This window comes from Dermacentor albipictus, unplaced genomic scaffold, assembly GCF_038994185.2.
Source record: "Dermacentor albipictus isolate Rhodes 1998 colony unplaced genomic scaffold, USDA_Dalb.pri_finalv2 scaffold_16, whole genome shotgun sequence".
Lineage (NCBI taxonomy): Eukaryota > Metazoa > Arthropoda > Arachnida > Ixodida > Ixodidae > Dermacentor > Dermacentor albipictus.
Genome location: NW_027225570.1, coordinates 10,050,484 through 10,122,572, shown reverse-complemented (window position 1 = coordinate 10,122,572; position 72,089 = coordinate 10,050,484). Strand labels below are relative to the sequence as shown.

General features: G+C 48.6%; 1 protein-coding gene across 1 annotated transcript; it reads right to left on the bottom strand.

The window, feature by feature from the left end:
* Positions 1-14,870: 14,870 nt before the first annotated feature.
* Positions 14,871-61,791, bottom strand: LOC139051947 (uncharacterized). The gene is made up of 5 exons (XM_070528996.1): positions 61,717-61,791; positions 59,955-61,054; positions 59,391-59,881; positions 58,721-59,298; positions 14,871-15,134 (listed from the first exon to the last, which is right to left on the bottom strand). Exons 1-5 carry the CDS (start codon positions 61,789-61,791, stop codon positions 14,871-14,873), a joined length of 2,508 nt encoding a protein of 835 aa, XP_070385097.1.
* Between the last annotated feature and the right edge of the window lie 10,298 nt (positions 61,792-72,089).

Below are 72,089 nucleotides of genomic sequence, written 5' to 3'. Positions count from 1 at the left end.
GAACTTGGAGCCTCCCATGTGCTGAAGGCCTAATACACTATCCTCCCCTGCTGTTAGTTCGACAGCATCAATTAGGTCGTCTATCGACACGTCACCGTCCGGCGCGTTGAACAAAAAACAGTTTTCCCTCAAGGGGGTCTCACGGTAGGCTTCCGATTCCGATGCCATCCTCCCAGGTCACTGGCTGCAGCACCTCCCGGGGTAAGGCGGACTAGTGGACTTGTACTGGTAGATCACCTGGTGGTGTCGAGGCTCAGGAGGAGCTGCTGGCGCCTCGGTAGACTCCGGTAGACTCCGGTGCAGAGGTCCGCGAAGGGGTCCTTGCCGGCGCCAGGGTCATCGGAGGTCCGCCGGGTCGCTGATGGTGGCCCAGCAGCAACCCAAGGAGGGGGGCCTCCAAGCCAGAGGAGCCCCAGGGCAGCTCAAGATGGACGCACCTGATGATGGTGTTCCCGGGAGCCAGGGCTTGATCCGGGTGGGCCAGTCCTGGAGGCAGTGCCACCTGGGGCCAGGGCCAGATCCAGGAGGGCCGGTCCTGGAGGTGGTGCAGCAGTGCGCCGGGTCCGGGTCCCAGTGGGCCAGTCCCGGAGGCAGTGCAGGAACGGTCCTCGGCCGGGTCCCGGAGGTGGTGCAGAACCGAGCCAGGCAGGTCCGGGGTCAGGTCCGGGTCCGAAGAACAGGACTCGTGCACGCTCGGTAGGGCACACTTGGGACCAGGGACGGTCCCAGGTGCCGGGAAGAGCAGATACGAAATACTTTGATCTACTACACCAAGGGAAGTTTTTATTCATGCAACATACATATGCGACAAACACGGATTGGTAATGAACAGTTCACTTGCTGTTAAACAAATTTCAGGTGGACACATAACATCGCACATTCTGGGTTGTATTACAAAACAAGGCTGTGCTGCATTATACAACGCTAGGGCTACACAAGGCTACACAGGGGTCATGAACATAACATAACATAACATCGCACATTCCGAGTTGTATTACAAAACAAGGCTGTGCTGCATTATACAATGCTAGGGCTACACAAGGCTACACAGGGGTCGTGAACATTCAATGTCGACAAGGGAAATATACTCAAACAATCTTTGGTCTTTACGCCTTTCCGGAAATGGGTGTAGCTCCGGCTGAGGAAAGGGGACATTAATACGGCAGCAATGGGCACACGAGGTGCTTATGTTTCTGGATGAAAAATCTTGTGTGCCATCGTCGGAGGAAACTTTCCTCCCCTGTTGCATATAGTTCCTCATTCAGATGAGCCCAAAAGAGCAGGTTTATTTTCTGGAGGGTGGGGTAGGCAGCCCTCACCGGCACTCTCCTTACCTCTGCGAGGCATCGGCGTTTCCATATGACATACATTGTGCAGATAAGTACTAGGTTGGCGAATCTGCCTTTAGGTTTCTGCGCCGTGGCCTGAGGGCGTACTCCGAAGATATTTAGTACTAGGCGCCACACGATTTTCGCGGCCACATACTCGAGTAGTGCATGGTCAGCAGTTTCCGTGTGGCTGCAGTTGGGGCAACGATCATTTGGTACGATGCCCAATCTGTGCAGTCTCTGCCGGGTCGGGAGCACGTTCCATTCTCGTTTGATGTCAAAGTCCTGTACCTCTTTGGGGAGTTTTATCCTTTTTGGTTGGGTTTCCTTTATGTGTTTCATTTTCCCTTCATCCTAGGGTGATAATTGGGCTTCTGTTATGATTTCGATGATTCTAGCTGGTGAATCCGTGTCTATGTTAGTACTGGGAGATTCTTTTTCTATCATGGCTTTCGTGACTGCGGTAGTCTTGTAGAATTCGGAAGGGAACGCTGCTTTTGGCCCTGGGTGCTTCTTGCAATCCAAAACACTGTGATTTGTGCTACTCCAATACAACATTAAGCCCCTGCCTATGTAATCGGTTGAATTTCCTAAAGACCTGGTTGTTTTCAGGGCCAGGAGTCGTGTGGTTGTTTTTATGTCCAGAAGTTCAAGGCCTCCGCTCGATGTTGCTAGTTGCAGTAAGTTCCTTTTTAAGGGTGGTGGCTTGGATTCCCACAGAAAGGCCGTAATGAGCTTGTTCAATTGGTTTATCGTTTTGCAGGGCATGATGCCAACACGACTGGCATAGTTGGCGAATCCGCATACAGTAGTTCTTGCCGCGAGGGCTTTCTCTTGCAGTGTTAGGTTCATATGGTGTAGGCGGGAGATTGCCTGTCTTGCTTTGGCAATGGCAACTTGCCAGGTGGGCTGCGCCACTCCTCCCTGCGTGAAATAAACTCCAAGAACTTTAACTGTGTCAACTTGCTGCACGTTCCCAAGAGCGTCCGGTGGGAATGAACCGAATATGAGAGCCTTGCTTTTTGCCTCATTTAACTCAGCGCCAGACAAGAGTGCGTATTTAGAAAAGATGGTTCGGAAATAGTGCAAACTTGATTCATTCCTTACAAAGATGGATAGGTCGTCCGCGTAGGCCATGATTTTAATTTCTTCCTGTCCCGCCATTTCAAAGCCACGCATGCGTGTTTCTCCATTTATACTTGCAATTAAAGGCTCAATCGAGAGGACAAACAGGGTTGGCCCTAGGGGGCATCCTTGGCGGATTCTTTTTGTGTAGTTAAAGTTCTTTGTGATCGTCTGGTTTATTTGGATATTGCACGTCATATTGCTATATAGGAGTGCGATTATCTCAACAAAGTCTTGTGGGAAGGAAAACTGTTTCATGATCCCGAAAAGATACTTGTGCTTTACTCTGTCAAAGGCTTTCGCCTGATCCAATGAAAGGAAGGCGCCGCTTAGCTGTTTACTTGTGGCGTATTCAAAAACGTCTCGGGTAAGGGTCAGGTTTGCGAACAGCGATCTGCCAGGCACAGCGCATGTTTGGTGCGGGGAGATTATCTGTGGTAAAACGCGTTTGATTCTGTCATTCAGTACCGCTACTGTAATCTTGTAATCGGTATTAAGTAGTGATATGGGTCGCCACGATTGGGGGAGATCTGGTTGGGCACCCTCTTTTAGCAGTAATATGATTCTCCCCTCCCCGAAGGAAGGGGGTTTTATCTTGTCATGCAGTATCATGTTAATCATATCGCAAAGTGTCTCGCCTACTTCTTCGAAAAAGATATTGTAAAATCCTGTGGTGATGCCGTCACATCCTGGGGCCGTATCCTGTGACATGTGTTGAATGACGCGCTTCAATTCCTCTATGGTGTCATCATTACAAAATTGTGAAACTACTTCTTGGTCGAGGCGCGGTAACATTTCACATAACTTGGTCAAGGCTTCGGTGTCCGCGATGTTGTCAGACTGGTCCTCCTCGAAACGATTCCTAAAATGAGTTAAAAAAATGTCCTGGATTTCTACTGGGTCGCGTGTAGTCGTACCGTCCTCTCTCATGGCCTCCATTGTTTCCCTCGCATCCGTTGTCCCTTCTCCGTTGTTTTCTTCCGCGCTGAATTGCATAGGACATGGATCGCGTGGTGCTTTTCTAGTTCTTTTCTACAGGAGGCGATCGTACCTCCTTTGCAGCGTCTGTAGGTATAGTCCGGTGCATGAGGTGATGACGTCCGCCCTTGTTATAATTTGCATCCTACGCAATAATTCCTTTAGCTCGGCGGTGAGGCGCCGGTGCCTCGCTTTTCCTTCGGCTTGTAAAGCCGCCGTCCATTTGCCTTTTAGGTCTTCCCAAGTTGATGGGCTCATCTGTAGCGTTCGTTCAGTGATTTCCTTGAGGTGTTGCTTTAAGTTACTCTTGCTGACGTCATCCTGCAACAGGGCAGGGTCGAGCCGCCAGCTTCCGAGCTGTGTTTCCTGTCCTGGGTGGCCTCTGATTGTGTATGTCACCGAGAAGTGGTCCGTCCTTGTCTTTAGAAGGTCCGGGAGCGTCGCCACGACACAGGCCTGGAGTTTCGGGACGAGGCAGTCGGGCACATAGATTCTGTCTATTCTACTCGACGTCCTGGAGGAGACGCGAGTGGGCTAAAAATGATCAATATGGAGAGAAACCCATACATCTGTAAGGGAGAGGTGGCGGAGGATTTTGATGCATTCTCTTGCATTGTAGGTGGATCCCCCTTGCCCGGGGCCTCTGATGTCTCTAGTGGAATTAATAACACAATTGAAGTCGCCTAGGAGTACGTGAGGAATTTTGTTAAGAAGCAGCGGATGGAGGGCTTTGAAGAAGGCATTGGTGTCCGAACGAGTTGCTGGGGCGTAGATGTTTACAAAGCGAATTTTCCTATTATCTATGTAGACGTCTAACATCAGACTCCGACCATTAGATCCGTAGAGGCAATGTGCACGCTTTCTAAACCATCCCGTCACGAAGATGGCCCCCACGCCGCATGCTCGGCCGTTTGTCAGTGAAAAAAAAAAGCTTCTACTTGGAATTCGCGTTTAAATGCCTCCACATCTAGTGGGGTCCTGAAATTACTTTCTTGGATGAAAAGGATGTCTAAACACTTGTCCCTCGCCAGGCTAAGGATCTCGCGTTGTTTGGTTTTGTCGCGAAACCCTCTGACGTTGAAAGTTGCAAAGATAATGTGGGCCATGTACACTAGGCTCGTTTTCTAACCTAGGGGTTGGAATGTAAACAAACACGAAAGACACAAACAGGAAACCAATGAAAGAAAACGAGAGGGTGCTATAGGTAGCGCGAGTGCTTCCCAGTCATTGGGGAAATGCTGGGCCTGCTTTCGTATCCGTGGCGTCCATATCGGTCTCGTTCGTTGGCACGGTTATTTCCTTTTGCGCAGGGGGGTCCTTTTTAGGTAATTTTTTTTGGCATCTTTGATTCACTGTCACTGCTGGTGAGTTCTTGTTTTGCTCGCCTTTGGGTTTCCGGACTTGTGAGATCTTTAGCGTGTTTTCTTCCTTCGCCTCCTCTTCGGTGTGAACGAGATTTGTGCCTTTGTGGTTTTGGCGTCTGGGCCCCAGCGGTCAGGGAGCTTGGGGTTCTGCCGCCGCGTCCTTTGAGTGGATCTTTCCCGGCCACGTTGTCCACGTCCTTTTCCTGCCGTACTTTTTGAGGGGGGTTTTCGGCGCTTGGTCCGCTGTTGATTTTTTCTTCGTTCAGCTGTTTGGCTTCGAGGGAAAGCGGTTCTTCCTGTGGTGTGGCCTTCTGGGGTTCACACTTCCCGGTGCTCACTATGGCGTGGCTTTTTTCAAGGGTGCTTTGGTTAAACTCCGTAATTTTTGCCTTGCTGCTGGCGTTTCCTAAATCAGCTGCGCGAACTGGGGGGCGCGTTTCGCCTGACGATCCCATGCTCTCGGTTTCTGTTGAAACCGCGGTTTGATTTTGGGACGCTGCGTCATCAGTTATCTCATCGCAGCTCTCCTCTGATGAAATTTGTTCTGGTCGACGTGCGGTCGTTACTCTGCTGGCGCCGTTGTCGCTTTCTGAGGTGCTCTCTGCACCTTCCCAGAAATCATGTGATTGTTTTCTTATGATGGGTTTGCTAGGTAGGAGCACCTGTAGCGCTGGTGTTAAACTTTCGGTAATCGTCGGGAAAGCCTGGTTAAGTTGTGCGTTTGCGGCCTGCTCTCGGGCCGTGGGCGAGTGCCGGCCAACAACGCCTGCGTACGACTTGGGAAAGGCCTTCCCGCGAAAACAAGCTTTTGTACCGTGGCGGCCTCCGCACTTGTGACATTCCTCCTCACAGCCCTCCGTTTCATGCCCGAAGATGCCGCACCGTTTGCAGTATGGCGCGGTGCACATATTAGCCATGTGGTTGTCAGCTCCACATCTCGCACACACGCGCCTCATGCCTCTGTATTCACACATGACTCTGTGGCCATGGACAGTCATGAAATTAGGAACTGGTCGGCTCATTTCGATACGCACCACTCTTACGCCGCTTAGCTTATTTTGGCGGTTAGCCACTTTTGCAAAGGACACGCTCTTAACTTTGCCGTAAGGCTGTAAGGCATATGACAGGCTGTCTGCCGACATATAGATTGGATAGCGGTACACATTAACAAAAGTGACTGGGGGGCCGACAGCGTCAACAGGGACCTTAACATGGTTGACGTGAAAACCCTCAGCAACCATGAGCCTAGTGGCTTGCGCAGCATTCCTCGGGCAGACGAGAAATTTTGCGCCACCCATGTGTTGTAACGCTAATACGCTGTCGTCCCCCGCAGTGGCCTCGACAGCATCAATAAGATCATCTATGGATATATCGCCCTCAGGGGCATCGAAAGTGAAACAGTTCTCCCGTAACGGGGTCTCACTGCTTGTGTCCATGGTGCGGGGTGCTTGGTTGCTTGAAGCACGGCCTCCGGGATGCATGGCTGTACTGGTTCTTGTGTACAGCTGGCGCTGAACGCCGCTGTACTCTGGTAGGCCGGGGGCTCAGCAGGTGGCGCTGGCTCCGCGGTGTTCAGGGGGTTGGCCGGCGGCTCGACAGGGGGCGGTGGCAGTGATGCCGGCTCCCGTGATCATCGGCCGCTCGGCAGGCACAGCAGCGGCCCGCCGGAGTGCTCCGCTGCACGGTAGATGGCGAACGGCTCCAGACCAGTGGAGCCCTGTGGTAGCTCACTCGGGACGGTCCTGGGGCCTGGGGAGCCAGGGCCTGATCCAGGTGGGCCGGTCCTGGAAGCAGCGCAGCCAGGGGCCAGGGCCCAAACCAGGAGGGCTGGTCCTGCAGCAGCGGGCTGGGGCTGGATCCGAGTGGGCCTGTCACGGCCAGGTCCCGGAGGCAGTGCAAACCCCAGCCAGGAAGGTCCGGGGTCCGGTCCGGGTCCCAGGAACAGGACTTCTCGACGCTCGACGGGCACACACGTGGGACCAGGGAGGTCCCAGGTGCCGAAAAGAGCAGATACGGAAATACTTACTACACAAAGGGAATTTTATTGAACAAAAGCACATGTAACAACAGCAAAAGACTGATGTATCGAGTTTACATCTTGACATGGTATGGTCTCGTTACATAATATGAATCATACAATTTTTTACGCAATGGTAACGTGGATGGAGATGGGATTACATATTCAATACAGACAACATGAGGATGCTTTCCTCCTTTTCTTCTTTTTTTTTAGAATGGAACAATGTTTGTTTCCAGTTTGCCTTTCCTTTCAAAAATAAAACGGGTGTGCCATTTGTGCAGAAAGCTGTCTTCTTTGTTTGTGATCATTTGAGCATTGAGCTCTTTCCACACGTGTATTCTTGCTTTTCGTACTGTTGGAAATGTCGCTCTTACAGGTCGTCGTGATGCTTCGGCGAGACTTCTTCGATTCCATAGGTACATCATTACAATAATTTTTATTAACCGTTGTATCCGTGTTTGTCTTGTGTATTTATGGGATATGTCTACGTTTAAAAGTTTCTTAGCTAGTTTCCATGTAGCTTGTGCTGCGTGACATTTGAACAGCGCATGTTCTAATGTTTCTCTTTCATTGCAGTTGGGGCACTTATCATGTGGGACTATGCCCCAGGCAGCCAGTCTTTGTCGTGTTGGTAAAATGTTCCAATTCCTGCGCCACTCAAATTCTTTAACTTCTGTTGATGCTTTCATTTTCGCTATGTGTGCCCATTTTTCTTTCTTTGTTTGTTCGTTTTCTTCCGTTGTTAGTTCACGAATGGCGAATTCTTCGCTGAATGTTTTAACTGGTGTTTTCATGAGATCTAGTTGTGGTTTTTCTTGTAGTATTGTTCTTTTAACTCCCGTGACTGCTCGATAAAATGGTAATGGTTGTTCTGCGGTCGGTCCGTGGTGTGTGTCTGGAAAGAAAGTTTGCTTTAGAGTACTTAACCAGTATATCATGAGATTTCTTCCGAGATACATGTCGTTGTCCGCTATTGTTTGTATGGTTTTTGTGCTGATTACACGGGATATTATGGAGATATTCGGTAAACTTAGTCCGCCTCTGCTTTCGGGTAGCTCAAGAATGTGTCTCTTGATCAGTGGGCTTTTCTTACTCCATAAAAAGCTGGACATCATTTTGGTTAATTTGGCTACTGTCTGTTTTGGCATTGTGGCTACTTTAGCTGCGTAGAATGCGTATGCGCACGCTCTGGTCTTAATAATTTCGATACGCCCCTTAAGCGACAGATCATATCTTTCTGCTTCTGTGATTATTTTTCAGATTTTTTTATAGCTTCCGTCCAGGTTTTGGGGGCTATTCCGTTTGAGCTGAAAGTTATTCCAAGTACCTTAATTGTGTCTAAAAGTTGAATGTGTGCTGGCAATTTTTCTGTAGGGAAACCGAAAAGTAGGGCTTTAGTTTTTGTTGAACTTAATTGGGCGCCTGATATCTGTGAATATTCAAAGAAAATTTGGTCAAATGTGCATAAACTGCTGGTATCTCTGATAAATAATGCCATGTCGTCTGCGTAAGCGGCTATTTTAACCGTCTCTTGTCCTATCATAGGAAAACCTCTGATTTTCTTGGAGTTAGTTACTTTTCTTAAAAGGGGATCTAAAGCCAACACGAATAAAGGGGGTGATAAGGCGCATCCTTGTCTCACACCCCTTGTTATGGGGATTGCCGGTGTGAGCTCTCCATTTATCATGATTTTGCTTTTAACATCTGTGTATAGTGTCTTTATATAGTCTGTAAAATCTTTGGGTATGCCAAAAGCTTCTAGAGTCTTAATGAGGTAGTCGTGTTCCACACGGTCGAAAGCCTTAGACTGATCTATTGTAACATAGAAACCTTGAAGTTGTTTGTGTCGCATATATTCAAAGACGTCTCTTGTTAATGTCAGGGTTGCGAATATGGATCGGCCTGGGACTGAAGATGTTTGGTAGGGTGAAATTAATTCCGGGAGAATTTTCGTTAGTGGTTTCGAAAGTACTGTAGTAAGGATCTTATAGTCTGTGTTTAGTAATGTTATAGGTCTCCATGCTCCGGGATCTGTGGTGTCCGATCCTTCCTTAGGTATAAGTGTTATATGTCCTGTATTAAATGATGCTGGTTTCTCTTTGTTTTTATTGAAATTATTGAGCATGTGTAAGAGAGCGTTGGCTAGTTCTTCGAAAAATGTATAGTAAAAGCCGGTCATTAAACCATCTGGTCCAGGAGCTGTTGTATGTTTCATTGATACTGCAACAAGGGAAGTTTTTATTCATACATCGGATCGATTCAAGCAAACACAGGTTAACAATGTACAGTACGCTTGTTATTGTACAGTTGGCAGTTGCACTGGGAACCGATGCACTTTGCTGAACCATTGTACAAAAGAAAGATCACGCTGCATTATACAATGCTATGTCTACTAAAGGGTCGTACACTTGCATAGAAGACGAGGAAGAAGGTATCGAAAAACCTTTGGGTGCTGTGTCTCCCATACATATTTCTGTGGGCAACTGTTGTTGCGACACTGAGGACTGTGTTATTTACTACATGTTTTCGAAAATGCGTTTTATTTTGTGTGGGGTGCTAAGGGGGAACGTTAATATGGCAATAACGGGTACGCGAGTTGTCCATTTTTTTGAATGAAAAATCTCGTATGCCAGCGGGGGAGGAAACTTTCCTGTCCTGTTGCATCGAGTTCCTCGTTCAAGTGTTCCCATAGGAGCAGGCTTATTTTCTGGAGGGTGGGGTAGGCTGCCCTTACGGGCTCTCTCCTTACCTCAGCGAGGCATCGACGTTTCCACAAGGCGTACATTGTACAAACAAAAACTAAGGTGGCGAAATTGCCTTTGGTTTTCTGCGCCATGGCCTGCAGTCGTACTCCGAAGGTGTGCAGCACTAATCGCCATACGGCTTTTGCAGCGACGCACTCGAATAACGCATGATCGACGGTTTCTGAGTAGCTGCAGTTGGGGCAGCGATCGTTCGGAACGATGCCCAGTCTGTGTAATCTCTGCCGGGTCGGGAGTGCTTTCCATTTTCGTTTCACTTCGAAGTCCTGAACTTCTTTGGGAAGTTTTATCTTTTTTGGTTGGGTTGCCTTTATGTTTTCGAGTTTTTCCTTGTCTTCTGTTGATAATTGGGTTTCCGTTATGGTTTCGATGATCTTAGCTGGTGAGTCTTTGTCTATGTTAGTGCCGGGGGCTTCTTTCTCTAACATAACCTTCGTGGCAGCGGCAGTCTTGTAGAAATCGTAAGGGAATTCTGCGTGTGGTCCAGGTAAACTACTGCAATCTAGGATACTGCGATTGGTGCTGCACCAGTACCACATTAGGCCCTTGCCTATATAATCGGCCGAGGTGCCTAAATACCTGGCAGTCTTTAGGGCCAGAAGCCGTGCGGTAGTTCCGACGTGTAGGAGTCCGAGGCCTCCGCTCGTTGTGGCTAGCTGCAGTATGTTTCGTTTTATCGGGGGTGGCTTGTTTTCCCACAAGAAAGCTGTGATGAGCTTGTTCATTTGGGTGATGGTTTTACTGGGTATGATGCCAACTCGAGTGGCGTAGTTGGCAAACCCACATATTGTTGTTCTTGCTGCGAGGGATTTCTCTTGTAGCGTTAGGGGCATTTGTTGTAGCTGTGATATGGCGCGTTTTGCCTTGGTAATGGCAACCTGCCAGGTGGGCTGCGCCACGCCGTTTTGAGTAAAATAAATTCCAAGAATTTTTACCGTGTCAACCCGCTGTATGTTGCATATGGCGTCCGGTGGGAAGGATCCGAATAGAAGAGCCTTGCTTTTGGCTTCGTTTAGTGCCGCGCCAGACAGGTGTGCGTACCTTGCAAATATGGTACGGAAGTAGTGAAGACTGGATTCGTTTCTGACGAAGATGGCTAGGTCATCCGCGTAGGCCGTGATCTTGATTTCTTCCTGGCCTGTCAAGGGGAAGCCTCGGATGCGCGGTTCACTGTGTATGCTAACTATCAATGGCTCAAGCGAAAGAATAAACAGGGTTGGTCCTAATGGGCAATCTTGGCGGATACCTTTTGTGTAGTTAAAACTCTGTGTGAGGGACTTGTTGATCTGAATGTGACATGTCATGTTGCTATAGAGGAGTGAGATTATCGTGACAAAGTCTTGGGGAAAGGAGAACTGTTGCAGTATTGTGAAAAGATATGCGTGTTTGACCCTGTCGAAAGCCTTTGCTTGGTCCAATGATAGGAAGGCGCCGCTTATCTGCTTGCTTGTCGCGTATTCAAAGACGTCACGGGTAAGCGTCAGGTTTGCAAATATTGACCGGCCGGGCACCGCACATGTCTGGTAGAGAGATATTATCAGTGGTAACACTCTCTTGATCCTATTGTTCAGCACTGCTGCTGTGATCTTGTAATCTGTGTTTAAGAGGGTGATCGGTCGCCACGCTTGGGGGATATGCGGCTGGGCGCCTTCTTTCAGCAATAAGATGATTCTCCCTTTCCCAAAGGAGGGGGGTTTTTTCTTTTCGTTTATTACCATATTAATCAAGTCGCACAGCTTCTCGCCTACTTCTTCAAAGAAGACGTTGTAGAACCCCGTGGTGATGCCATCACAGCCTGGGACGGTGTCTTGCGACATGCTTTGGACGATGTGTTTCAATTCTTCTGTGGTGACGTCATCACAAAGCCCTGAACACGCTTCTTGGCCGAGACGCGGTAGATTTTCGCATAACAGGGTCAGGTTTCCGGTGTCCACACCACTGTTAGTTTGGTCCTCCTCAAACTGTTGTCTAAAATAGGTATAAAAATATTTTGGATCTCTTTTTGATCGTGTGTGGTCGTGCCATCCTCCCTCCTGGCCTCTACGATTTCCCTCGTGGCATTTGTCCCCTCGCGGTTGTTATGTTCTTCTGTATTGCTGTGCATTTCACATGGGCCGCGTTGTGCCTTCTTTGTTCTTTTTACTAGGAGGCCATCATACTTCTTTTGTAGCGTCTGCAGGTATAACCCGGTGCATGAGGTGATGGTTTCCGCTCGCGTAATAATTAGCATTCTTCGCATTAAATCCCTGAGTTCGGCGGTGTAGCGCCGGTGCCGCGCTTTGCCTTCGGCTTGTAGTGCCGTCGTCCATTGATCTTTTAGCGCTTCCCAAGTCATCGGTCTCATCTGCGGGGCGCGATCAGTGATTTCTTTGAGGCAGTGCTTAAGGTTTTCCTTGCTGGCGTCATCCTGTAGCAGGGCAGTGTCGAGCCGCCAACGTCTCGGGTGCGTTTCCTGTTCTGGATGGCCCCTGATTGTACATGTTACGGGGAAATGGTCAGTCCGTTTCGTTAGAGTGGCTGGGAGCGTCACGACTGTACAAGACTGAAGTTTGGGGAGGAGGCCGTCGGGTATGTAAATTCGGTCTATTCTGCTCGACGTCCTGGGAGACTCGAGTAGGCTCAAAACGCTCATCATGGAGCGAGACCCATGCATCCGTAAGGCCCAGATGGCGGAGTATTTTACAACATTCTCGTGCATTGTAAGTGGATCCCCCTTGCCCGGGGCCTCGGATGTCCCTAGTGGAGTTAATTACACAGTTGAAATCGCCTAGAAGGACGTGCGGAGTTGTATCAAGAAGCATCGGGTGAAGGGCCTTGAAAAAGGCGTTTGTGTCCGACCGGGTTGCCGGGCCATAGATGTTGACAAAACGGATTTTTTTACTGTCCATGTATATGTCCAGCATCAGAGTCCGCCCGTTGGGTCCGTACAGACAATGAGCTCGCTTGCGAAAACGTCCTGTCACGAAAATGGTCCCCACGCCACACGCTCGGGCGTTTGTCAATGAAAAAAAGACCTCCACTTGGAATTCGCGTTTGAATGTCTCCACTTCCAGTGGAGTCCTCAAATTAGCTTCCTGAACAAAGAGGATATCTATGTGCTTCTCCCTTGCAAGATTTAGGATTTCGCGCTGCTTGTTTTTTTCGCGAAAGCCTCTAACATTAAAAGTGGCAAAAGTAAAGTCAGCCATATGCTCTGGCTCGTTTTACAACCAAGATGTTATACTGAACATAGGTTACAAAGGAAGCACAGCAAAGGAACAATGTAAAAAAAACAAGGGGGGGGGGGTTTAAAAAGAGCGAGCGTTGCGCAGCCATTGGGGCGGTCTCTGTGTGTGTGTGTGTTTTTTTTTCCCCGTCTCACAGTGATAAGTGGTTTTAACGACAGGTTGTGTGGGCAACCGAGAGGGAGGGTTATGCAACGTGCTTCATTGCGAAGCGCAACAGCTGGAGTAGGGCGGGTTTTGTTTTGGATTCATTGCTGTCCACCTACAGGCGAGGGAAAGTGGAAAAAGAAAAACGCGGGTGGGCGTGGTGTATGATAGTTTTTGTGCTGCTGTAGTATCGCGCCTTGGTTAGAGCGCGGAATCTTCCCGGCTTGCTATCTCTTCTGTGACGTCCATATCGGTCTCATTCGTGTGCGTATTTGTTTTCTTTTGCGAAGGGGGATCCTTCCTGGGAATTTTTTTTGGCATTTCGGTTTCGCTGTCACTGCTAGCTAGTTCATCTTTTTCTCGCCTTTGGGTTTCCGGGCTTATACGGTCTTTGGCGTGTTTTCGCCCTTCGCCTCCCCTTTTGTTTGAGCGGGATCTGTGTCGTTGTGGTTTAAGCGTCTGGGCCCCAGCGGTCTGGGCGTTTGGAATTCGGCCTCCTCGTTCTTTTTGCGCGTCTTTCCCGGCGGCAATTACTGCGTCCTTCCCCCGCTGTAACTTTTGCGGGGGGTTTTCGGCACTTGGGTCACTGTTAATTGGTTCCTCATTTAACGATTTTGTTTCCAGGGAGAGCTTGCCCTCCTGTGGTTTTGCTTCCGGGATTGCATATTTGCCGCTGCTCACTATGGGCATATCTTCGAAAGCATGACTTTTCCCAAGGGTGGTTTGTTTAGGCTCGGTTTTTGTCGCTTCATCGCTGGTGTTTCCTGAGGGGCGTGGCTCGCTTGATGTGCCCGTGCTATCTGTCGTTGCTGAGGCTGCGGCTAAATTTTGGGACGAGGCATCATCCGTTATCTCGTCGCAGCTGTCTGTTGGCAAAGGCGTGTCGGACTGTCGTACGGGCGTTACTTTGCTCGCGCTGCTTTCACTTTCCGCGGTGCTTTCTGCACCTTCCCAAAAATCGTGTGATTTCGTTTTTTTGGTTAGGTTGCTTGATTGAAGCACCTGCATCCTCGGTGTTGTGCTTTCGCTAAGCGTCGGGAAAGCCTGGCTTTGTTGCGCGCTTGCTATCTGGTCTTGGTCGGTGGGCGTGTGTCGCCCAGCTACGCTCGCGTACGACTTGGGGTATGCCCTACTGCGAAAGCACGCTTTTGTGCCATGACGGCCTCCGCACTTGTGGCACTCTTCTTCACAGCCCTCCGTCTCGTGCCCGAAAGTGCCGCACCGTTTACAATATGGGGCGGTGCACATTGTGGCCATGTGGCTGTCAGCACCACATCTCGCACACACACGCCTCATTCCTCTGTACTCTCACATGACCCTGTGACCGTGTACAGTCATAAAATTCGGGATTGGGCGGCTCATTTCGATGCGCACCACACGGACACCATTCAGCTTATTTTGGCGGTTAGCCACTTTCGCAAAAGTTACAGTTTTAACTTTGCCGTAGGGTTGTAAGGCAAAGGACAGGGCGTCGGCGGACATATAGATGGGATACCGATACACATTGGCAAAAGTGACTGGCGGGCCGACCGCGTCGACGGGGACCTTAACTTGGTTCACGTGAAACCCCTCCGCAACCGTTTGTCTAGTTGCCTGTGCGGCGGTTCTCGTGCAAACGAGGAATTTCGCACCTCCCATGTGTTGCAGCGCTAGGACGCTGTCGTCCCCCGCAGTCATTTCAACAGCATCAATTAAATCATCAATAGAAACATCGCCCTCAGGGGCGTCAAAGGTAAAACAATTCTCCGCCAAAGGGGTCTCACTAGTTGCATCCATGGCGTGGGGGGCGTAGCCGCTTGGAGCCCGGCCTCCGGGATTCGTGGCTGTTCTGGTTGCTCGTGGCGTGTACAGCTGGCGCTGAAGGGCGCCGCCGTACTCTGGTCTTGAAGGAAGCGCCGCAGGTGGCGCTGGCTCCAACAGGTTCAGGGGGGTCGGCCGACGGCTCGACAGGAGGCGCTCGTAGTGGAGCTGGCTCCCGAGACTATGGGCCGCTCAGCAGGCGCTGGAGGGGCCCGCCGGGTTACTCCGCCGCTGGACAGGTGGCGCTCGAGCAGGTAGGTGAGCAGGCGGGCGTGTCGGTCCTGGTAGGCGCTCGTGGACTCCTGGAGGTCCGCCGTGGTCCCGACGCGACCTCCGGGGCAGCAGTGATGGCTCGTCGAAAGTTCTTCTCGGCCTGGGGCAGCGTTCTTAGCCAAAAGGCCGAGAAGCGATGTCTTTCACTTCACTCCATTGTACCACTGCTTTGTGGGTGCCCTGCTGACATTGGTAACCTCAGCAACAGCGTGGGCAATCTTATAAAACTCAGCCCGTCTAGAGACTCTATGCTCTCTGTCTCACGAATGAACTCGCGATGCCTCAGTCTTTCACTGTTAACGAAACGCTGTCGCGTAGAAACGAGACCCGAGCGCAAGCTTGTTTGCAAGGCAAAACCAACGAAGGCAACCTCGTAGAAAACGGAACAGGCGAGCGGAAAACACGCGCAAGGGGAATGCTTACTTCCGTCTGAATGCGACCGCTCAAGGCGACTTTCTTTGAGGCCTTCGTTTCAAGCCCGTGCGCAAGTGTAATACACTACGCGCATTTCCTTCATTTAGTTTTATTTACCGCAAGGCCCACTCAAAGTTTTGATACGGCACAGGCCGGGACGGATGGCAACGTGTCGATTCGACCGCTAGAATTAGGTAGCGCGCCTCATGTACGAATGAAAGCGAATGAAAAAAAAATATAGAAAAGGCTGCGCACTCCATCCAACCGGAAACATAGAGGGCAGGAAGATCGCCATGTGTAGCACAGGTGTTGTAAAAAAAAGAAAGAAAGAAATAGCGCTACCCCATCATCTTTACCGGGTGTGTGTGTGTGTGTATACACACACACACATATATGCACGCGCGCACACACACACACACACACATATACGCACACATGCTAGCATAGCTTAAGCACAGCTGGAAAGCTCAGCCTTGCGCAAGAAAAAAGGACCACACCCTTTCGCAAGCCCCTTTGAAACATTTAAATGAGAAACATGAGTACAGCGAGGTCGTTCGAAACTGGCGCGAATAAAGCCCCTCAATTTTCCAAAAGTAGCGCCATTCTTAGATCTTTCCGCCACCCCGCTCACCCAGGCGCTTCCTCCTCCACTCCTCCTGTCTCCCCAGCCTCCTCCGCCCCTCATTGGCCAATCTGTGTCACGTGAAAGCAGGCCCCGCGCTTTTGTATATTTTTTTCTTTCCGGCGCAGAGCAGGTGCCGCGCTTTTGTATATCTTTTCTTTCCAGCGCGCTGCGACCCCCATTCTTGGGCCTGCGCGACGAAAGTACGGCAGGCGGTTTCAAGGAGCGCGGTAGTTTTATACAATGTGTTAGGGCCGAGTGCTTAATTGCGATGCCGTGCAGCTGCGCCTACGGTTGCCGCAACAGACCCAGTGACGGCAAAAAGCTTTTTGCTTTACCATCCGCCGGGCGCAACGCAAAACGAAGAAAAGTGTGGATTCACAAGATCGGGCGGGCTGACTTCGAGCAAGTGGCAAAGAACGCGCGGCTTTGTGAAGTAAGTGCCACGGCTGCTCCAACCTATTCTTTTGACGCCCGTGTCAAAACGGGCCCGTGTCCAGTGCATTGGGGGCGCGTCAAAGAACCCCAGCTGGAAAAAAATTAATCCGGAGCCCCCATTATGGCGTGCCTTATGAGATCGTGGTGTTGGGATGTAAAACCCAAGAATCAACTTTTTTTCTGTCTTGTGTGCCTTGACTGTTCCAGTTAACGCAACACTGCTTCCTTGTGAAAACTTACAACGCAAAAGAATACAGACGCACGTAGTATACAGAGATTAAATTAGCACTTCAACAAAAGTGTTGCTGGTGCCAATGAGGGGAGGGGGATAATTATTTTCTGAAGCTCTTTCCAGTTGTCCCATCAAGTTCCTTCTTTTTTTCTATCAAATTTTAACCATTTGCATTGTAATAAATAAATACCGATTTCATATGCTAGTACGTTGTTCAAATTATCTATACCGCCTATGTGTGAAAACGTTGCTCATGGCCACCACAACCTGTGCATGAGCTACGTACACCTGAAAGGCGCGGAACAGAAACGGCCCTGCTGCCAGGCATTGCTGACCGCAGACAGTCGGAATCTCTCACGCGCCGGCCGAACAAAAGCATCCTGCAGGTACGTAAATTAACCTATTAAATCACGTGCACATACTTTCACGCTGTCAAAACCTGAAACTCTGGCAATTACTCGCGTGTCTGAGCACACCGCGTGCTTGTGTCGTGTTTCAGCAACACGAACTTTCAACGTGCGCGCGCTTTACGCCTTAAATACGCCTTGAATAATGGTGCTTTTCTTTATTTCCTCCGCAAATCCGACACGACATTCTTAAGGCCAGTTACCGACTGACAAAGCAAGATCTAGATTGAAAAAACTGCTCCACAGGACTCGAACGAACTTTTCCGCGGATTTCCTCCCGTAGCGTGTTAGCCGTCGTCTGCTACGGCAGGCCCACCACCGGCGGCGCCACCGTCGAGGCCGCGCCGAGCGGAGGAGGAGGGAAGTGAATGGCGCTACTTTGGGAGATTGAGGGGTTTTAGGCGTGAAAACGCATCCGCGCCATCTGTGTGCGGAACTAGGAAAACCTACGGACTTCGCCATACAGAAAGAAAGGTAGATGGCGCGAGCTAACGCTCCGTTGCATACTAAGAACGAGAGCTAGTGAATAATGGCAGAAACGTCTTGGGAAGAGAGGAAAAACAACAACAAAAAAACACGCAAATTGTTGTTGGCTTGCGCAAGCATTCTATTTTACAGCGAGTAAAGAGCATAGCAACTTCTCACAAGAGCAGCAACAAAGACAAAAAGAACGTGAGAGAGGGGGAGAAACAGGCGTGTTTCTTTGGAATGCAGAGCATGCTGCACACACTATGAAGTGCCAAAGAGACGGGGAAAGCAGATCGCGCGAATGTGTATGTCCTCAAAGCTTGAAAACAATTTCTAAACTACAAGTTGTGCCGAAGTCCACCTACTCTCATGAGGTTGCTCCCGCCTCCAATTGCATTTAAATTAATATCACAGTCGCCTCAAAGGCAGACAGAGAGAGTGAGAAAATGTGTACACTTGCTTCGCGCAGCTGCACCCGTTCAAATTTCACAGCAACAAGAGCACTCCCGCAGGCACAAAGTCCGCTGCCGCGTCCGCCTGGGCGGAATGCACTCGCTTCCGTAAATTGCCGTGCTGGCCTCGGCAACCAAGAGTTGTCGTGCGGCAGACTGCTGCATCGTAGCACACCTGAAACCGCGCAGACGTCAGCGATCGCCGCGACATCGCTGCGAGCGCTAAAGTTCGAAACCACGTCCGCCGGGGCGGCGGGAGCTCGATACCCTTCACGAAACTTCTGCGTGTACACCGCCGCACGGCCACGGCGGAGTCGCTGGCATCCTGCGCGCAGTTGCATTGCGTCGCGCCGGGAATCGTTGAAGCCCCACGCAGACGTCGGCGTCGGCTCCGACATGGCTGCGAGCGCTCGAAGAGACACAGTCCGAAGCCACGTGAGCCGGGGCGGTGTGAGCGCGACGCCTATGACGCAACTTTTGCGTACAAGCCACCGCATGGCCACGACGGAGTCGGTGTCACCCTGCAGAGGGCTGCACCATAGCACGCTGGGAACCGGGAAAGAACCGCGCAGACGTCGTCGTTGGCCGCGAAGTTGCCGCGAGCACGCGAAGAGACTAAGTCCGAGACGACGTCAGTCGGGGCGTCGAACACGCCGCCCGCGCTTGTCCCACTCTTGCTCGGAAAATGGCGAAGGGGCCGCGCTAGCATGCCTTCAATCGGTGAGCGGCGGTACCGCGGCGATCGCGAGAGCTCAAATCGGCCGTGCGAAAGCCAAATATTGGCTTTGGTATATTGGTGAGAACGAAGCAGGGCTGTCCATCTCAGAAAACTCGGGAATGGTTCCAGGTAGGACCCGTAGCCTGAAGCACAGTAGTAACGCCGTCTTGAGAGGAAAAAAGAAAATAACAAGAATGTAGCATGTTACAATTCACTGACAAGCATGTTTTATTAAATTGTCAACCTAAATATCTCGTTAACGATATTATCATTGTTATCCTGTTCTTAAAGCAAACAGTTGTCATCCACCCGATCGTAGAACAAAACTACAAACAAAACCCCATACGCGTTTTGGAAAAAGAATGCTTTACGGTTAAAAAAAAAAACAATTCGTCCTGCTCTTGAGATCGACCTCTGGCACACCAATTTTCCGGCTCCTTCACTCTAGTATGCGAACTAATCAGAAGCCTAACAGCGCGTAATGCGAAGACGTGGGATCGTTCTGCACCTGCGGCAAGTTATTTATTCATCAACTTTCACTGCCATTTTTTATCATTTCCTCAATTCACTTAGTAAATACACGTAATTCCCCCTATGTTTTCCCCCTCGGTGTCTTTGTTCGTTGGCTTCTTGTGATATGATTGAAAGGTGAGGCCCATTTCTTTTCTTCATGTCGCAGAGCGATCACGCCGGAAAATTGTTCATCCATGGTTTGATTCCTGAATTACAGACCGAACTTTCTCGGACTGTGATACTCGCATGGGTTTCCTTTCTAGCTTCGTGGCATTGTAGTGTGGGTGTCATCTTTCTTTTTTTTTTCCTTTCACGATGCTTGCTCTAACTTACGGATTTCCAGGGCACTGATTAGCCGTTAACATCTTATGGTTATTGCGGCAGATGTGCTCGCTGTTTCGAAAAGTTCGTAAACGTTATTGCCAATTCGATGACAACACGGGCTTGTCAATCATAACGCATGCACCGCGCACAGTGACGGACGTTGTCCAATATAAGCCAGCATTTCCGACTTGTCTGGAATGTACAAAGCCACTTTTTCGAATAATTGAACGACTTCGAGTATGAGTGCAATGTGGATGAACGACCACTGATCGTGGTTGCTTCTATGGTACATCTCCCTTGTTGGTCACGAGGTCGCTAAATAAACACTTCGATTATTCCACTTGCAATTTCCGCTAGTGCAGACTGAGTGCCATCCCTATCTTGTGAGAGTGCAATGAAAGCCGGTTCCTTAAAGTCAAGCGGCACATCCTGTCCATGACATCGCCCGGTCAATCGGCAGGGCTTTCACACGAGCGAAAAATTTCGCCAACACCGATGCGCATTTCATAATTCTTTGCCTTCAACACAACACGCTGGGTCGCTATATTGTACCGGTTCTTCTCATTACGTTTAGTTGCTTCTATCTCTTAGCATTATGAACAATTCAAAAAAAAAAATTACCGACGATTACGTTACTTCCTAATGCGAAATTTGAGCGCAGCAAATGAGCTGTTTCACCTTTTCGATAGATTGAGGCAAAGAAATCGAGCAACACATGTATGCGCTATCACAGAATTTTTTTTTTATTTTTCACACGTATTCCTTTAACAAAGACTCCATTAACAGTTCTTGACAGTCATGAAGGAAGCTTTGTGGTCGGAGAAATAGACTGATATATGTTCGACTTGGTACACCAATGCTTGATTCTCAAAGACGAGATCTATACAAGTGCCTCGCGAGGTTGTCACAGCCGTGGGACGCGTTACGAGCGAGAGGAACGGGATGTTCTCCCGCATAAGTGTTAGGAAATTGCTGTTTGTCTTTATGTCTACATTAAAGTCCCCCACTACTAACATCGGTGTGGATCGATGGACGGTTAATGCGAGTTGCAGGAAGTGCACGACGTCTTTCGTTAGTGCGGTAGCAGACTCACGAAAGCGGTATCATTCGGTCGCTGCTAGCGCTGGGGGGATGAAAGGGGGGCGGAGCTGGTTATGAGGCCGACGACAACGCGAAACCCAGGAACGGACGCCAAAGAGCCATTTGTGTAGCCAGCCCTCCTCCACAGTCTCTCCTCCTCCCTTCCATCATCCTCCCTCGCCCGGAGAGCCGACAGCGCGCATGCGCGGCGGCGGAGCAGTGGCGCATGCGCGGCGGCGGAGCGCGGCGGCGGAGGCGAGCTGGTTACGAGGCCGACGACAACGCCGACAACGCCGACGCCGACGACGACGACGCCGACGACGACGCGAAACCCAGGAACGGACTCCAAAGAGCTGCGCTCTAAAATAATTGCGGTAGAACGCTCGCGAGGTGATACGCTGTCGCTTCCAGAGCATAGCCATAGCAAAGCAAAGCGGTCAAAGACGAAACATAGTCTGCCCAGTGCACTAAACGGTAAATGACGCTTACAAGCTAGAATCTTCGAAAGAAAGCGGTAAGATGTACATATAGCAGGTATGATTATTGCTTTCATCAAATGCCCACGACTTATTACTATCATTCATTTCGAACAGCATAAAAAACACGGACAAGGAAGGGCACAGGACCAGCGCTGAAATAACTTCCGCCTGCAATAACGCCAAGTGAAAATAAGCGATCGTTTGGAGTGTATTGGTTACGGGCACATAAGCTATTCAGAAGAGCGTGTCGGTGAGGTGTTTCCCCTACCCGGCGTGGTGGCGTAGTTGCTATGGGGTTGCGGCGCTAAGTCCGAGGAGGAAGGATGAGGAGGCGAGTATGGCAAAAGGGTGAGGAGGAAAGCGGAGTCTTGCACGAGACCTGCTCTACGGCGCTGACCCGCTACGAGATGCCGCCATAGTAGCGTGCCTGGTAAAGTCGTCACCCGGTTGCCGTTCACCTCATTACTAAAGGGCAAGATATAGTCCGGCGTAACGCGCGCGCGCGGCCACGCGCGTCGCGGTTAAGCGACGTCGGTGAAAAGCGCGCACTCTACAGTCCGGCGTCCCGGCGTAGCCGGCGTGCTTAGGCGCGCTTGGCGAGCACAACGCCGCCGGCGCGGACATAGAGCGTGTTCTATTTCACGCGGCTGCCGCTAGACCAGAATGCACTGCGCGCTGCAGCGGCAGCGAGCAGAAGGCAGAATGGCGGCCTGCGGTGCGCGTACTGACAGTGCGGCTGTGGTTTTTTGAACATCCGTGTGGGATGACAGCGCGAGTGAGGACGCCTGCTTGAAGCGATTTGCAACCTTCCATGTGTATGCGATGTGAAACGCATGGACCACCGCGACACAGAGCGCAAGAACAACGCGTGGGAAGCTATACGAAAGCAGTGTGGTCTCGCCACAGGTAAGCTGCATTTCGCAGCTCCTGTACTAACTGGTGGTAGTCGCCGAGTTGAGGGCGCTTGTCGAATAGCTTTCGCATGTACATACATGGTCCGCTTCCGTTTTTGACGTAGCCGAAGTACTAGCAATATGGGTGCGATGTTCTGGCTGTCAGGCACGGCGGCCGCATTTCAATGGGGGCGAAATGCGAAAAACACCCGTGTGCTTAGATTTAGGTACACGTTAAAGAACCGCAGGTCAGAAAGAAAGTGGTTTTCGCACGTAAAACCTTATGTTTTTTTTTCTGGCTGTCAGGACAAGATAACGCCATCCCGCAAAAGTTTTCATTTTAGCGCACAAACAGCGCGCGGAACGAGAAGCGCGCGCGCTACCCGAACGATGCGCATGCGCCATGTAAACAGCTGTTCGCCGCGGCGAAGTTGCGCTCCTGGACGCACAGATGGCGCCAGCCTCGAGCTGCGCGCGCACGCCGAACTCTAGAGGACGCAAATTTCTTGCACCCCTGGCGTCGCTAGCGCAGCGTATCCGACTTCGCCTGCCGCGGCCTGGCGCGCCGAGAACGCCGGACTATATCTTGCCCTTAAGGCATGCGACGAGCGCGCCACGGATACCATACGAGGAAACAAAGCGCTGGCATGGGTTTGGAGCCACTGCGCATGCGCTACTTCGCCCACGGCACTGCCGTCGCTAGGGAATGTGCAAGGGCGATTCAAATAGGTTGCGAAGCTTCGGGCGAAAAGCGGTTCAGTACAGATTGTCACCGACATCAGCATGGGGGGTTATGGGAGCAGCGATTGAAGCGCGACTATGTTTGGAGCGAACAAACATTGGGAAAGAAAAACGCGTTTTTTTAAATACAAATGACACACAGTTAGATTCATTCAACGAAAACAAAATTCCTAGTCAATTTTATACATTCGTGATGAGTTAAGAAAATATGTTTGATTTTATCATTATTAATAAATGCATTTATTTTCAGCGCCCATCGCTACAGGGGGCGTTTACGCCACTATCACTCACAGTGCAATGCACGTCTTGAAATGGGCAGAAAGGCGCACTCGTATCACCTGTTGAAATACGCCCCCCTCACAATTTGTGCTTTCTTGCTTGTCGAAGTTTGTCTGAATTTGATCTGTAATCTGTAAACACCAAACCAGACCCTAGTGGAATGCATGATGAACAACAAAAACAAAAGAAAGAACGACGTCGTTCGAGATCGAACAGAAGAACAAAAGAGGGAAAACACACCCTGAATAAAGAAAAAGCAAGCGATGTGGATCCTCAACAGCCAAATACATCTCGTCGCATCAAAGGAGACACGAGTAGTGATAGCGACGCAGTCCACAAATTACAATAAAAAAAAGCTTGGACGCTTTCACCCTAAGAGGCTGAAGGGTCATCCTCCAGCGACGATGACATGAGAGAATAACAGCATGGTTGACTATGGCATAACTTAATGCTATAGCAACCTATGTTCCTTCCCTTCCTCCTTGCAAATTGGCTGGATTATTAACATTTAAAAAAAAAACAACAGAGAAATGGCTAACCTTCACTGCATGTCATTCAACGTCAGAGGCATCCGGAATATTGATAAACAAAAACAATTATTAAGTTTCGCACAAGAACAGGAAATCGATATCTTATTCCTTCAAGAAACCAACTTCAAAACACCACAGGACGTAAGGGCATTCAAAGAACTCCATGGCATAGATGGTTTTTTCTCACTGACGAACAGCAAAGCTTGCGGTGCAGGTATTATCTACATTTCGAACAAGATACCGCAGTCGTGGATTTTGCACATGCGATACAAAAGGGCGAATTGCATACGTCGACCTCTCTTTAGGTGGTAGGAAGACTCGATTAATTAATGTATACGTGCCAGTAACAAGAAGCTCAACGAATGAATTTTTCCTCAATCTTTGGGACTCAATCCTAGTCAATCCTAGTCATCCAAGCCTAGTCATTCTCAATGTATATTAGTCGGAAATTTTAATTGTGTCCTCGATAGCAACAGAGATATACGAGGCCCCAGGACGTGGCCGATCAACCTATCATGCAAGAGAGCTTCGAAATTTACTTCAACACCATAACATGTCAGATGCATGGACTTTGTCTTACGGAGATATGTTTACAAGCACAAGAACCTGTGGTCATACCGAAAGCCGATTAGACAGAGTCTATATATAACCTCCTCCAGTAATTTGCCCCTCCTCCAGTAAAAACTCTTGCCTACAAATCTGTGGTAAGGCCCAAAGTTGAATGCGCATGCTCAATTTGGGACCCTCATCATGCTAATCTTTCTAATATGCTTGAATCTGTCCAAAACCGCGCAGCCCGATTCATTTTCCATGACTATTCTTCATATACAAGTGTCGCAGCACTAAAATCTAATGCGAATCTTCCTAGACTACAAGCGAGACGTCAAGTCTCCAGGCTCATTCTATATCACAAGTTTTATCATGCTCCGATTGGTAACAGCGTCATATCACCAGCTCACCGCCATTCATCCCGGACTAATCATTCAAAGTCAGTGTACCCCCCGCATGCGCGCACATCATCCCATCTTCATTCGTTTTTTCCACGTACAGCGAGAGACTGGAATGATCTGCCTGAAGAAGCAGCGGACCACTCCAGTGTGACTGCATTCAGGACTGCCATCGAACGCATTTTCCTTTGAAGCAGCCCACCCCTCATGTAAAACCCCTCTCCAGGGGCATTTGAGGAATAAATAAATAAATAAATAAATAAATAAATAAATAAATAAATAAATAAATAAATAAATAAATAAATATCTACTAAAGGACCTCATAGAGATTAAAACGATACAAGGACCAACTGGACGTAAACCTTTTAGCGACCGCGATCCGGTCACATTAAAACTTAGTCGAATGGAAGGGCAACCATACAACACGGGATTGTGGCGTATGGACCCAACTCCGCTACACGACGAAGAAGAAATAGAATGGATAAGGAGACTGCAAGCAAGCTTGGAAAAGAACAAGCATGGAAATTGGGACGACCTAAAAGAGGAATGGAAAAAAATACGTATTGAAGCCGGTCAAAATAGAAACAAAAGACACACCAAAGATCTTAATGAAATCCTAAGAAGAATAAGAATCATAGAGAGAGGAGGGGAAATGACATGCTGTATGCAAGAATATGCGGACTGCCTAAGACACAAATACAAAGAACGGCTAAATAAAACCAAAGCCGTCGAGAGAATGCAAGTCGACAATCAAAGCGTTGACTCAACTGATTTGGGAGACAAAACACGGTATCCAATCCGTAATAGAAACCAAACAAAGATAGGTAAAATAGGATTAAATAACGGCGCTATCACAACAGACCAAGAATTCATTGCGGAGGAATTTCTAGAGCATTTCAAGAAAATTTTGCAGGAAGAACATCCAAACCAGGAATACAACATCACCGGCTTATTAGAAAATCTTCCCCAAGTAAGTGCAGAAAGCAAGGAACAACTATGCGCACCAACAGCAAAACAAGAAGTATTAAATATAATTAAGAAATTGACACATAAATCGGCACCTGGACCCGACGGAATTTTGACCGGATTCTACTTCACCTTCTTTGATGTGATTGGTTCCAAACTAGTGCGAACCCTAAACAACCTCCTTCTAAACAAGGAAAAACGACCGTCGTTCGCTAAGGGTCGTATTATACTGTTATCCAAACCTAACAGCGATCCATTAGATGTTAACGGATGGAGACCAATAACGCTACTTAATACTGACTATAAAGTGGGGACAACGTTACTAGCACACAGACTTAGCACTATACTACCCGAGGTTATATCTGATTTTCAAGCTGCAGCAGTTCCCGGAAGATCAATTTACGCCTCACTAATAACCACCAGAGACACCTTTGCATATGCAAAACAAAAAGAATGCAAAGGCATGTTCATTTCATTAGATCAAGAAAAAGCATACGACCGAGTGAAGCATCATTACATATACATCATCATCATCATCATCAGCCTGTTTGCGCCCACTGCAGGGCAAAGGCCTCTCCCATGCTTCTCCAACAACCCCGGTCATGTACTAATTGTGGCCATGCCGTGCCTGCAAACTTCTTAATCTCATCCGCCCACCTAACTTTCTGCCGCCCCCTGCTACGCTTCCCTTCCCTTGGGATCCAGTCCGTAACCCTTAATGACCATCGGTTATCTTCCCTCCTCATTACATGTCCTGCCCATGCCCATTTCTTTTTCTTGATTTCAACTAAGATGTCATTAACTCGCGTTTGTTCCCTCACCCAATCTGCTCTTTTCTTATCCCTTAACGTTACACCTATCATTCTTCTTTCCATAGCTCGTTGTGTCGTCCTCAATTTGAGTAGAACCCTTTTCGTAAGCCTCCAGGTTTCTGCCCCGTAGGTAAGTACTGGTAAGACACAGCTATTATATACTTTTCTCTTGAGGGATAATGGCAACCTGCTGTTCATGATTTGGGAATGGCTGCCAAACGCACCCCAGCCCATTCTTATTCTTCTGATTATTTCCGTCCCATGATCCGGATCCGCCGTCACTACCTGCCCTAAGTAGATGTATTCCCTTACGACTTCCAGTGCCTCGCTGCCTATTGTAAATTGCTGTTCTCTCCCGAGACTGTTAAGCATTACCTTAGTTTTCTGCAGATTAATTTTTAAACCTACTCTTCTGCTTTGCCTCTCCAGGTCAGTGAGCATGCATTGCAATTGGTCCCCTGAGTTACTAAGCAAGGCAATATCATCAGCGAATCGCAAGTTACTAAGGTATTCTCCATTAACTTTTATCCCCAATTCTTCCCAATCCAGGTCTCTGAATACCTCCTGTAAACACGCTGTGAATAGCATTGGAGATATGGTATCTCCCTGCCTGACGCCTTTCTTTATTGGGATTTTGTTGCTTGCTTTATGGAGGACTACGGTGGCAGTGGAGCCGCTATAGATATCTTCCAGTATTTTTACATATGGCTCATCTACACCCTGATTCCTTAATGCCTCCATGACTGCAGAGGTTTCGACTGAATCAAACGCTTTCTCGTAATCAATGAAAGCTATATATAAGGGTTGGTTATATTCTGCACATTTCTCTATCACTTGATTGATAGTGTGAATATGGTCTATTGTTGAGTAGCCTTTACGGAATCCTGCCTGGTCCTTTGGTTGACAGAAGTCTAAGGTGTTCCTGATTCTATTTGCAATTACCTTAGTAAATACTTTGTAGGCAACGGACAGTAAGCTGATCGGTCTATAATTTTTCAAGTCTTTGGCGTCCCCTTTCTTATGGATTAGGATTATGTTAGCGTTCTTCCATGATTCCGGTACGCTCGAGGTCATGAGGCATTGCGTATACAGGGTGGCCAGTTTCTCTAGAACAATCTGTCCACCATCCTTCAACAAATCTGCTGTTACCTGATCCTCCCCAGCTGCCTTCCCCCTTTGCATATCTCCTAAGGCTTTCTTTACTTCTTCCGGCGTTACCTTCGGTATTTCGAATTCCTCTATACTATTTTCTCTTCCATTATCGTCGTGGGTGCCACTGGTACTGTATAAATCTCTATAGAACTCCTCAGCCACTTGAACTATCTCATCCATATTCGTAATGATATTGCCGGCTTTGTCTCTTAACGCATACATCTGATTCTTGCCAATTCCTAGTTTCTTCTTCACTGTTTTTAGGCTTCCTCCATTCCTGAGAGCATGTTCAATTCTATCCATATTATACTTCCTAATGTCAGCTGTCTTACGCTTGTTGATTAACTTCGAAAGTTCTGCCAGTTCTATTCTAGCTGTAGGGTTAGATGCTTTCATACATTGGCGTTTCTTGATCAGATCTTTAGTCTCCTGCGATAGTTTGCTGGTATCCTGCCTAACGGAGTTACCACCGACTTCCATTGCACACTCCTTAATGATGCCCACAAGATTGTCGTTCATTGCTTCAACACTAAGGTCCTCTTCCTGAGTTAAAGCTGAATACCTGTTCTGTAGCTTGATCTGGAATTCCTCTATTTTCCCTCTTACCGCTAACTCATTGATCGGCTTCTTATGTACCAGTTTCTTCCGTTCCCTCCTCAGGTCTAGGCTAATTCGAGTTCTTACCATCCTGTGGTCACTGCAGCGCACCTTGCCGAGCACGTCCACATCTTGTATGATGCCAGGGTTAGCGCAGAGTATGAAGTCTATTTCATTTCTAGTCTCGCCGTTCGGGCTCCTCCACGTCCACTTTCGGCTATCTCGCTTGCGGAAGAAGGTATTCATTATCCTCATATTATTCTGTTCCGCAAACTCTACTAATAACTCTCCCCTGCTATTCCTAGTGCCTATGCCATATTCGCCCACTGCCTTGTCTCCTGCCTGCTTCTTGCCTACCTTGGCATTAAAGTCGCCCATTAGTATAGTGTATTTAGTTTTCACTCTACCCATCGCCGATTCCACGTCTTCATAGAAGCTTTCGACTTCCTGGTCATCATGATTGGATGTAGGGGCGTAGACCTGTACAATCTTCATTTTGTACCTCTTATTAAGTTTCACAACAAGACCTGCCACCCTCTCGTTAATGCTATAGAATTCCTGTATGTTACCAGCTATATTCTTATTAACCAGGAATCCGACTCCTAGTTCTCTTCTCTCCGCTAAGCCCCGGTAGCACAGGACGTGCCCGCTTTTCAACACTGTATATGCTTCTTTTGGCCTCCTAACTTCACTGAGCCCTATTATATCCCATTTACTTCCATCTAATTCCTCCAATAGCACTGCTAGACTCGCCTCACTAGATAACGTTCTAGCGTTAAACGTTGCCAGGTTCATATTCCAATGGCTATACTATGGCAATACTATGGCAATGACAATACTATGGAAAAATTTGGAATTCCAGCAACATTCATCGACATCATTAAAACATTATATCATGGAATGACAAGTGAAATTCAAATGAATAATATTGTAACAGAAACATTTGCAGTCACTAGAGGGGTCCGGCAAGGATGCAGCCTGTCACCAGGACTCTTCGTCCTGTCCCTAGATCTCTTGTTAAGAGCCGTTGAGCACAATAACATAATTAGGGGTTTTCCCCTACCAGGAAACAGGAAATTAAAATAGCAGCCTTGCAGATGACATTTCCTTATTCATGAAAAACGAAGATAGCTATCAAGCCTTTCTACGGATTTTTGAAGATTACGCGACTGTATCGGGGATCAAAGTAAATCAGAAAAAAAGCAAAGCACTTTGTTTTGGTCCACCGGGAAGTATTACACTACAGGATGTACACATTGTGGAAGTTGGTAAAGTTCTTGGCATTTGGTTCGAAGCAGGTGATATAGTTACGGTGCAGTGAAGGAAGAAGTTGGATTGGTCGAGAGGAATACGAAGTCTGGCACTTGCCTGAACGCCATTAACGTCACTTGTAAATATACGTTATTTTACATTCGTGGGCCTGCTTTCTTCCGGCAACATTCTGGTGAAGGTGCGGGGTACAATCACGAAACTTCGCAGCGGACGTCATCTACCTGCCGCCACAATGGCAAATCAAGCGACAATGCCTCAGCAGCCCGTGCCAACGGTCATCCTCACTCACCCGCGGGACCCAGGGACATTTTGTGGCACGGACAACGCCGAGGTCGAGGACTGGCTGACGATGTACGCGCGAGTGTGCGACAACAACAGGTGGGATCCAACAATGATGCTTGCAAACGTATATTTTATCTAAGAGGAACTGCGAAGCAGTGGTACGACACACACGATGCTGACCTAACGAGCTGGGATGTCTGCAAAGAAAAAAATGCGAGACCTGTTTGGTAGACCTGTCGGTCGTCAGCTGGCAGCTAAAAAAGAACTTGCGTACCGCGCTCAGACGTCCACAGAATCCTATGTCATGTACATACAGGATGTGCTGGCCCTCTGTCGCAAGGCTGATGACAACATGACCGAGGCAGACAAGATTGGTCACATACTTACAGGTATTGCAGACGATGCCTTCAATCTCCTAATGTGTAAGGATTGTGCCACTGTGGATGCAATTGTAAAGGAGTGCCGGCGCTTCGAACAAGCGAAGGGCCACCGCGTCGCTCAAACTTTCGACCGGCTGCCCATTACCACCGCGACATCTTCTTGCGAAGACCCGCCGCGGTTCGTTCAGCCCGCAGGACCGGAAGATATCACGCGCATCGTTTGCCGTGAGCTTGAGGCCATGGCTCCGGCTCCAGTTCGTCCCGACTGTCGGGAAAGCGTGCCCGCTATCTCCCTTATACAAGCGGTCGTTCGGGAGGAAATAGCAAGTTTGGGCATTCCATCTCTCTGTTCGGTCCGCCATACAAACACCTACCAGATTTCTGCGGCCGCTCGCTCCCAGACGCAAAGCTTTCCGTCACGCCGTCGCAACCCAGCTGACTGGCGCACAGCGGATGATAAACCCATCTGCTTTAATTGTTCCGGTATTGGTCACATCGCCCGTCATTGCCGTAACCATTGGTCGTCGCCTCCTCGGTGGTCGTCTCCGAGTCACTACCGCCAAGTACCAGACAATCGCACTTTCTCGCACTATCCGCCGTCTAGGAACATCAGCGCCGACAGTGCTCCACCAAGATCTAGCCGCTCCCCGTCTCCGCAAGGTCGTAGGCCCCGTTCGCCTCTCGTTCACCGCTCTTCGTCCCCTTCTGCAACCGGTCGCTTCGCTTCGGGAAACTAGGCGGTGCAGCTCCCGGAGGTAAAGCTGCATCTACGACCCGGCCCACAAATCCTCTGTTGACCCTGCCTACCTGTGGAAACCTACTGGACATTGAAGTTGATGGTGTTCTTGTTAGATCTCTCGTTGATACAGGAGCGCAGCTTTCAGTTATGAGCGCTGCTCTCCGCCGAAAGCTCAAGAAGGTTCTGACACCCGCCGTACTGGGCACTGTGCGAGTCGCCGATTGGAGTACTCCACCTGTCCTTGGAATGTGCACAGCACGTGTGACCATTGGGGGCCATTATACCGTTGTTCTCTTTATCGTCTTGAACACTGTCCGCACGACCTAATTCTTGGCCTCGACTTCCTTTCCAAACACTCTGCCCAAATTGACTGCTCCACAGGTGTTGTACAGTTGGATCTGCCGCTTCCTGCCGACGTAACAACTTGCGCTTCACACCGCTTATGTTCAGCTGAGTTTGCAAGGCTGTCTCCACAAGCGGCTACATATGTCCTCCTGACGCCCTGTCCTCCCGTACCTGATGGCGAGTACGTCGTGTCGCCGCTTACTGACGTGGTTTTGTCGCGCAATATCGCCCTGCCGAGCACCTTCGTCCGGATCCGCGAAAACTGCTCGCGTGCCCATCCTCAATTTTGGATTTTCGTCGCATGTGCAGCCACACGGTATCGCCATAGCGCATATCACTCCTTTGGATGAATTTGAGGTTTCTTCTTTGACCTCTGAATCCTTCCTCAGTACCCAACGGACCTTTGTCCCCCACTCCTCCGTCCTCGACGCCTACGGACGATGTTTCTACGATGATCGCCCCAGACCTTCCTTCCGGGCATACCGCAGCTCTTCCTCACCTCCTGTCATCTTATCGGGACATCTTTGATTTCGACGACCGTCCACTTGGTCAGACATCTGTTGTCACGAATCGCATCAACACCGGTGATGCCAGCCCCATTCATAGGCGGCCATATCGTGCCTCCGCAACAGAAAGGGCCATCATACAAAAAGAGGTAGACAGGATGCTGGACAAGGACATCATTGAGCCTTCCAGTAGCCCGTGGGCATAACCAGTTGGTAAAGAAGAAAGACAACTCGTGGCGCTTCTGCGTTGACTACCGTCACCTCAACAGAATAACAAAGAAGGATGTTTATCCCCTGTCTCGCATTGATGAAGCTCTTGACTGCTTTCATGGATCCCAATATTTTTCATCAATTGACCTCCGCTCCGGCTATTGGCAGATTAGCGTCGATGAGATGGACCACGAGAAAACCGCCTTCGTCACTCCGGATGGTCTGTACCAATTTAAAGTCATGCCCTTTGGATTATGGAACGCGCCAGCTACATTCGAGCGCATGATGGACTCTCTCTTGCGCGGCTTGAAGTGGTCTACATGCCTCTGTTACCTCGACTATGTGATTGTGTTTTTGCCGAACTTTGAGAGCCATCTGCGACGTCTCACAACCATACTCTCCGTGTTTCGCAGGGCTGGCCTTCAGCTAAACTCCTCCAAGTGCCATTTCGGTCGCCATGAAATTAACATGCTCGGCCATCTCGTCAACGCCGCCGGAATCCAACCTGATCCACAGAAAGTTCACGCCGTGCGAAATTTTCCTGTACCTTGTTCAACCGACGATGTCCGTAGTTTTCTGGGCTTATGCTCTTATTTCCGGCGTTTTGTGAAAAATTTTCCTATCATAGCTCACCCTCTCACTGACCTTCTTAAGAAAGACGTCTCTTTCTCTTGGGGACCACTGCAGGAGAAAGCGTTCTCCACCCTGATTGAGCGGCTTACAACTTCCCCAATTCTGTCACACTTTGACCCTTCTGCGCCCACTGAAGTACGAACTGACGCGAGTGGTCATGGCATCGGCGCTGTCCTCGCTCAGCGTCAGCAGGGCCAAGACCGTGTCATCGCTTACGCTAGCCGCCTTCTTTCTACACTCGAGCGAAATTACTCCATTGCTGAGAGAGAATGTTTCGCGCTCGTATGGGCGGTTGCGAAATTTCGGCCGTACATTTTCGGTCGGCGCTTCTGCGTCGTAACCGATCAGCATGCCCTCTGCTGGCTCTCCTCTTTGAAGGACCCCACTGGACGACTTGCACGTTGGACCTTGCGTCTACAACAATATACATTTTCTATTATGTATAAGTCAGGGCGCCTGCATAAAGGCGCTGACTGCCTGTCCCGCAATCCAGGGGATCCACCGGACGATACTGATGCAGACTCGGACATCAGTGTTCTCTCCCTCTCCGGCTTCCTCCATATTGGCCAAATATTCCTCCAAATATTTGAAATATTTCAGCAGTCCGACGTTTCTTCTCCCCTCACGTAACGGTGACACTTTAGAGTGCCGTCAGCAGTGGCTCGACCCCATTTTAGAGCGCAGCTCTTTGGCGTCCGTTCCTGGGTTTCGCGTCGTCGTCGTCGTCGGCGTTGTCGGCGTTGTCGTCGGCCTCGTAACCAGCTCGCCGACGAATCTGCTGCTCCGCCGCCGCGCATGCGCGCTGTCGGCTCTCCGGGCGAGGGAGGATGATGGAAGGGAGGAGGAGAGACTTTGGAGGAGGGCTGGCTACACAAATGGCTCTTTGGCGTCCGTTCCTGGGTTTCGCGTCGTCGTCGTCGTTATCGTCGGCCTCGTAACCAGCTCCGCCCCCCTTTCATCCCCCCAGCGCTAGCAGCGACCGACTGATACCGCTTTCGTGAGTCCGCTACCGCACTCACGAAAGACGTCGTGCACTTCCTGCAACTCGCATTAACCGTCCATCGATCCACACCGATGTTAGTAGTGGGGGACTTTAATGTTGACATAAAGACAAACAGCAATTTCCTAACACTTATGCGGGAGAACATCCCGTTCCTCTCGCTCGTAACGCGTCCCACGGCTGTGACAACCTCGCGGGGCACTTGTATAGATCTCGTCTTTGAGAATCAAGCATTGGTGTACCAAGTCGAACATATATCAGTCTATTTCTCCGACCACAAAGCTTCCTTCATGACTGTCAAGAACTGTTAGTGGAGTCTTTGTTAAAGGAATACGTGTGAAAAATAAAAAATAAAAAATTCTGTGATAGCGCATACATGTGTTGCTCGATTTCTTTGCCTCAATCTATCGAAAAGGTAAAACAGCTTATTTGCTGCGCTCAAATTTCGCATTAGGAAGTAACGTAATCGTCGGTAATTTTTTCATTCGGTGCTTCCGCCTCACAGAAAAAAAATACATTGTTGCAGCGCAGTGAATTGTCGCATGGTGAAAGTTCGATTTTGATGCTTCTTTTGCGGAAAGTAATGGGCGACGGGACGCTTGAGTTGCCGGGTACGTTTTTTGACCTACGATTTGCTCATTTATGAAATTCATATTGAGGTTGAATCTCCTTCGAACATTTTAATACGAAAGTGTCTTAATGCCCGGGTGCACGATCAGTTTCCTGCAACGGATGTGACGTTTACGCGAACGCGGAAAATATGGTATCTTGACAGGTATGGCGCCGTCATCTTGGAGCGGTGAAGCGAAGTACGGCATCGTGACATTAACGAGCGCCGACATTGAGCGCTTTGGCAGTCTCAGCGCAGTGGAGGCTCCAACGTGGTGTAGCCTGGTGTAGGCAGTGTAGACCTTCTGCTGAGGTGACGAGGCAGTTTCTGCACAAGGTTTGCCTTTCGCGTCCGATTAGCCTGTGACGCATGGTAGCCTACGGAGTGCAACTTCTACATGAATGAGTAGTGCTCAGAAGCCGACTGCTTATTCGCTTGCGATGGTGCAAACTAAAAAAAACTGCTACGCTAAGCGGCGCAGACTGCAATGATGGCGACATTGCTTTGGTACGGAGAGAGGCCCGTGAACGTGGCGTACAACGCCTTCGCGCGATCGTGGCAAGCGGCGAACTCTCCCACTCGCATTCGTGAAGCTGAGCGCGTCGAACTGGCTGCCCAAGACACTACGGAGCGACTCGGCAGCTGGACGCCGCTCATCAACAGGACGCCGAGCGCTAAGCAAACCTGCAACATGGTCGAATACCTGCAAATCGTGCGCCTTTCGCTGCAACCGACCATAGTTCACGAAGCGATTTACTAACAACCCGTTCGGTTTCACTTGTTCGGTTTGCGAAGGCAGGTGGCTCATGGCAGATTTGCGCAGTGCTCGGCCGCGTGCGACGACTTGTCGACGGTGTCCACAAGTTTCGGTTGTGCGGCAATTATGGAGGATTCCTATGCAGTGGTAGGGTGCCACTGATGGCCACTTGCAACTGAATTCTGCACGTACAATAAAAATGCAACAGCTCCTGTGAAGACACGTTTCACTTGCGTGTTCTAACGACTCCTATAAAAATGGGTTTCGCTTCATGATTCAGAATTCACATTGCTAAGCAAATGAAATGCGCAACAATGCCTTCGGCTGACTGACGTCCTTTGTTTATTTTATGCGTTTGCGCATGTGCGTTCTTGTGTATATACGGAATGCTCTCTTTTTCAGAACAAACAGTTATAAGTAGCGCTCGTCTTTCCGTTCCTTTCCTTTCCCCTCTTCCTCTCTTCTTCTTTTCGGAGTTTTTTTTTTGCGCTTAAAAGCAACGCCTTAAACTCCTATGAAAGAGGGATCACCCACATTTCTTTAAAATAAAAGGTTGACGAAGAATTGAAAATTTGTCCTAAGAAAACTTCATATAAGCGTCGGACATCACAATTTCTCCAATTTCCAACAGTGTAATTTCTCCAATTATAATGAGCATTATAATTACTGCCTTAAGGAGGCGTGCTGGAAATGCGGGATTGAAGTTCATCAGCAAATAAGCATAACCTCTGGACGAAACTCGACGCCTTGATGTAGCTTCGAGACTTTGAAACGTTAAATTTGCCCTGAAGAGCACTGCTTTTATTATTCTTATATTTACATTCAGTGGAAAACATACGCGACGGCGAACTAATAATTGGGAGAGCAATACACTTCACGCCACAGTACCTCATAGTTATTTCTATAATCATTGCATGACTGTGATAGGAGGATGTGGGCCCAGGCCTCAAGCACACAGGGATGGCACAATGAACACAGAGAGGCTTTAATTACACGGGGACGGGACTAGCATAACGTACACGATAACACACACACAGTTCCTTTCGTAAATGTCTGTCGCGTAAGTATCGTCGCGCTCAGCGTCAATGTCGGAAGGCGTCCGATAGCGCGTCGGTCTCATACACTCACGGCACGAAGAGGCGCAGAGATGAATCTCGAGCGGCGAGTGGCGCAGGTGTTGGAGGCCGGGGCGGGTGCCCGGCACACGACGAGCCACTCGCGCGACAGCACGGTCGGGACGTCGGCCCGCCACAGGGTAGACCGTTCGTGAGGCTTAGCTGCACCGGAACATGCCGCTGTCGGATGCTCGCCCAGCAGTGGAACAGGCCGGTTGAAGACCAAGGACAGCCCGGCCTGTTCTGCCAGCACACCCAGGAACACCGGCCTTGGGTAGATGACTGCTCGGCTCGTATGGAAGGCCAGCCCAGGCAGCTCAGGCAGATCGCATGGCTGCCGTCTCCGCCCAGACACCGGTCCTTTTTCTTCTTCCTCGTCCGTCGCCGCCGCACAGCAATCACGCGCATTCGGCCGCGACATTCAAATAGTCCAAACTCCTATCACATTTCCCCCCAAGTTCAAGAAGTCGAGGAGGGTAGCACTACGGGGTATCACAAGTGACACAGTTCAAATTATTACCCTCATGACAGATTAGTCCGTGTCCGTAGCTATTCTACTTAGATAGTCTGCACCAACGTTATCACATCCACGAATATACTCCACATGAAAGTCATAATCCATGAGGAGTAAACTCCAACGTAGCACGCGACGGTTCACGTGCTTTGCCGAATTGAGGTATCGCAGTGGTTGGTGGTCGGACTGCAGGATGAACGGTTTACCATAAAGGTACACATGAAATTTCTGTACAGCCCACACTATGGCCAGGCACTCCCTCTCAATTGTGGAGTAGGCAGCTTCACGTGGCAAAAGCTTCCGGCTAGCGTAGGACACGGGATGCAAACGGCCGTCGTGTTCTTGCAAAAGAACTGCTCCGAGACTTCTCGAAGAGGCGTCTGTGCGTAGCACAAAGTGTCTGCTCAAGTCGGGAGCCTTTAATATAGGCTGCTGTGACAACAGCTCCTTTAATCGCATAAATGCCTCTTCGTGTGGTGTCTGCCAATTCAGCCGGTTCGGAGAGCCCTTCTTCGTAAGGTCGGTGAGTGGATGGGCAAGCTCAGCGTAGTTCGGAACAAAGTCCCGGTAATATCCCGTTAGTCCTAAAAAGGCCCTGAGCTCCTTCTTCGTTCCAGGTCGTTTGGCAGTGCTGATCTTGTTGGCGGTGTCTTTCAAGGGCTGTAAAACGCCTTGCCCTACCAGATGGCCTAAGAAGCATGTTGTTGGGCAGCCGATTTCACTTTTGTTGGGTTTTATGGTTAGTTTGGCTGTGCGCACTCTATGGAACAAGCAATTTAAAGTCTCTAAATGCTCTTGCCATGTTTTTGTTGCCACAAGAACATCGTCGAAGTAATGGTAGACGTGAGGTATGTCTCCTACAACCTCCCTCATCAATCGGTTAAGACAGCAGGTGCTGTCTTAATGCCAAAAGGCATGTACTTAAATTGGTATAGTCCAGAGTCGCATGAAAATGCAGTGGCTTCTTTGGACTCAGGGGCCATGGGTACTTGCCAGTATCCTTTTGTGAAATCAAATTTAGAAAAATAATGACTTCCAGTGAGCCTGGCAAACATCATCTCTGCTCTAGGAATGGGCTCACAGTCGGGAACTAGAATTTGATTAAGTTTTCGAAAGTCTATGCAGAGGCGCACTGTGCCGTCTTTCTTTTTGACCACCACAATGGGTGCCTGATATGCTGACTTTGATTTTTCTATTATACCTAACTTCAGCATGTCCTGGACTTCTTTTTCCACGGCATTTCTGACAGCAAATGGCATGGGGTACTGCCGGACTTGTACGGGTGCAGTAGTCGTCAATTCCAAATGGCATTGCAGGACATCAGTCTTTCCAGGTAGATCGGAGAATATATCGTCGTAGCTTGTAAGGACAGCTTCAACTTGGCGTCGCTGATCAATAGTCAGTTGGTTTGAAATGATGACGTCTTTTGATGTCTGTGTTCGGATAAGTGACGGGTAAGACGGCGTCGTCTCTTCAAGCTCTAGCCCTGTTGCGTCATCTGTACCCACCGTTGTCGCTGTTACCTGAAGCAATTCGCTGTTGGGTCGCTCTTCGTATTTTTTTAGCATATTTATATGAAAAACCGTTGTTCTGCTCCCAAGGTCAACAGCATAGTCCAACGGACTTTTCCTTTCTACAACGTTGAAAGGTCCCTTCCACATAAGTATCAATTTATTCCTTTCACCAGGCAGGAGAACAAGTACTTTGTCTCCCGTATTGCAGCTCTCGCATCTTGGCTTTCCTGTCATAATACGTTTTCTGTTGCTCTTTCGCTTTCGTGAGCTCTTGCATGGCGATCGCGCACGTGCGCTCTAGCCGGTGACGGAGTTCCATGATGTATTCGTAAGAAGATTTCGTGTCGTTATCCAAACGGGGATTTGTCCACAATTCCTTTAGCACAGCCATCGGACCACGGACATAGCGCCCATACAACAGTTCAAATGGCGAGTAACCGATGCTGCTCTGTGGCACTTCTCGGTACGCGAAGAGTAGCGGGCCGAGATAGCGGTCCCAACATTTACGTCGCTCTTGGCACATCCGCCCGAGCGCGCGCTTTAGCGTGCCGTTAAATCGTTCCACTAATCCATTTGTGGTGGTACGGCGTGGTAGGCAATTGCTTAATTGACAAGAGACGACTGAACTCCTTCATCACAGCTGACATGAAATAGGATCCGCGGTCGCTGACAATCTCCCGCGGTAAGCCCACTCGGGAAAACATTTCGACGAGTCCTTCCGCAACAGTTCTCGACTCGGTTGATGGCAGGGCGACAGCGTCAGGGTATCTGGTGGCGAAGTCAACCATAGTGAGGATGTAACGGTTGCCTTTCTCTGAAGTTGGGGATGAAGGACCAATAATATCGATGCCTACGCGAGCAAAGGGAGTCTCAATTACAGGCATCGTACCCAGTGGAGCGCGTCCGACTAAATGGCGCGGCACCGTTCTTTGACAGACGTCGCACGACTTAACAAACCGTTTCGTCTCCGACTGGACCCCTGGCCAGTAAAATTCAGCAACAATTCGATCCACCGTTCTCGTCATACCCTGGTGACCGGCGAGGATCCCTTCATGAGCCAACTTCATCACCATCTCCCTGAGGTCTTTTGGCACCACTAGCTGGTCTAGTATCTTCCCACCTGACACTGTGTGCTTTCTGTATAAAATTTCATCCTTTAAGTAATATTCGCTTGCGCGGCCATCCGCGACCATCATCTTGCCGACCTTTTCGAAGCATGTCCTCAGAGACCCATCGTCTCTCTGTAAAGCTTTTAGTTTGCCTTGCTCTATCCCAGTGACTGCGAGTTGCGGGACAGGCAGTGTAGGCAGGGACCGTATCTTCGTTTCTTTTGTCACAGCAACGAGCTCGGTACCAGATTCGTAGTCTTCTTTATGTCTCGAGGATCCGGCTGCGTTTTTAGCTGCTGTGGTCAACGTTTGGCCCTCTACGTCTGGTAGCTCTGCTTGAGCGGTGGATGACATCCGGTTGGCAGGGTAACTTGTCTTGTCGCTGTTATGTTTCAGCGGAGACCATGAATTGGCCGGGTCATCAGGTGCACGGGCACCTTCAATGTTTCCCAGTACCACATCATACAGGGGATCTTGCATACATTTAACTCGCGCGACGCCGGTAAAGAATGGACTGTCTAAGTATACTATGGCTTCCGGTAAGTAGTGGATTGTACGGTCTAGCAAGAACACTGGACTTTTTGTTCCTGTCATTTTGTCCTCAGGTACCAAAGAGAGTCGCACGACCACGGTATTGCAGCCAGTGTCTCGCAAGACAGACACCGGTTGTGATTCGAGAAAGCCTCTTCTCACTGGCAGATTTCCACTGTCACATCTGGGACCTTGTCGCATTAACGTCATGTTCACTATTGGGACCGTTTCGCCGCCTTGAAGCACTACGTATCCGCCGCTCTCTTCTGTCGGCTTTTCGGCTTGCGATGGAGCCAGAATACACGAAGCTTGTCCTTGATTTTTCCTTCTTTAGGTTTCACCTCCTTGTCCCTTTCTGCCGGACCATCCGCGACCTGTAGAGTTCTCTTTAGTCCGGGACCAGCACTCCGAAGCTCGATGTCCCGCTTTATCACAAAGGAAGCACCGATTAGTTGCACGTGGCATAGCTGTTGGAGGTTCATTCTTGCGAGCAGAGTCTAACACGACCTCCTTGGATAACTTTTCTCTACCTAGATTGGTTAAGTTTTGGGCCTCTATAAAACAATCGGCATTCTTTGACAACATAGCGAGGGTCTTACAGTTCCTTTCTTTCAGGAACACTCGCAGTGACGCAGAACATCTTCTCAAAAACTGTTCAGCAATCATGGTGTCCCTGAGGGAGTCGAAGGTCCTCTCAATTTGGGACATTTCAAGCCAGTGGTCAAAGTAGCCCGATATTCTACCTGCATATTGTAGGCCAGTCTCATTGTCTTCGGGCCTTGCGTTTCGAAACTCTTCTCGGTATCCCTCAGCAGTGCACCGAAAGCGCTGAAGGAGAGTAGTCTTCAGCTGGTCGTAGTCTAGGGCTGCATTAGAATCAAGCCGTCCTATGACCGTCAACGCTTCTCCTGTCAGGCAGAGGCTGAGGGAGAGCGCCCATTTTCCGCGGGGCCATTCCTGACTTGTTGCCACTCGCTCAAAACGTTGCAAGTAAGCGTCTAAATCATCCCGGGCTTCGTTAAAGGGCGGGATGAACTTATGAGGACTGAATAGCTCAGGAGCCGCCCTGGTAACCGACTGTTCCGTAGTGCTGTCTCTCTGTGCGCTTTGTACGCCAGTAGTCTTTTCCTGGAGCTCGATCTTGAGCTTTAGCACTCGTTCTTCCGCTTCTAGTCGTAGACGCTCTTGTTCTGCCTGCGCTTCGGCCTCTAGCGCCTGCGCTTTCGCGTCTTCCCGATGTTGGGCGCGCTGGTCGCGTTCCCTCACGATTTCTGTATCAATCCAACGCTTTAACTCCGCTCCTGTCATTCCTAGCTCTTTCCCTATGGCGTACAACCTCTCGATCTCCATCGCTCCTCCTGTGCGTTTGAATATCCTGGCAGGCTCGCCAAAATTTGTGATAGGAGGATGTGGGCCCAGGCCTCAAGCACACAGGGATGGCACAATGAACACAGAGAGGCTTTATTTACACGGGGACGGGACTAGCATAACGTACACGATAACACACACACAGTTCCTTTCGTAAATGTCTGTCGCGTAAGTATCGTCGCGCTCAGCGTCAATGTCGGAAGGCGTCCGATAGCGCGTCGGTCTCATACACTCACGGCACGAAGAGGCGCAGAGATGAATCTCGAGCGGCGAGTGGCGCAGGTGTTGGAGGCCGGGGCGGGTGCCCGGCACACGACGAGCCACTCGCGCGACAGCACGGTCGGGACGTCGGCCCGCCACAGGGTAGACCGTTCGTGAGGCTTAGCTGCACCGGAACATGCCGCTGTCGGATGCTCGCCCAGCAGTGGAACAGGCCGGTTGAAGACCAAGGACAGCCCGGCCTGTTCTGCCAGCACACCCAGGAACACCGGCCTTGGGTAGATGACTGCTCGGCTCGTATGGAAGGCCAGCCCAGGCAGCTCAGGCAGATCGCATGGCTGCCGTCTCCGCCCAGACACCGGTCCTTTTTCTTCTTCCTCGTCCGTCGCCGCCGCACAGCAATCACGCGCATTCGGCCGCGACATTCAAATAGTCCAAACTCCTATCACAATGACACAATATCTTTAGTGAAAACCCGTCGTTTTAGTCGAACTTAATATTCCTTATACTATACTAACATTATTACCCACACCTTTCTTTTTCAATATAGAATGAAAAGTAGATATACCAAATAAAAATTCTTTGCCGGAATAAAAACTCTTTATTTATACTGTTCATGTTCTTAAAAAACAACGCCTTATTGAATGCCTTATTGCGTAACACAGCTTAACAAAAAAAAATTACCGACGATTACGTTACTTCCTAATGCGAAATTTGAGCGCAGCAAATAAGCTGTTTCACCTTTTCGATAGATTGAGGCAAAGAAATCGAGCAACACATGTATGCGCTATCACAGAATTTTTTTTTCACACGTATTCCTTTAACAAAGACTCCACTAACAGTTCTTGACAGTCATGAAGGAAGCTTTGTGGTCGGAGAAATAGGCTGATATATGTTCGACTTGGTACACCAATGCTTGATTCTCAAAGACGAGATCTATACAAGTGCCTCGCGTGGTTGTCACAGCCGTGGGACGCGTTACGAGTGAGAGAAACGGGATGTTCTCCCGCATTCTCCCACAACCCGAGACTCGCAGAAAGAGGGGGGAGGGGGGCGGCGTGTACACCCAGCGGCAAACGACGGGGGCAGAAGCGCGCGCAGCAAGCGGACAACACGATAAAGGGAGAAGGGAAGAAATAGCAGCGACTGACTGATGCCGCTGACGCCGATAGTGAGTCAACCCCTATCCGCCACACAAGAACAGGGGGGGGGGGGGGACCCTTTCCTCCTATTTCTGCATGGCGGCGACGGTGTTCTATGCAGTCACGTTATCTTGAATCTCTAGCGGCGTCAGCGGCATCCAGCGGTATCAGTCGGTCGCTGCTAGCGCTGGGGGGATGAAAGGGGGGTGGAGCTGGTTACGAGGCCGACGACGACGCGAAACCCAGGAACGGACGCCAAAGAGCTGCGCTCTAAAAACACGTAATATCAATTGAATTATCACACAGGGAAAAGGGCGAAAGTGGTTTGGGTTGTTATTAGTATTTTATGAATACTTGACAATTCGCTTGCCTTATAAGCAAAACGATGCTATTCGCCGTTCGGCGCAATCGCGTCGCGTAATCTATGACTGCGTCTTTTTCAATGCCAAGCTCTCTTTCTGAACACTCCCGAAGCTTCCTGACGCTGGCTGCTGGGTGTTGTTGCTGTTTTGTACAGTAGCTCAGACTTCGCAAAAAAAGAAAAAAAAAACAATTACGTGTCTAATGTTGTCATGGAACCTCAGTCCCCCAGCACAGTTGCCCGAAGCGCTATTATGAATTCGAAACACGAGCTTTTAGTGCGCGCTTTAACTAACCCTTACGCCACAATCGCATGTAAACACGAGGGCACAATCGAACAACAACAAGTTCTGTGACATGATTGCTGCCTGTGGAGCATAGCGTAACAGAGGCACGCGAACGCACATGTGGGCCCGCCACTTTCTTTTACACTAAAGATCCAGAACTGAAATGAGCAGCTCTATTACATTTGATCAGCAGTGTCCCGAAAGATTCCTTTCACATAGATTCCAAGATGTGCATTGGATCGGCGTTTTTCTTCTCTTCTTGAGAATGGTGGTACATTTAGAAAGACAGGACAAAAAGAGATGGCAGGCCAACAAGGCTCTTCTCTCTTCCTGGACCGTCTCTCTTGCCTCGACGAGAGAAAGGCAGAAAAAAGTTCCTTTTCTCAGGAACGTACAGTTCTCGTTTTGTGTTGTAAGTGCCAAGTTCTGCCGTTTTCAATGTGCTCTGCCAGTGAGCCCGCCAGTAAATTAGTACGCCGCTTGTGGCGTACGTATTTTTATACGTATGGATTCTATTTAGAAATGAGCCTGCGCAGCTCCCACTTCGGCCGTTCCACTTTTGCAAATACGAGAAATCCATGATACAAATCCGTTTTAAGGCGAAAGCCTAATATGACCCCCCCCCCCCCCCCTCACCCTGAAGTGGAAAATCTGTCGAGCATCAGGCGTTAACATGGGTAGGCGTTAACACGTGACGTTACTGGCGCTAGACGACCTGTGACTAGCACGGCGAAATCCCAGGGTGAACAATCCCAGCGTCGGGCGGACGCCATGGGCCAGTCCGAAAATTGGATTAAGATGAATCAAAGTCGCCTAAAGTGAATTTAAGTGCATTAAGGTTGGTAAAAATTTAATGAAGGTGGATTAAGATGGAATAAAAAGGATTTAAGTATAGTAAGATAAATTAAAGTGGATTAAGGTGGATTAAGATGGAATAAAAAGGATTTAGGTATATTAAGATGAATTAAAATGGATAAAGGTAGATTAAGATTGGTAAAGATTAGAGCAATGTTGAATAGAGTGGAGTTTTATTTAACGTTAGAACTTAGACTAGTGCTAATGATTTCGCATTCAACTCACCAAACATTGCCCTTCCACAACCTATTATTTAAGATGTTGTGGTTGTAGTCTTCATGAATGGGAAGAAGCATGCTTACGTTCAGTTGATTTTAATGCCAAAGTTCTTAACCCGCGTAAACGTTTAACCGAAATAAGTATGTCGACGTTTAGCCGCATCACTGAACGAGAAGAAAACGCAGATACAACAGCACAAAATACAGTTACCAGATTCACGTTTTTTTGGATACCTACATGTTAAACATAACAAGTAAAATAAGATCACAGCCATTCTAAATCTGTGCAAGATTAGAAATAACGTAGACATGTGGTGCAGACCGGAAATTATCTGTTCATTCTGATTTATTTTTTTCTGTTGTTTAACAGCACTACGCGAGCAGCATTCGATTTGTTCCTTTTTTTTTTCCAAGCTGCCGCCTCTAAGTAACAAACGATCGCATTGCCTAATAAAACAGCTCTCTAAAAATAATGGTACATTTCGCCATTCTGCACTGTTTTGAAATAGCCGCAGCGATGGTACAGAAAACAATAGCCTTCCTTGCCCTAAGGCTTATATATGGCACTTGCTTTAACCCCGGCTACACTAATGAGCGTTGTGTGTGCATTTCTTGCTTTCCCCCTCCCCCCGAATCGGCGCAGTTACAGCCACCCTCCGTATCACGTCACAATGACAGCCAGTGGTAATAAAGTGGCTTCGCCCTTCAAAGCACCGCCGTTTTCCCCACCCCTGCATCGCTAGTGCTTGCTTTTGTGCGCTGCGCATCAAGAATGTGTACAAAGGTCAAGAGCAATGAAAAACACAGAAATGTGTGGATAAAAAGCAAAAAAGAATGAAAATAACGACAATATACTTTTTGCCAAGGTGCGCCATTCGCGACACCAGAACAAAATAGCAGCCGAAGTGGGGTTTCCTTCTGAAACAGCCCGACGGTCCCTACTCGGTTCCATTGCATTGCTATAGAATCGCACTGAGCGAGCTGTCGCCGACTCTCCCTTGGCTTTTCATTTCGGTCGCATAGAGCCACGTTCTCGATCACAGCATCGATGCAGAAATGTGTGGCACACGAACGGTCACTTATCACGGACCCTTTGGTGGCTCGCAGAGTGTAGATGAGGAAACTATTCTTCTTTTTTCTTTATTTAGTAGAACTGGAACCTTCTTTTCCCTTCCATTTTTTTCACTATCTAAGCGCCAAGCGACGGTCCTTTGTTTCTTTAATGTTTGGAATTGTATCGCGCTCAGCAGCTTATTACTTTTTTTGCGCCACAATGGTGAATGCAGTCCACCCAAGATAGAGGCAGGAGGAGTGAGTTGAATGGCGGTGCGTCAGAGCTGACGACGCGAGAGAAGTCTTTTGAAACGAAATAATGAGAAAGAAGTTGCTATCCACAAGAATCCAACATAAGGCCACTGCCATACGGTGCATGGATCTGCTTTAACGATTCTGCCTACTCTCTCCATCATTCTGTTATTGGCAGGCCAGTAATTGTACACTAGATAAAGCTCCCAAAGCTCAGGTTGCTATTATCGTATATATAGGCATTGAAATAGGCAAAGCATCAGCGCTCCCTGAAGATAGGGAGACACAAGACAAGAAAGGCTAGAAGGTTAGTTAGACACACACGTCTGGCTTGCTGTCTACACTAGGGAATGAGAATACACGGTTAAAATACAGAACAAAGGTGAGAGAGAGCTAGAGAGAGAGAGAGAGAGAGAGAGAGCACTATCACGCGTGCACACGAGAATATCAGCAGCAAGTCTGCAAATGGTCGTACAGACCTGTCGACCTCATGTACTCTAGTTGTGCTGTCGTTGCTTTCTGCACCAGCGAGAAGACTATAGAATGGACAAATCATGGCAGACAATTACAAAGTTTCGGCCGCTTCAATGGATAGTCTTTGCTGCGAAAGTTTCAAATGACCACCCACTGAGCGAAGGAGCCGGCCCCGTCTCTAGCAGCGAAGCTTCCCATTGGCTGCGACACCACGTAACGAGTGCGCGAGGCGCGCTCGTGACACTCACTCCAGCTTGCGGGCTCCGGCCCCGACAAAGGAGAGCAGGTGAAAGGGCACATCTCAAGCCGCGATATAGCGTGAGGGAAGAGGGCATCGCCGTGACGCCACGTCACCCTCGATTGCACTCTGGAAAGCCTGTGTTATCCACGCGTCCCTTGACCGCGCATACTCTTGTCTGAGTTCTAACCGCGCCTTGGTAAGGTCAAATCAAAACGAGCCAAGCGTCTGAAGGCGATCACTTGCGCACGCATAGTTCACAACTGGAAGGACCGCTAAGAGGAGGTAAATTGGACATTAAAGGGACCCTGAAACGATTTTGGCGATTTTCTACAAACGTACTGAGTCGTTAGAGTAGGTTCTTCTGATCATTAATTGATGCATCTAAGTGCTCTGCGTAAAGCGTGTAATTTATTATAGGGTTTTAAAAAATTGGAGGACGCTTAAGCTTCGCCTTCAAGAGTGGGACGCGACAGCGTTCCCGTCGACCCGCCAAGGGGTATAAGACAATGCGCTACGGCACAGCAATCACTTACGATGCGCCCCGCATCGGACTTAGCGCCCACCTATCACGCGGTGAGCGTCAAGCAACGCAGCGTTCGGCGCGGCGACGAAACGTGCGCCTGAGCGAACGAAACGAACCAAAGAACTCGGTGTCTCGGAGGGGAAACGATCTACGCCGCCAGAGAGATAGATAGTAATCTAAACCGGAAGCACGGCGAAGCGTCGTCAGGGGAGAGGGAGTCCCGCGACGCGCCTGGCAGCGGTCCCAATGCGCGCGCGGCGCTCCTCCTGTCGGGGCAGCGCCGTACATTGAGAGGAGGGGGTCTTCTGTGTTTGCCGCAAGATGGCTCTGCGTGTGCGGAAAGCGCAGAAGAAATGCAGCGGAAACGCACTTCGCAACTCGTGTAATTGTGACTTCTGTACGTTACATGTTCATAATTACCGATATACACCGCAGTATAACTTTCCACGGCTCGTTTCGAAGGCAACACCGCATTCACTAGAGGCGCGTTTGCACCGCTTGGAAGCATCGAACTCGTGGCTGAGTGGTAGCGTCTCCGTCTCACACTCCGGAGACCTGGGTTCGATTCCCACCGGGCCAATCTTGGAAGTTGCTTTTTATTTATGAAGCGCCTGCCGTGATTTATCGCTCACGGTCAACGCCGCCGACGCCGACACCCGACGCCGACGACACCGGCTTTTCTGCGACACGAGCTCCTTAACGCTATCGCGTTAAAATACACATCGCTGCCGATCGCAGCGCATTGCTCGGCGGAATTTTAAGCCGCCCCTACCCATATGATGTAAATAACCCATATTACGTCACATGGGCGAGCTATCTGATTGGCTGACCAGGGCGCGTGGTCGATAATTTTTCCAACTTTATGGTGAACAAATGATGCTCGTAATAGTTGGAATGTTAGTTACATTGTTTTTGTAAAAAGAAAATAACTTAAAGAGAATACACAAGAATAGTTTTTTAGTACACTTCAGCACTTCCGGCACACAGCAAGTGTCGTCTGCTTGTGTTACAACGTACTCCGTTTTGAGGAGAGCTCCGCGATCAGAGTCGGTCTCAGTCTTTTCGCGAGCACTATGATTCGACTTTGTTGCCTTGTGGACTGCAAACCTAGCGACCTGCAAACCGCGAGTCCAGTATTAGGGAAAACGCAAGCGCAAGGGGACAGGGTCTGGCCGCTTGACTGTGCCGGGATGAGCCACGAGATGAGCAGAAGGGCAAACGTGAACGGTCTGCACGGTGCAGCCACCTGGTGGCACAGAGCTCAACCATACACAGTAGCAGCAACGAAGTGTATTCTTTGCTGCTGGTGTGTATTTTTCGCAGGAGTGTAATCATCAACACGTTGATTTATAAATGTTCAAAGTGCTTTACACTTGGTTAGAGCAATATTAGCGTTTTGTTGAACTGGTTAAGCGCTGCGCCAGCAAGTGTCTGGACCGTGCAGACCGATCAGGCTGCTCGCGTACGTCTACGCTAAAGTTCCTTCATCAGCTTGAGTTTATGCCTCCAGTCATTTGCCGAAATGACCAGCTTGCCTGTTTTTAGCGGAGTACCGGACACGTTTGACGCTACGACAGAATGCTCGCAACGCACGCTGCTTCGATAGCCCTCGGTCGACGACCAAGCGGCTAGCGGAGAGGTCTCGCGCGGGAGGGGGCGTGCTCCTAAACAACCGGAAGTGAGCGATGTGACGTTGCATCGTGACGCTGAACCAGTGAAGGCGGAGCTTAGCGCCGCTCGCTCGGCGAGCGAGTTGAGGAGGAAAAGCATAGCTAGGGAGGAGGGTAACTTCTAATCGCTTGCAGCTCCATTAATACGTAACGCTTCACTTAAATTGTGGTGCGAATGTTCTACTTAAGCTGTACCCTACGCGCCTACAAAATTTGTCCGAACCGTTTCAGGGGCCCTTTAATACTTTCGCATTCACAATTCATAAGCAGTGATAAGGTTTCAATATGCAAAAAAAAGGTGAGACGGGCAGACAGGACACAAGAGCAGAGAAGTGGACAACACGAACGCCGACTATCAACTGAAGGGAGCACTGAGGCGAAAAAAGAAAGAAGACACAAAACTCATCTGCGCAAGCTCAGGAATGGTATCACCACGTGCCATTCGGGTACATTTGCCGGTCTACGTGAGAGATAACTGTTAAGGCACTTAATCTCTTCCTTATGTAAAGTAATCAAAGGCTGACTCACGCACGCCCTTGTATCATTACACCTCTTTGCCGTTTGCTACACAGCTTCATTGGTCATCCACCTTCGCAGAGTGGTATGGCTCATACTTCCTTTATTGCAATTCAGCCTGTTTACTAAAGTGCGCCAATAAGTAAGCACAGTAACCGTAGGAAGAAGCGCACTGATCCAAATTGTATTCATGATTGATGCGAGCTATTTGTCAATAGAAACCGCGTATGGGAATCTGATATACTACGAAATAAAGCGGACAGAAAACAGCGAGTGGCAGGCTTCTGTTGAAAAAAGAGCGATTGAGGAAAAGGCGAATTCACGCTCCACTTGAGAGTTTCCCGTGCCGCTCAACGAACGCAAAAGTTGACATAGATGTTCACAGCAGCGCGTGCTTGCCGCGGACTTTGTTTTTTCACCGAGGCGAATAGGGGCAGTTCAGAACCCTCCTAACTTTTCTAGTACAGCGCAGGCTTTCTTTAACTTTTCTAGAACACAAGACCACGCGCTTCGCGTTGAAAAGCGATCCATCAGCCATTATCCTTTATAGGCAGCGCCTGTGCGTCCACTTACTTACTGATCCTGCTAAGCATTCTTTTCTTTTCTGTTTCTTCTGTTTTTGTGGGCGCTTGTTTAGCAAACCGTCACGCGCGAACGGGAAAAGCACACTGTGTGAGGTCTCCGGTAAATAATATAGCGCAGGCTTCAAATATTTAGTGTGTCAAGTGTAACCTACAGGAGGTAATGTAAACGTGGCTCGAGGACGGAGAGCTGGTAAAAAGGTAGATTTGAGACTGCACCGATAATGTCCAGTGAACTGACTTTCAACGTACGCACGTCCAGCTAAAAAATTTTACTCGCCAGCACAGTTCTCGCGAATCGGCAACGAAATTCATAATTATATTACAAATACTTTAGGCCTCTCACTTTCGTTACTGCGCCAGCTACCGATATTGATGGTGAAACACATCGCGGCCTAAGCAAACCTGCTTTACCTAAATCGCTTAAGGACTTGCATGGACGTTTCCTAAGGTGAGTCATAGAGCAACCTCCAAACCGGAAGCGTGGAGCAGCAAAAACAATCTGAGACAATAGAAACAACAGTGACGGCGTGAAACAATGGTATCACCAGCCCTGGTGGCTGATTACCCCGCCCGTTCTGGCCTTGAGCACGAAAGAATGGTCCCGACTCCCGGTTGTGGTTGTCCCACAGCCATGAGGTTGGAAATTCGTAGCGTGATCACTGAATAGACCGCTTATTATTTTGGGCAGTTAAGCCCAATGAACAAATTTTCAAAATTAGCTTTGATGCAGCGGATAATATTCGGAACAGTAATTTAATGAGTTAGTGTCGGGCACAAAAATCGCGATCAGTAGAGCTAAAGAACAAATCGTAAAATTTTTGAGCGACAAATGGTTTTATGTTTGTTTTATTATTACAAGCCCTAGCTACAAGGGACAAGGAGTGCGCTTACGCCGTCTACCCCAATGTGTGATTTCGAGAGAACTTGCGGTTGACCGTACATTTCGCGTTAGGCTGTTTTCTGTAATTCCGGCTTGTCAATATGCGACTGACTTCCGCTGCTTGCTCTCATAAAATATACCTCGGAATGCCAGGCAACTCTCACTGTTGGGCAAGATGCTAGCAATGCATGTCATATTAATTACCATGACGAATTGCTCACAACAGCAGATACTATTGCAGTACAGAGGACAGATTTCTTTGTTGGTTAATTGAGTTGGAAAAATTTTGTAATTAAGCAGAATGCAAATAAGCAATCTGAGCATCTCTAAGCCACGGCAAACAATCTTACTGCGGTTCTGTTCTGCTACGTTGTATTTGCATATTTTAAAACCTTGGTGCATTGTAGTTGGGACACTCTGTATATTCATGTTTACACATATTTCCTTTGTTCCACTTTCAAACTCGTAACGAACGCATGAAAATCCGTTCAGCAGAAGCAGTGTAATTCGTCATCAAAGATCGCCGTTCATTCGTTCCGCGGTGCTCCTAGTCATTCTTCAACGATTTGTATACTGCGGAGCTACGGCGGGACGGGATGGCAGCACTCCGCCCACATAACGTCACCGTGGTGCACAGCATATACTTGGGCATTTCGCTATTCACGTAGACTGCATTACTTGCGATTTAGGCGCCTGCGACGCACCAAACTCGTAGGTTGTTATCATCCTGCTATTGAGTTGCTATTAGAGTTTACCAGGGAAAAGACGGGGAATGCGGGATATGAAAATTCAAGACGATGAGCAAAACGTGAACAAGGTGAATGCAGGAGCCAACGTTTCGACAAGTGGACTTCTCGAAACGTTGGCCTTGAAGAAGACAAGTCCACTTGTCGAAACGTTGGCTCCTGCATTCACCTAGTTCACGTTTTGCTCATCGTATTAATGTTTACGTACCACAACAGCCAGCATTATCAATCCAGCTGTGGCAGCATAAACAGGTGTAATGTTTTCTGAATAGTTACAAAAAATTCTGGTCGATTGCACCTTACGATGAATTTCGATATTAGTGCAGTTAGCACTGAAGCAATTTGGCCGCACACCATGTTGCCAAAGCCAAAACATGCATGCAGCCAAGTTTATGCTCGCGCTTCCTACTGCGCGTGGTGCGCCTTCTAGCGGCGTCGCCGTAAGAACAGCTTGTGGCGCCATGGCATCCGAGATTCGCGCACGCCGGCGCGCGAGTTTCGGAGGCAATGGTGGTGCGTATTCTTTTCCGTCGAGCATCGCAGAAGTTTTAAAGATCATTGTTATTGTTGTTGTAGAGGGGCGCATACCCATGAGTGCCGCAGAACTGCTGAACCAAGTTGACGTTATAGAAGTTCGTTGAACAGCGACACACACCTACTGAAATGTACCCAGTGAAACAAGTTGGTATCAATGACGTTCACTTAAAAACGCCACAGACCAATTGGCACAAACCCAGTGATCCGAATCCCTTTGAGGTTCATTGAAGAGCGGTACGTACCCAGTGGCGCATATTTTGTGCCATATCCCCAGTGAACCATGTCGGTGTCAAAGAGGTTCGTTGAAGAGTGGCGCATAGGTAAACAGTGCCGCAAACTTAGTTACACAAGTTGGTCCGACGCTTGGCTTCGAACCCTGTTCGCACAGCGCAGCAAACCCAACGGGCTATCCGTTCGACCCGTGACCCAGACTGTCGAGAAAGTGGCTCCAGGCACAGATAGACAAGGCAGTCAGTGAAAAGTGCGTAAAGTACGTAGGGAAGTATGTTAACCCCAGTAAACAATGCAAACACTTTTTTCCGTTACCAAGTTGCCCAGTGCGCCACACCGGTCACCGTGTAGGGCTCAGTAGTGTTGGTTAAGCGACGATAGAGCCAACTTTGGGACAGTGGCTGTAGCGTTTGACGGCTGACATGCACGGACTTCGATCAATTCACCGACGCACCGCTGCCCCTATAGTTACCGCGAAAAAAAGCGACTCCTCCTAGCCCACGCCTTGTGCAACATAAGATCTCGCATGTAGTTGCCGGCAGATAAATGCGTCGGTCACAAATATAAGTCTCGTATCGCTGCTCAGACACTGTTTGTTCGATGCACTGGGACCAGGCTCGTCGAATGTGTGTATCTTGCAGTAATCGGTGCTGTGCATTTTTCATCGCTGTCGTAGCCTTAGCAGCCTTAACAACTGCACTGTGGCGTTGCTGTTTGCCGTTGTCTTTTTTTTTTTTCAGCACGCGGCTATTGAAGCTGCACGTTTCACACAACTGCCAGCAGGATAAACGGCGCGTTCGCACTGCAGGCCTACGTGATTTCTTCGTCGTTTTCAAATTGGCACGTTTTCAATGTGGGCACAAATTCTCCGCACAGAGTTATATGCGCGCAGAAGAATGAAGAACCAACTATGGGGAGCGCCAGCAAAACTGCAGTGCTTCCACGGTCTTGCGCTGCGGAGGAGGTGGCTCTACTCAAGCAGATAACAGCCACGAAATGCCGGAAGTACAAAACCTAGTATTTATGTAGATGCTTTGAACGAAGTGGTATATTTCCTAACTTTAGAAATACCTAAATCAAGTATGCATGCTGTTACTGTTGAACACCTTTTTGTTGCCGTTGAAAGAGCTATTGTTAATCGTGACGATATCACAGAACCAGCCGATAGTCCTGTAAGGGCTCCACGGCGTCATAATGTGCAGTTTAGATGGCAGGGGCCACAAACACCCCAGCAAGCAAGAGCGATTTTCGCAGTGAAATTGTACGTTTCCCACTGCATGCAAGTGAGTAATATTTGCCTCAGGTGTTCGTGGAGGCATTCTCCAGTGTACAACATGATTTATTTACCATGCTCCTAAAGTGTTGCAGAGGTTAAGGTTGCGTCCAAAACAACGCAGATAATTTATTTTAGCTTTAGCTATCTTCATTCGATTGCAGCTGATACAATGTTTATTTTATAGTAGATATACCTTGACTAACTCGTCTTAAACTTCGAAGGACATAGGTAATTCGTATCAATCTAAGTTATGCTTACCCTGCCACACTTCATACTATGGGCTCCCCCCCCATCCTGTCTTAGCAAAATCTGCGTAGAGATAGGTACGGATGTACTGATTTTTCTCTTTTAGCTCATAAAAAAAGAATAATGTAAGAACATTTCTCTGAGTATTTTAACGTAGTCAGTATGAAAGTCAAATGTGCTTAAATTGTGTTTTGCGCTTTTAAATGCGATAGTGTTATTTTATTCTTTGGCAAACAGCGCATTTTTTCAAATGTTTAGGACGTTTCGCCATAATAATACCGACAGCAGGATGAGTTCATTGTTGCGGAAACGAAAGACAAGAAAACAGCATGGGCAATCGATTGTTTTGAAGTCTGGAAACTTTCAAAACTTAAACTAAATTTATGTCGTCCAGCCAGCAACACCACATGCCGGTTATGGCCGCTACTTCTCTTGTTCTTTGTTGTTGTTGTTTTTTGTCTCGAAGCATCGTGACCTGAAAACGTTTAGAGCTCAGGGTTTTCTCTTTTCTCAGTCTACTGAGTTTCTATATCATCATTTAGCTATCAGCGCCATTACCTACGCCCATCGCCAATAACAATATGTTGTTCTTTTCGAGAACTTGCCTGAGTTTATTAGATCCTTTCATTTTATATACTTCTCTACCACAGGAGCTACGTTTTCCTTGAATCCGGGCTTTATTCCTTGATCTTAGTTTTTCTTTGCTCATTACAAACGATGGTCTCTGCGTGGAACACTCGTTTGTGTATTTACCCGGTCCTTTCCTCTGGAGCGCGAAATGTTACTCTGCCTAGTTCACCGGCATTTTTTTATTACCGAGCGTCTTCAATGGCAGCAAAAGTTCACAACTTTTTTCGACTTCGAGAGGCTTGGAGGGAGAGGAGGAGAAAATGACGACACTGATTTCAGCGGCGAAACACGGAACTTTCGTGTTTGCGGTCGATGGGCCACAATCGCCGACAGAATGTTAACGCGCGAGTCGTTTTTGTAGGCTAGGCTGTTGTTTCGCTTTTTTTGTTACTGCAGCAGATGTTCTAATATTTGCGCCACGCCCTTCTAGAAAAAGATATAAACAAGTTATTTTGGTTGTCCATACAGTAGACAGACCAAAGCTCAAAAGTCTCCAAAGATATGTTTCCGCGATTTCATTTTTCGATTATTTTTCCCACTCCTATTTGCCTCTAGACACCTCGTTAGTTCTCTAGGTATAGAGCAACCATGCTAAAGATACGGTGGCTTTTTATAGCCACCGCATTATAAGGGCGGTGGCGCGAGATTAAATTGACTGACAAGGGCGAATTTCTCCTAAACTGTGAACTTTAGTTTGTAAAGAACAAGCATGGGTTTTATTGTAGCTCGAAACCGTTTTTCGCCTGGATGACAATTTATTTTATAATCATAACACTGTATGTGAAGCGAACAGTGTGTGAATTCACGTGAAATTATGCACGATTTCCATTTATTCTTACACCTGTTAAGCTTGTTTGATCCGAAAAAATTTGCTAAGCACCATTTCCTTTTGCTCGTTTGTGTGTTTCTTTTCGTTTTCGTGCCAAGCATTCATTTCTTTATTTTCCTACGACACTAACCGCAGTTGAAGCAAACCTGCAAAGCAATGAATATATTGCAACTTGAATGGCCTCACGCATTTTAAGGTGAAGCAGACTTTCAGTGTTGTGCGTAAAGATATACCGCATCAATGATTTTGTGAAGCTATTGGCTTTGTAGCCAGTGTTTCAGTGACACGACTCTCCAATTTCTCAAACAAGGAACTTGAGAAAAAACACAAAAATTTGGTGGAGACGAATTTATAGCATCACTAGACATCACAATTTGTACCGTTATTCGCCGCAGTGGCGCTCCTTAGTATTGGAATGATAACCTCATAACAATTACTTCACCGAAATAAAGTCGGCCCGCGCACGAACCATGTCCACTTCTGCAAATTCTGCAATTCTGCAATTAAAAACACGATGAGTTGTATCCTGAGGCCCTATGAAGAAATGCGTTTGTGCTCTACGTGGTTCAGCCTAAAATACGCTAGAAAGCTTCTTAAAAAAACAGTAGTTCAGCTGCTAACGCTAAATTTAGGTATTTATGTTAGGAAAATAGTTGTACATTTCTTCTCTGGCGTAAAATCTACGCATACCTTTTTTTTTTCGCTATTGGCTTCACAATTCGCGTGTCAGAAGTGTAGGAAGTGCATGAGAACTTCCCAGCTACGAATAGATCTATTGATTCCTCTTGTGTTCCCAATAGAAAAACCAATCTCTATCTCATCCCCAGCACCCGCAAAACATGCATAAGCTTTCGCTACTGCTAACACTTCAGTGTAATCCACTTATTTTCCCTAAGTGAGTCGCGGACGTTTTGCTACACCATTCGATATGACCTTTAGCAAGTCCAAACGCCAGTCTTCCGGACCAGCTTCTACAATCGCAGCACTGACAAGCAGCTCCGTGGCAACCTGTTTTAACCGGTACAGGCCGGTTGATTGCGAATAATTTTCTGCTTTCTGGCACGTTTCGTTTTAGACTGAGCGTTCAGTCCGTAGGTCATCTATCCACCATTGCACAACCACACATGACGGTTCATCGTTCACGTTTGCTCACAGTATAACCACTGGGATTTCTCCCTGCTTTCTTAAGTACTAGACGCATGGCAGAAAACTTGATGCTGACTTCTTTTTGCGCCGTTATACCAGATGGTGACAGTCAAAGAGGCGTAACATGGGGCAGTTTGCACGAGACACGTAACAGTGACACAATGACACCGGATAATTATGCGTGTCCATTGCGTCAAAATGGTCTACCAGTGCTTCTTCACATTTTACGTCTAAAATGGGAAATATCAATAAAAATTATACATATCTAGCCAGATTGATTGATTGAGTGTGACTGATTGATTGGCGGGTTAATTGATCCATCATAGATTTTTGATTATCTGGCATTAAGCTATGCGGATCTGGTACGCACAACCCAAGCATTATTTTTACCCAACTCACAGAAATGAGATCCCGTGGCCCGGAATCAGTTATTAGACGTACGATGCTGGTAATAAAAAAATCGAATGCCGCGAACTGCACTTGTATCCAAGGCACACACCAATATTATATTAACTTCTTCAATATGCTGTTTTGAAGCAAAGACCTTGGAAGCTTGACCTCAGAGTTCATCAGCCAAGAAAGCCATTCTTCTTCAGTACCTCGCAAACCCATATGACGTCATTCCCACGACGGCAGATAGCTCGTTGGAAAGCTCCCATACAAGGTGGCGCCAAATTTCCTTTTGCGCAATACAGTGAGAAACTCCATGTGTTCATCAACAATGATAAATTTGAGCCGACGTCGACCTAGAAGAAACAAGAGTTAGCTTGACTATTAACACCGTAAAAGCAGCACGGAGAAGTCTTATCCTACGAACACGAGGAGCAACGTCCAAAATGCACCATATATTCAATCGGTGTTGTTACTCTGGCTGTTGTGGTCATCGTACACGTCAGTCAACTGTTTATTGTTTTTGTCAACGCGACTCCAGTGCGCTCGCTTTCCTCTCTGTTCCATTACAAAGCTGCAGTTATCCTGTCCATGGGCTCTGGGAGGCTGCAAGGGGACTTAGTGGCTAGCACACATAGTAAAACCACTGACAGCCGCACCTGAAGAGCGAGTTGGAAGACAAATTACCAAGGCATAAATAGATTGGGCTTATGTTTCTTACTGCACTTGTAAATTGCTTCCCGTAGTTTTGTTTAACTGAGCTATCGTAGGTTTATTTCCTCACGTCAATGGCCTTCTCTTGCTATCTAATGTAATCTACATCAATGCAAACGACATGACGGAATGTGGGCTGTACTCTCTCCTAGCTTAACTTCTTACAGCAGGAACAATGGCTCCTAAAAGACCGTCAAAACAAGCCTTGTACTTACTCGCTGGCTCACTGAAAGACAAGGCAGTATTACCTCGAACGTACGGCAGGAATTCGGGCAAATATTTCCTAGCAGGATCGGTACAGGTTACAATGGTCGCGACATTCAACAAAAAGAAAATCACTGCGAATAAAAGCAGAGCAGGCAGTATCAACGAGGACAAGGGTGGGTCAAGGGTGAGTCGCACTAGGCTCGACCGCGAAACGCGAGAAATGTGTAGCGCACACTAGGGTACGCCGTAATAATTGCACTACAACATCTCAGCTAATGTAGCATGCAGCACTGCGTCGTGCTGCACAGTTTTGTTTATGACGGGCATTGCGGTGCACGGCTACGAGGGTGTAATGAATACTGCTTCGCTCCTACGTAAAAGATTCTTATGTAAGAAGTAGACTGAAAGTTAAAAAGGTAACGGTCAGTTCTCTCGGGTTGGACACCACAGTGAATAAAAAGAAACACCTTAATTCTGCTGGAAAGACCAAGCATTCATTGCCATAGCAAATAAGTAGATAGCTGTACGAAGTAAGGAGAGTAGTTTTGTCGGGTGTATAAAATTGAAAACATTCGATTATTAACTAAATTACCTATGATAGAATGCGTAAGCGTAACTCAAGGAGGACATAGAAACAGACACACAGTGACAATGCTGTCTTTGTGTGTCTGCTTCTTTCTGCGTCCTTGTTCAGTGGCGCTTACACATTCCATGGTGAGTTCAAACCAACTAGCCCATCCTGTGTTTTAACTAAATTAACCAGCATGGTGTCATGCGCGCATAGGTAATCATGAACACGCATCGCTAGAAGACCACGGAAACTGTCTGTGAAAATGCTGGAGATAGGAATTCCGGCAGAAGCCGCGAGCCAATTGACGTCCGTGCATCTGTCGCCTCAACGCGTACGAAACGTCGAAAGCACTACACATACGAAGCTATCGGCACTACGCGCACTCTCCGACCTTCGCAGATTGCTTTGAAGATGAAGCCCACGCGGGCACGCACTTTATCCACGTCGCAGAGTTCTTTCAAGACACACGAGCGCCGGCAACGCGTCCATACGGCGTCTGCCAGCAACGCCGTAGTAGACGCACCGGTTGTGTCCATTCTGTACGGAGGGGCGGGCGAGGAGGACCTCGAGGCACCGCTGCAGCCGAAGGAGATGAACACCCCTCCTACCTCGCCTCGCCCCCCTGCCTCGCTCGCCACAGGAGAGGGCTCACATCCGACACGCTTTCCTCGCTCGCGCACACGAGATTGAGGCATAGTGATCTAAGGAAAGGATGGACGCTTGGTTCTGCAACCCATCAGGGTGCACGGCGAAGCGTCATCAGGGGTGAGGGAATGGGTAGTGAAAGATGATAGAGAAAGAGGGAGGATGTGCCCTAATAGACTCCACTATGCGCGACAGGTGGCAGTCCTCAGTAAAGTTCCCAGCGTTGTAGCGGGTGCTTATAGGGTGTCTATTCCCGTGGAACTGATAAACTCCAGCAGGCTTCGCAGCGCAGGGAGCTGTGGACACACTGGGAACAGCAGGTCAGTCTGTGTGGCCGCTGGGAGGCCGTGGCGTCTGTAGGTGTTGATCACTGTGGAGCGTTCCTGCGCCAAGGATGGGCAAGCATAGAGAAGGTGCTCCAGAGTCTCGGGGTCCCCGCACCTCTTGCAGGCAGGCGATGTGGCACGGCCCTTGGCATACAGCCGGGCCGCAGTCCAGGTGCAGCCAGTCCGCGAGCGCAGGAGTGTGGAACGGTCTCTTTTGGAGAGGCCGTTCTCTGGAAGTGGCTTGGGGGCGTTGCCACTAGCCACTCGGGGGTCCGGGTGAATGGAGGTGAGCAGGCACCGTAGCCGATGTCTCGTGTAGTCCGAAGCCGCTACCGCTCTGGTGACCGGAACTACATCATGATGGGCAGCTTTGGCGCAGGTATCTGCCCCCTCGTTACCGGCTACCCCGACATGTGAGGGCAGCCAGTGAAAGGATATTGGGATTCCGGCGGTGGCTAGAGCCGTTAACTTGGCAAGCAGCAGCACCACTGTAAGCCCTGCCCGCCGAGGGTTGACGAGGGCCTGGAGCGCTGGCTTGGAGTCGCACCAACCGCCACCGGCTGCTGGGGAAGGTGCTCAGCAAGGAGGTCGGCAGCCAGGTGCAGCCCCGCGAGCTCAGCCGCAGTCGAGCTTGCTGCAAACGGGAGCCTACACTGCCTGTGACAGGCGAGAGTTGGAACTGTGCATGCCGCTGCAGCCGACCCGCTGGAGAGGACTGAACCATCCGTGAACACCAGCAGATGTCCTTCCAACTCCTCCTGGAGCTTGCAGGCTGCCGCCTGCTGCAGGGCTGCGGCTGGTGCTCTCCGCTTGGCTAACCCCCTGAGGGAGAGGTGCACATCCGGAGGTACGTGATGGGGAGGAGGAAAAGCCACTGCCACAGGTAGTTGAGGAACTGTCTCCTCATAAAGGCGACACAGGTTGCCCATACGTGAAGCCGGCAGGCTACGGAGCTGGTCTAGAAGAGCCTGGCCGTCTGGTGCGCGATGTAGCCTGTCAATATGCCCCAGTCCCCGTTGCAACATGAGCAGTGACAGTGGCCATTCGTCGGCCTCAGCCAGTGCTGCGGCGATGTTGGAGTGCCTTGGAAGCCCCAGGACATTTCTGATGGCCGTCCTGTGCAGAACCTCTAGTTGTGCTTTCCTGGCATGCGTCAGGGAAACCAGCGGCAGGGCATGACTGCTTCCACGGAAGGGGGTCGGTGCCGATTCTCAACTGGTGGACGCTGAGGCGGGAGGCAGCCCTCGGGCGTATCAGTAGGGCCTCCGTCTTTGCAGGAGAGACGGTTAAGCCGATGCTCCCGAGGAATGTCGTCACTGCGTCCAGGGCCCCCTGCAGTGATCTCCGGACGGCTGGAAGGCACTGCCTTGGTCCCCGGACCCAGAGCGCCACATCATCAGCGTAGATGGAGCATTGCGTGTGGTACCGGGTGTCTGCCGGTAGTGCGGATGGAAGACCTGCCAGGGCTGCATTGAACAGAAACGGGCTCAGCACCGATCCCTGCGCCACGCCGGTGGTGATGACTCGAGGGGTGCTGAGAGCCTGGCCCACTCGTACTCGGAACGTTCTTCCCACAAGAAAGGCAGAGACAAAGCGCCTGAGGCTGCCAGTGATGCCGAGGTTATCTAAAGAGCCCTCGATGACCTCGTGGGGAAGGCTGTCAAAGGCGCTCTGCACGTCAAGCAGCACGAGAACAGCCACGTCACCACTGTTCTTTGCATCCTCCAGGGTGGCCGCGACATCGGCGATGGAGTCGGCAGTGCAGCGGTGGCGCCTGAAGCCGGTCTGCTGCTCCGGGAAGTAGTGCACCTGCGCGGTGATCCACTCCATGCGTGCCAGGACAATCCTCTCCATCACCTTACAGGCGGCAGAGGTGAGAGACACCGGCCTGTACGAGGAGGGTGCCGCCGCAGGTTTCCGTGGCTTAAGGACTGGTGCCACCACCGCGGTGAGCCAGCTGTCTGGGAGAGCCTCAGTGCTCCAAATGGTGTTGAAGTACTCCAGGAGACGGTCTTGCTCTGCATCTTGCAGGTTCCGAAGCATCTGGAACGTGATTGCATCCGCTCCTGGAGCGCTCCGTCGCTTGCTTGGTCCTAGGGCGGCCTTCAGCTCGTGCACCCGGATGGGCTCGCAGCAAAGAGCATTAATCTGCTCGAGCACCCATTCCGGATGGTGACAGGTGGGGGGAAGGTACCGAGGCCCAGTAGCTGACGGAGGCAGGACCCGCTGTACCAGGGGCCGGGCGGTAAACCGGTCGGCTAGTAACTCGACCAGAGTAGATGCGGAGATGACTAGGGAAATGGCTGCTGACAGCACCTGTAGTTGTACACGAGGTCTTGCGAGATTGAACCGCGTTCGCCGGCTCACCCCCTACACGCTTTCACTCATACCGAACATCACGGCGACGGGAACGCGGACGCCGACGGCAGAAATCGGCCTGGAAAGTCCATAGAATTGCTATCGCAATAAAAACAACAGCAGGCAGCTGACGAGTTGACAAGGGTAAATTGATTTACTGTGATCAATTCCTAATGGCAGGGCGACCGCTTTATTGTAAATGTAATACACACTAATTGGTTTGGTTACGACCTCACGCAGAATCCTAAGGTTGCACGTTTTGGTGTTGCAGAATTTGAACAAGAACACGTGTGGCCGAAAGACTTTCGGCTACATAAAAGGTTTTCTGTCAAACCAAACGGCGACCATCAGGATAGGGGAGGAGAAGTCTTACCCTGTCGAGCTCGGCGCTAAGGGCACCCCTCAGGGACCGGTTTGTCGCCCCTGCCCTTCAATCTGTTCCTCCTGCCCCTGCCCGATCTACTCAAGCAAATCGAAGGCGTGGGCCACGCGTTCTATACTGACGATATTACAGTGTGGACGGCTCGAGCCAGATCCGATGCCTGGATGGAGGAAGTCTTGCAGCGGGCGGCAACGAGCGTGCACGAGTACGCAAAGTTGTACGGACTGAGCTGCGCTACCCAGAAATCAGAGCTGCTCATGATCCAACCAGGAAAATCCAAGAAGGAGCTGCCGCCGAACGTGATTATCGCCATCGCCTGAACGACTATCAAGCCAACACAGCAGATTGGGATTCTCGGCCGACTACAGAGCGACAGGAAGGCACATGCCGCTATCACAAAGATCAAGACTACAACAGAACAGATACATGGTATGATTCGGAGGGTATCTAACAGAAACCGAGGCCTTAAAGAGGACGATGCCATGCACCTGGTACGCGAGTTCGTCGTGTCGTGGGTTACCTACTCCGTCCCGTATCTCCAGCTGATGAAGGCGAATAGGGACAGCCTAAACACGATGCTTCGTAAGGCAACGAAGCAAGCACTCGGCATGTCCATATACTCGTCCACGCAAAGACTGCTAGACATGGGCGCCCACAACATGGTGGAGGAGCTCATCGAAGCCTACCTCTCAAATCAGAGAATCCGGCTCAGTCACACAGAACACGGACGAGCCGTCCTACGCAAGACAGGATGGCAGATCGAGCCAGTACCCATCAAGATGGCCCTTCCGGAGGACTGGAAAACGACCATTCAGACCAAACGCCTTCCCCGGAACACGACGCCGGGCAAGGACGACGAGAGGCGCACTGCGCAAGCCAGAGCCATAGCCCTGAAGCTGGAAGAGAACCCCAGGGTCCTCTACGCGGACGCGTCGCTCTGAAAACACAGTGATCATGCAGCGGTGGTGGTTACGTCAAAAGACAGACTCATCGTCAGCGCGTCCCTGAAGACAACAGACCCCGCAGTTGCCGAAGAAGCGGCCGTGGCCCTCGCACTCGCTCAGCCGAGCGCGGACACCGTACTCACCGACTCAAAGACAGCCTACAGAAGCTTGCTCAGGGGGGTAATCACCTCCGCGGCCCGAGCCATTTATCCAAACGCAAGCCTCCGGGAAGAGCCATATAGCTCGTGCGGGTCCCGGCTCACTCGCAGGTAGCAGGTAACACCATCACTGACTACCAAGTTCGACAAATGTATATCCGGGCCAAGTACGAGCCAGAACAGCTACCGCACGCGGTTACCAGCTTTCGGGACATTACCCTGATGTGCCTAGAAGACGGGTGCAGACTGCCAGAACCGCACCCCAAACACCCCTGGCAACAACAGACGATCCTGCGTCCAGCGCCGGCGGGATCGCTTGCGCATCCCGTACTGATAAACCGCATGTTCCCTGCGGAATACGATATGCTCTGTCCTTTTCGCAGAAGAGAAAAGGGCACCCTGCCGCACGTCTTTGCAGAGTGCACAGAACTCAAGACTCTCCTCATCCCCTTCCCACCAACACTCCCAATCCCCAACCCCTTGAGCGATGGGAGACTTTGTTATCCAGCCCCGCCCTACCGATTCAGCTCGCACTGACGGACAGGGGCCAGGAGCTTCTGGGAACATATGGGTCCCGTAACTAAGGAACCACCCCGTCTGGTGCCTGCGTGCACCACCGATTTATTTCGGGTCCAGTAAATGTTGCCTCATCATCATAATTTTGGTGCTCATAATGTTGGTAAATAAATTTTGTAGACTTAGTTTCACGCTGTGAATCAGTAGCGCCAACAGTAGGCAGTTAGTCTAGACACAAACTTGAAAGCAATGTTGTCCGCTATACACAAATGTGCAGTTAGCGGTAAAGCCATGTTGGTCTAGTGCTCTGTGGCCTCGGGCGCTGTACTTGCCTCTGTTATAGGAGCCACACGTACGCGTTCTTAAATTCAACATGTTACTCTAGTACATGACGCATCGTACATTGTCAAACAAGCGGCAAGGTATGTTTATATTTATTAATATATAAAAACAATGATAGTCTGGTTATTGTTCACGAGCGTGTTTGCTGGACTCAGAGCCCGAGCATACAGGCGAACCCTTTATTGATACCAGTTTTCTCAGCGAGGATCAAGCACCCGACAGGACACCAAACGCTGGCCATTCATTGTGCATTACAGCTTTGAAGCGTCGATAGAATATCAGCAGTAACTGGCTCCTGTAGGTATTCTGCACTTCATAGGCCTGCACCTAAACCAGTTTATGAGGTTATTCTAAGTAGATAATACTTGCGGACGCTGTTGACCGCCTACAGGTCACATTCTGGCGTAACACTGTAAGTTGTAACACGCGAGAAAGCATGCGTTTCTATACAATGTGTACTGAAATTTCTCTGAGTCTCCACTTTCCCTTTTTTCCAAGCTTTTGCCATTATCTGAGTTTTTATTTTTCACGGAGGAACTCAATCATTCGCTTGCCAATTGTCTCCGCCATCCACCGGCATTTCAATCAATACATCTGCGCACACAGATATTCTAGTTTCATATTGTGCCGATTTGTTTTTACTATTGAATACAAGTTTCAGCTTTCAAAAACCATAGCAGAAGATTCAAGTGCGCGAGAAACACGACCCACATATGAAAAAAAAAATTATAGGCCCCACTGAAGGACGTATGTATAGGGTCGGTGTAGTATGGAAGACGTCGTGACAGGCACCCGTTATACAAAACAACCTCCAACAAGTATATATGCGGCAAGAACAAAAAGATGAAAGCTGCTGTAAGGGAAGACCTCTTTCTCGTCATCTCACAAAGAGCAAGCGAGCCGCGATGAGATATTGTACTTTGAAATGGCACGAACGGGTAGATAAATGTTTCGTACAAACACTGGGCTGAATTGAGAAGGTGACGCCATCATCTTCTCAGGAAAGGCAAAAAACAACAACGGAAACAAGACATCTGACTGAACGTGGAGGAAAATGTAGTATTGAATGTGTAACCATGCTTAGTTCACTGCGCCACATGATGGAGGAAAAAATTAAAAATTTAAGCGCATAGGTTTGGAAACGGACAGCTGGCACAACAAATATACGGCGAATATGACCATAAAAACTTCGTAGTTTGACATTGACATCTTGTCTTACCTAAGACACTTGCCTGCGCTATGCAAAAAACAAAAATGAGGTGGAATTTCGCTTCGGCATCGCCTTGATAACATCGGATCTGTAAGGAACAGAGGATGTTGTTACCGTAACTTTCTTCCTTTATTTTTCTTTTTTCTTCCGTGAGCTTTCCAATGCAATGCATGATACTTTCTCTGAATGATGTACGGACTCGAAACAGCGCAGGCGACACTTCGGGATTAGGGAGTGACTTCTGAGGATTGATGTGCTGCCATGGAATATGCTGTAACTGGCTCAGTGTTTGTTTAAATCACCCTATACTGCATTCCGTAAGCAGCACAACGTTAAAAATACTCACAAAAGGAGGTCCTGCTGGCGCAGCGCTGTCAACTGCTGTTGTAATAAAGTGAAAGAAACGGAAAAAAGAAAAAAAAAACTCTAGGGAAACTACAAATTAAAGAGGGAATGTTATATGAGTTTTATGTTTTGACACTAGAAATGTTTTAAAGAAGGTCGGCTGGGGCAGACTGCGTAATTGAAGTATTTGAGCAGGATTGCAGGGGACGGTAGAGATAACTACTCGCACCAGAAAATGAACTGCGAAATTTTATAAATAGACATATACTAATGAACAATTGCATTCTTTACTGCAGACACACATTACAATTTACTAATTTTGTCGCACGAGTTTGTTTTGGTGTAAAAGATTTAAACAGAGATAAGGTGCCTCAGAAATCCTGGTTGATGTTTCAAGAAGAAGACCTATCTTTCTTGAAGATAGCTCCTCCTACTACAACTTTGACCAGCCCTTCTGAGGTACCTTATCCCTGTTTATAACTTTTTACTACGGTGTGCTACTCCATCTGTTGGCTATATTCTTGATTTTGAAAATCCGGTAAGTTTGTAGACATATACACCTGCATCGAATTATAAGGACCTCAGGTGTTTAGAAATATGCCCTCTGAAATTGAGGTAAAATTGTTTAGATTGTCCGCTTTTTTTTCTGTTTTAGCGATCTTCCCTATTATTTACTGAACCACAAAAATAACTGCACATCCATGCGTTTTGTCGCACATTTTCGTAAATAGTTACGCCAGTTTCCCAAACTGCTGTCACATGTAAAATTTATTACAAGCGGATACGCCTTGCGAACTCACCAACCACAATTCTTCAATTGCAATGAGTGCCGTAAGTTTAATGAAAAGTTAATTACAGAATTTTTCTTACTTAAACCATGATACATTTTGATTTATCGCGCATGTAATGTGCACCTCGTTGAGTTCTTCCCCTGAATGACTGGAATTATGCCGTCTGCCACAAGAGGTTTGTTTCGTAAATTCTGTATGGTCTATAACAAATACCCCCTATCTATTGCCGAAGAACGCCAGGTTTTATTCGTTTTTAGGAATTTTCATTTGAACCAGAAAAAAAGACATGTTAATGAACGACCAGATAGAATTAAACGTTATTTTACAATTGCAGCTGAGTGGCACAGGTAGAATAAAAAGAGTAGGTTACACCTGCAAACTGCGACGGCTTCAAATTGAAATGGAATCTTAAGGCATTGGCATGTGCGTTATGTGTGGTGTGCACGTAAATGCAAGATATATGCCGGATGAAGTAGTGAGTCAATTCTTAATGCGCTAAGTTAGCGCGATTTCATTCCCGACGAAACGGAATTGCGCCAATTCGACATCGTTCTTATCGAAAAACTATTTGTTCGAGAGTTAGCAAGCACTGTGACTTCTTGCGCTAATAACCTTTGACTACAAAAAATATTAGAACTGGCGCTTTCTCGGCGACGCGTACTAAATGACTTGCTGATTTTTGGCAAAAATCATTTCAATCAGCGGCTTAATTGTGCCTTGAAGTGGAAATGAGAAGCTAAAACAAACAGAATAAATCAATCAAACAAACAATCAGTTATTATAGTACTACAGAACGTTTGTACTCATGCGCCTAAAAAAATAATACGCGAGGTGAAAATAAACAGAAGACAAATGCGGTAGACAAACCAATGTTAGACATAGAAACAAACAGGGGAACAGAAAACAATGAGGTGAACGTAAAGTGAAGTTAACCATAAGCCATGATTATCTACATACATACAAAACACAGGAAATGAACTATGAAATTTCTCAACGTAGGCAGAATACTTTTTACACGTTTTTTTTTCTTTTTTCTTTTTTTTTTAAAGGGTCGAGCCATAGGACTCTCTCTTAAGCAAGAAGGCCGCGCAGGAAACGCGGATTGCTCCCTGGTATACTTTTGCGACTCGTAAGATTGCGCAGCATCAAGAAGCTTTGGAAATTCTAAAATGTCATCAACCACCTTATACAGGAGCAGGAGATCTCATTTAACACATCATGTTTTTAGACCTGTGTGTTCAGGTATATTTGAGGGGGCTAAGTTGTGGTCGCCAGAACGGCAACAGCGGTGCTTGAGAATATATATCTATTTTGGACGAGCTCAATGAGGTCAAAATTAGCGTAGACGGTCGGTATAGTTGGGGCTTATTGCAGACTTTAGACCTCACTAACTAGCTAGAAGAAGGCATCGGACGAGTGCAAGAAGCACAAAGGACAGGACGCTGATAAAATTAGATTGGCATATTACCCCCAAACTACCGAGGCACGCTGTACTAGGGGAAGGCCCTCTGTAGAATACAATCTACGAAAGGCAGCAGGGCACTGGAAGTCTTCTGTTATACAACAAACAATACCAAGAGCGCGAAGGGCATGTTGTTTCGCATATTTACCGTATGAAGGCGAGCTTAGCGTTTTATGCAAGTACACGTCGGGTTGTTTCATTTATTCAACCCTGGGCAGTGGAGCATTCCGCAGCGCCTATAAAAAGTGCACATGTAGCGTTTCCCGGGTATAAATTAATATCAGAGTTTTGGAGGCATTTAAATAGTATAGCTTATTGTTTATGTGCAAGTTTGACAGTGAAAAAATATTTTTTATTGGGGGTTAATGCAGCCCTGAATACTTTTGAGAGTCGCAAATTGATTTAATTCGTCATCACATAAAAAGGAAGGAAGACTGTCGAAGTGCTGACGAAATGTCATTTATGAACAGCAGGCCCAGAAGAGGGCCAACGACAGATCATCGAGGAACTCCGCTAGTGATTTCAAAGCGAATAGAGCTCTGCCCATTAATGCTAACGAAGCGAGATCTAGGTAATTAGATACACGGATAGCGATGAAAGAATGTATGTCGATAATATAGCAAATAATTAAATTTAAATGGCCAGTAAACATAAATGAAGCTAACCAATGATGTTCTATTTCATCAAAAAATGAACGAACATGAGAGCATCAGACGTTTTTACAGCAATATCTCGTTCACAGCAATAAACAGGTAAATTGTAGTTGTTTCGATTCGTTTAGATTTTTTTTTTGCACCAAGTAGAGGGGCGGGAGGTCTCGAATTTGTTTGAAATCTGACATTTGGAGCACGCCGTAATGCAACTGATTGTGGACTCTCCTAGTTCTCCGGTATTCCTGTATTTACTTAAGCTTGTACAGATAGTTTTGAAATCGTCGGTGGCAGTGTTATTTAACTCCGTCGGGAAGAAATTCCTGCATTAAAGTTTCAATTATCCCGTAGCAAATTTTTTAAATTTTGCTCAGAAACTTTTTTCATGAATGAGCTAATGGCACACGTCAACAAGTGCGAAATGGAAGCCCAGCTGTAGGAAGCTGCGTCTGTTTAATAAATAATCCTCAGACTGTCTCCAAATTTTGTACCTGCGGGCCAGAAACATACAAAAATTTGGGTCTCCATAAATTCTCAGATAGTTCGTGCAAGAGTCTCCCACTTCATATACCGTACCATAAAGCGGCGGCAGTGATTTGTTTTGACTGTGGTGCTTGCAGCACGCTCTCCGTGAGTGGATCGTCGAATACATTTTCGAGATATCTGTTTCCAAAATCTGATGAGAATCTGGACGCATTGATAAATGACCGACGACCATGGCGAACTGAGAGAGGGAGGCCGCGTTTCTACCAGAAAGCTCGCCCACTCGCCTTCGTGCGCGGCGTTCGCCGCCAGCACTTGCCGGTAGACATAACGGTTACATAAGCTGTAGTTGTCGGAAAGCGTGAGGACCGTGAGGGATCATTAAATTCTATCCCGTCGCAATCGTAAAGGCCACGCTTAAGTGTCCTCCAACTTTTAGAGCGCAGCTCTTTGGCGTCCGTTCCTGGGTTTTGCGTCGTCGTCGTCGTCGGCGTCGGCCTCGTAACCAGCTCGCCGACGAATCTGCTGCTCCGCCGCCGCGCATGCGCGCTGTCGGCTCTCCGGGCGAGGGAGGATGATGGAAGGGAGGAGAAGAGACTGTCGAGGAGGGCTGGCTACACAAATGGCTCTTTGGCGACCGTTCCTGGGTTTCGCGTCGTCGTCGGCCTCGTAACCAGCTCGCCGACGAATCTGCTTCGCCGCCGCGCATGCGCGCTGTCGGCTCTCCGGGCGAGGGAGGATGATGGAAGGGAGGAGGAGAGACTGTGGAGGTGGGCTGGCTACACAAATGGCTCCTTGGCGTCCGTTCCTGGGTTTCGCGTCGTCGTCGGCGTTATCGTCGGCCTCGTAACCAGCTCCGCCCCCCTTTCATCCCCCCAGCGCTAGCAGCGACCGACTGATACCGCTTTCGTGAGTCCGCTACCGCACTCACGAAAGACGTCGTGCGCTTCCTGCAACTCGCATTAACCGTCCATCGATCCACACCGATGTTAGTAGTGGGGGACTTTAATGTTGACATAAAGACAAACAGCAATTTCCTAACACTTATGCGGGAGAACATCCCGTTCCTCTCACTCGTAACGCGTCCCACGGCTGTGACAACCTCGCGAGGCACTTGTATAGATCTCGTCTTTGAGAATCAAGCATTGGTGTACCAAGTCGAACATATATCAGTCTATTTCTCCGACCACAAAGCTTCCTTCATGACTGTCAAGAACTGTTGGTGGAGTCTTTGTTAAAGGAATACGTGTGAAAAATAAAAAAAAATTCTGTGATAGCGCATACATGTGTTGCTCTATTTCTTTGCCTCAATCTATCGAAAAGGTGAAACAGCTTATTTGCTGCGCTCAAATTTCGCATTAGGAAGTAACGTAATCGTCGGTAATTTTTTTATAAGAAAGCCTAGTCACGCATGCGTCCGTGTGACACTGGGTACCCTGGTATTTTGTACCTTTAGGCGACCGCTTTGTTAGTGTTTGCATTGACGTAGTGCTGAAATCACACTAGCGCGCACAGAATGACGTCGCCCTAACATTACTTGGCCCGCAAAAGCACCCCCTCCACCGCAAAAAAAGTATTAGAAATTAAAAAGTAAATAGTCATTGCCTCTGAAGAAACAGCCCCAATATGCAATGAGTTCCCTCTTCCCTCGTGTTGTCATAATGCTTGCGCAAAAATAGAGTATTCTGGCCTAACCCTGCAAACGCTATGACCAGCCCTCTGTAAAACACATCGTGATAATGCAATGAAGAAAACACCTTTGAATAAATAAACACAGGAGAGCGCCACCCCGTTTGTGCACTTTCGCAAGTTTATGTGAAGCACCGTTGTTTACGGCATCTTCAGGAATACAAGCACAACACCAGGCCTCCTCGATGCAATATAGAACGTGGGGGTCCTAAAAAACCTCGCAAAAGAACGGGTTACGCGGGGGACATCGGGGAATCTAATGTACGTTGATTGGACGGCGCAGGGATTGTTAGCAAAAGTCGATGCACCAGAATACAGCCTAAAGCTGAGATTTAAAGGACAACACTACAACCTCCGTGGAGCGAAAAGTGCCACGACTCTTCTCGATATATTGGGCACGTTCACGCTGTAGACTACAGCATCGTGCGACCCGCAAACAAAGCGCGCTTCTCGCGAGATAAGGCGAGAAATCTCACCAGTGCAGGCGGAGAGAATGAGCCAGACAAGGCGCTGGCCTGCCCGTGTACAAAGCTGCTTCGGCCGAGCTGTTTTCGCGATAAAGCGGACCACGACATTTTACCGCGCTCCTCTCTCGCGAGGATCCTGTCGAACGCACTTTTATACCCAATGTCGACGCGAGCCCTCCGCTTTCTCTGAGAAATAGCTTTCCACACGCCTGGCGCTGCAGGCAGCCCCCCCCCCCCTTTTTTTTGAGGGAATCCCCCACGCTGCCCGATAAGGTAACGCTGATGGATGGACACCGTCGTCTGCGCACTCTGCCTGATTCTGCCTTGCGTCCAGCCCTGGAATACGTGACGTGTAGGTGCAAACGAATGAAAAGGTATAGCAAGCTGTGGTGTGGTTGATGGGTGCAAGACGCTACAACGTTGTGTTTAGGCCATCTTAAACGTTGTTGTATAAGCACTGAAAGAAAAATACTTTCTTGCTTTGTCCGTAGAGAACAAAGGGGCGTTAAACTACTCGACGCGCTGAACCAGAAATAAGCAAAAGACATCAGGTTAACGATCAGAAGCAAAAAAAAAAAAGAAGATCTCCTTCGTTGTTGCAGTGTAATATGGAATTCTTTGCGGATTTCATTTCCGCTCACGAAGTAAGCAGGGCAGCTGCCACGTGACTTGATACTGAAAGCGAGCGCAGCTATTCACCTGATACTTTATGTGCAGCGAAAATACTAAATACAGAAACAGCCTCTACCACTATATACCACATTTTTATTTGCCTTACAGTAACTAAACATGAGGTAAGGAGACCACTGTTGCGCTAAATAAAGTAATCCAGGAGGCGTAAGCTAAATGTTAAAAAAAAACTCCTACATTGTCGTCCATTACCTTAGGCTATGAAAGAGGGCGAATTATTATCGGTAAACGTTATTGCCCAGCAGATAGCAGTGTAGCTGACTCGAAATAAGAAATGCGAGGTGCTCCCACTTCACTTGTGGGAGACGGTGATTGCATCTTTAGGGGAATAGACAATGTGGCCAGTCCTCGAGTAACCGTATTCAAAAAGACAGCCTCTACAGTCCAACAAACCTGCAAAGAAAGAAGAAATGGGAAGGAAGAGCAAAACAAAGGGCCGTGCTACAAAATATCAAACGGCAACGAGATGTCGCAATCCAAGCTAAAAGTGGTGGAACTTTATTGGTGCGGCTCCTTACGGGCACTGTAGTAGCACCTGTGTGATGCCATGACAAGTTCTACACGGCGTGTTAATGCTTTTCGGGGTGCAACAAATTTTGGCGCACCCATGTGTCGCGGCCGCGTTAGTCCGGCCCGCGTAAAATCATAGCAACGTCCCGGAAGATAAACCACAACGCTAAACCTTGCTATCGCCGTCAGTGTTTGACCTTCGGGCAAAATTTTCAGTTTCACCCGAAAAATGCAGAACTCGGGCCGTGGCCGCACCTGTCACTGGCATGAAAAGCGATTCATGCACTAGCCACTACTTGAAGTGCACCGGCTTAAGAGGAAGCTATAGCTTGAGTACTCCTATCTAAATACTTG

Bases quoted from the DNA above. Each gene is read 5' to 3' on its own strand.
- LOC139051947 (XM_070528996.1), bottom strand. From the start codon at position 61,791: ATGGCGATAATCACGTTCGGCGGCAGCTCCTTCTTGGATTTTCCTGGT. The intron at 61,055-61,716 runs GTAGCGCAGCTC...GTACAACTACAG, and splicing joins TGAGCAGCTCTGATTTCTGG to GTGCTGTCAGCAGCCATTTC. The intron at 59,882-59,954 runs GTTGAGAATCGG...GACGCATGCCAG, and splicing joins TCCCGCCTCAGCGTCCACCA to GAAAGCACAACTAGAGGTTC.